The following is a 53,304-nucleotide window of genomic DNA, read 5'->3' as shown; positions in this document are numbered from 1 at the left end:
CTTCAGAATCATCCTCAAGGCAGTTTTGGCTTCATATTTTGATTTTCTATTCTAGATTATGCTATGAAACCAACCCTCCTTATGGATGTAGAAATGCCACTTTTTCTTTGTTAAAAAGGAAAAGAGTAGAACAATAGTTGTAGAAATGTTAACTTTGCCAACTCTTCCATCACTCCTGTTAGATTAGTTGACATTTCCATCTGAATTTTAAAGGTAACTGAAAATAAGTGAAAAAATGGAGGAGGTTAATGTAAAATGAGGAGCATGGGCATAGACTGAGCCAAGTGTCCATATAGAATCTGTTGCAACTTTAATTTATTAGACAATGTTGTGGTCAAAACTCTACTTATCATTATCATTTATGTGGATTAAATTGCAAGCAGTTTTATGGTCACTTAACTGTGAATGTTTTTTTCTGTATTTTGATTTTTTTTTTTTTTTTTTTTTACTATGGTGCAATGGTAAAAGCTCAGATTGACAAGCGTGAAACATTAGTTTAAGTCTTGAGAGCAGCCAGTCATTGCAAAATAATGTGTCCAGTCTTTCTCTCCGAGCACCCTACGTAGGCAGGACAACAATAAAAATTTTAAATTTTGACATTCCTCAATCAGTCAACATACACCAACATGGTGTATAGGAAGGAAACAAAAAGTTATGCCTAATGGGAATTCATGATACAGCCCTTTCTTGCAATGTACTTATATTCCATAAATGGAAAAAGAGAAGACTTGACCAGTCGTTTGATTAAAGCAGGGAGATTGTTCAGCCCTTGATATTTGGGTTTTAAATGTTCTGTTCCTCTTTTCTTGTAAAGCATATGGTTATATACTTGTAGATGGAAGGTTTTGTGCGACACCTACTTCTTCCTTCTGCAACTCATATTATCTAGAGCTTGAGTAATGTTGGATATACTTAACAAGCATGTGTATAACAATTATGCCTTTCTAATTTAGTTATCTTTTTTTATTTTCAATCATTTGTACCTAAAATATGATCCACATGCAAGCATGTAAGAGTAATATCAGACTATGTTCTTTCATATGTTCACTAGAACAACTTTCTACCACGGCTGTTTTTACCACGGTTCAAAACCGTGGTAGAAAGCCTTTTCCACCGTGATAAAAAGTCATTTTTCTTGTAGTGACAAGGTCCAAACCAGTCCCAAGTCCTCAAGTCCCTCGCCCATGCTTGTGAACAATATGGATTCCAAACAACAAAAAACTGAAAAGACCATAATATGTAATTAGAATGGTGGAAAAATTGTAGTTTATGCTGTTCATAAGAGAATATGTTTGGCTCTGAATATGAAGCTTGTTAAAAACTTATATAGTATGAGTCTATGGCATACACTGAAATAGATATGATCATTTGAAAGAAGTACCCAAGCTCAGACTATGAAGGTTAATTTATTTTCCTTATTAAGTCCTCAATTTGTCTTTTCTGATTTCTATATCCCCCTGGCTGTCACTGTTTTCCTACATTAATTATTTATTTATTTTTTTGGCTCTTTTGTCTAGATGTTGTCAAATCATCACATGGCTAAAATTCATGTGATTTCTGTGAATTGGGCTCTATATAAGAGAACATATGATGCCATAGAGAGATATGTGAGGTGTTGTCAAATCATCACATGGCTAAAAATAGTGGTGCTAGGTGTATTTATTTTTCAATCAAGTGTGTATTTATTTTTCCTTCAATAAAATAAGTGATTGTGTTTCTAAAAATGTACCATGTATGAAGTTGAGAACATGAGAATTCTCTTATGGAACTATAAATGGTTGTGTTGTGCTTGCCAATGTAATAATATATTTAAATCAGTTGATCCTTGCAATAGTTTCTCTTGTCTTGGTCTTGTTTATTTCTGTATGTTATTTTGTTCGTACTTTTTGGTAGTAGTTTCTTCGCTACATTTTGTTTGAATAACTGATGATATCTCTTTGATTCACAAATGACAATCTTGTTCTTTCCCTTTTATGATTAGCATACTGAATTTGAGACTTATGTGATGCAGCTACTTGCTTGGATTTTGTACGATGGACAATGAGGTGGTTTTTTGACAAGTGCAGACTGAAACTCAATAAGGGAAATGGTTTATAAATTTGCTAAACAGGAGTGCTAGGAAATTGATGATATTCTTGACAAATGGATTTAGTTCCTATTTTGGAACATTAATGAATGCTGAATTGTTTTGGAACATTAGTAAACGATGAATTTTTTAATTGTAGAATGAATTTTTTGTTCTAGTGATAGGCAAACACCATTCATGCATAACTTGAAAAAGTGATGGATGAAATAATTTAAAGATTATCCAAATGATATAAATAATTTATAGGTGGTAATCTATTTGAAAAAGAAATTAACATTATAATAGTTTTGTTAAAATAAAAACATTAGATGAGTAAATTGCACTTACAAATAGGGATGCCAATATTCTGCCTCAGGACAACAATGCCACTATTTATAACTTTTTCAAACACTAAGGCTTTTTCTTGATGATGTGACCATACCTCTTTATCTGCCATGGTCCAAGACTGTTTTACATTATTTGGCTTTTTGTTCAATCACATGGCTAGTCCCTTTTGTCAAATCATGATATAGGTAAAATTCATTCACATGTCTGTAAATTAGGCTCTATAAATAAACGTATGGCATATGCACAAAACCATAATATTAGCACTAGTAAATCTCAGTTGTTGATGTATGGACCGAAAGTATATAGAGCAAAAGTACTCGTTAAGAGATGCGTGGATTGAAAGTAGTTGTTTTACATTCTCAATCATTCTTAAAACTATTCCATTTTTAACTCCTCACATCGATGGTTCATTTTTTTTATGTAACACTAATCTGGCATATAATCATCGTCCCCTCTATCGGGATTTGGTGTGCATTTATTTTTCAATGTGTTTAAGTGAGTATTTATTTTTCCTTCAATAAAATAAATGATTGTGTTTCTACAAATGTACCCTGTATTTATTTTGCTATTGTAGACATAATACGTGCCATTCGGAAAATCGCGTGTCTGTGCCTTACACTTATCCCGGTTTGTGTATATTCTAACATTTCGGCTTATGAAAACAACATAGTATTTTCGTCCTTCCATCAGCTATCTACAAAAAATTAACATTATCAAAATACAGACATTACATAATTGTTATTTGTGTCACATTGATTTCTAAGTGCACTTATAAATAATTATGTTACATAATCAAAATGCAGTTAGAAATCTATTTGAAAAAGAAAAAAAAAAATTATAATAACTTTAATTAAATAGAATCAAAATAAAGACATTGGATAATCAAAGTGCACTTAGAAATGTATTTGGAAAATAGATTTTTTAATAGCTTTGATCAAATATGAGAAAAAATAAAGATACTACATAATTAAAGTGCACTTAGAAATGTATTTAAAAAAGAAATTCACATTATAATAGTTTTGTTAAAATAAAAACATTAGATGAGTAAATTGCACTTACAAATAGGGATGCCAATACTCTGCCTCATGACAACAATGCCATTATTTATAACTTTTTCAAACACTAAGGCTTTTTCTTGATGATGTGACCATACCTCTTTATCTGCCATGTTCTAAGGCTGATTTACATAATTTGGCATTTTGTTCAATCACATGGCTAGTCACAGAATAGGACTCTCTATAAAAACAATCAGCTCTAGTAGATACACAAAACCAACCCACTTTCTCATTATCTCTATAGACAAAATTATATGGCCAATACACAAACCAATGGAGCTGTTGAAGCAGTAGTCATTCATTGGTTCTCTTTTGTTGATGCATGGAGGGAAATTCTTTGGCTTCTATTCATTATAGCATTATAAGCTATTCCATTTTTAACTCCTCATATTTGAAGCTATTCCATTTTTAACTCCTCACGAGACTTCGTGAGGCCATGAGACCCCTCTGACGTATAGGATTTTGCTGCTTGCCATTGTCTTCAACTAACAAATGTTCTTCCTTCATATATAATAAAATACTAGGAAATCTCCTCACTATATATAATAAGATAGTAGGAAATTTTCGAACTCTAGTGAATTATCTTCCATAAATTCATGCCAACCCTTGTAAAAATATTTTGTGTTGTTAACCTCTCTCACTTCAACCCGCCACGATTTGCTTGCAAACTCCTAATTATAGACTTGGAAGGTAAAACTCCATCAAATTGCTTAAGGAACGCTGGTGGAATTTGCAGTGGTTGAGAGCTCCGTTCCAGGAGAAAAACTTTGAAGAACTAAGGACACTTATCAGGTAAGGAGAACTTTCTGCAAAGTACTATTCCATTATAGAACTGGCTTAAACGCAGCTTCTTTACCTATCAGGTAGAGAATAATTGTTTTTAGCATATCTTAGTTAGCTAGATTATAATAAAGTTTGTACTCTTAATGGCATCCATGGATTTATTTATGGATGTAATGTGCAACCTAATTAGCGGTGTAGGGTGTAATACCATTTTCAATTGCAAAAATAAGTCCATTTTGCGAGGGTACAACTTTTTTCCCAAAGGTACCACGTTTTTGAACTGAAGGTACCACTTTTTGGCATCAAGGTACCACGTTTTCTCTTAACACTTATTCATGGTGCTAATGGAGCTGTTTATGGATGTAATGTGCAACTTAATTACTGGTGTGGGGTGTAATACCATTTTCAATTACAAAAATAAGTCCTTTTTGCGAGGGTACTACTTTTTTCCTAAAGGTACCATGTTTTTGAACTGAATGTACCACTTTTCGGCGTCAAGGTACCACGTTTTCTCTAAACACTTATTCATGACGCTAATGGAGCTGTTTATGGATGTAATATGCAACTTAATTACTGGTGTAGGGTGTAATATCATTTTCAATTGCAAAAATAAGTCCATTTTGCGAGAGTACCACTTTTTTCCCAAGGGTACCATTTTTTGAACTGAAGGTACCACTTTTTGGCGTCAAGGTATCACATTTTCTCTAAACACTTATTCATAGCGCTAATGGAGCTGTTTATGGATGTAATGTGCAACTTAATTACCGGTGTGGGGTGTAATACCATTTTCAATTGCAAAAATAAGTCCCTTTTGCGAGGGTACCACTTTTTTCCCAAGGGTACCATGTTTTTGAACTGAAGGTACCACTTGTTGGCGTCAAGGTACCACGTTTTCTCTAAACACTTATTCATGGCACTAATGGAGCTGTTTATGAATGTAATGTGCAACTTAATTACCGATGTAGGGTGTAATACCATTTTCAATTGCAAAAATAAGTCCCTTTTGCGAAGGTACCACTTTTTTCCCAAAAGTACCATGTTTTTGAACTGAAGGTACCACTTTTTGGCGTCAAGGTACCACGTTTTCACTAAACACTTATTCATAGCGCTAATGGAGTTGTTTATGGATGTAATGTGCAACTTAATTACCGGTGTGGGGTGTAATACCATTTTCAATTGCAAAAATAAGTCCCTTTTGCGAGGGTACCACTTTTTTCCCAAGGGTACCACAATTTTGAACTAAAGGTACCACTTTTTGGCGTCAAGGTACCACGTTTTCTCTAAACACTTATTCATGGTGCTAATGGAGCTGTTTATGGATGTAATGTGCAACTTAATTACCGGTGTGGGTTGTAATACCATTTTCAATTGCAAAAATAAGTCCTTTTTGTGAAGGTACCACTTTTTTCCCAAAGGTACAACGTTTTTGAACTGCAGGTACCATTTTTTGGCGTCTAGGTACTACGTTTTCTAAACACTCGCTTAGCTAGCTTAAAGAATATTTTATGTTATTCATGGTGCTAATGGAGCTGTTTATGGATGTAATGTGCAAATTAATTAGCGGTGTGGGTTGTAATACCATTTTCAATTGCAAAAATAAGTCCCTTTTGCGAGGGTACCACTTTTTTCCCAAAGTTACCACGTGGTTGAACTGAAGGTACCACTTTTTGGTGTCAAGGTACCACGTTTTCTAAACACTCACTTAGCTAGCTTGGAGAATATTTTGTGTTCATCATGGTGCTAATGGAGCTGTTTATGGATGTAATATGCATCTTAATCACATTACACATATATGTTTATTGAGATAGTGTGCTATTTCTTTGACAACTATTGAGATTAATTATCCATTTATCGACAATATGGAACCAAGGAAACAACAGGCCAATTTTTCATTCATTAAACTGCTTCAATTTTAAACTCCATCAAATTTGAAATTAGTACATTAATATAATAGTGAAAGAAAATTCAATAAGACCCTAATATAATAAGCCATACAATACTAATTCATGAAAAACCAAAAGAGTAACTTCATTTGATTCCATTTAAGGTAGATACAAGTATAATAAGCCATACAAAAGTTGCAAAAACATACCAACCTAATCCACAATCAAAAGTTGCAAAGTTACTCTTCTTTAAAACTTAAAAAAAAGCTAACACCAACAGATTGCAAGATACATGCCAAAAAAATGACATTATTCAACATTACAAATGTCCCATATCCCACATCACTTGGCGTAACACAAATCTAAGCGCCAGATTCAAGGGTGAGATGGGATGTTCTAGGATCAAAGTGTTCTACCAACCATAAGCACAGGTTGCGCTTCAAAATGGTACACTTGATGTCTAAAAGGGACCCAAACCCAATCTCTTATACGTCAACCTTTTTGACTTCACTTAAATTACAAACCGTTTTCTTGAATTTATTTGGAGAACACCAGGTAGTGAACATCTACAAATAAATTACCAACACAGGCACATTAGATACAAAAAGGAAGGATGGAGCACATATATGGACAGAATTCAAGTAAATAGAACAAGGTTACATAGCCTTTTATGTTGCTAGTGATGAAACAAGCTCAAATATCACGAGCGTTGGGTGACTCCTTCTGATGAATTAAACATTAAGAAAAAGGGAGTCAAACAGAAAGTCTTCAAAATCAATTAAGTTAATCCATCACATAACATTCCAACTTAAATTTACCAATTTACACTTCTACACATTACATGTTAAAAATATTCAATCTCAAATCTGCTACCTTACAAAGGGATTTGGGAGTACTCATATATTCCTAATTCATTAATTCAATACACATTCTTTGGAATTAATACGAATAAGCACGTTAATGATAGGCAAACCACACTTATAAGAAGCATATCCCGAAGGATCACTTAACCCAATCGAACAGATAAAAGGAAAAAAAACACTTAAAGTTTTTATTTTTATTTCTTTTATTGAAATTGTTCTAAAGTTCTTTTCCTTGGATGTTGATGGTCGTACGGTTTACCCAATAAGGGAAGGAGGAAGGATCCAATGTCCTCATACCATTTGTTTGGCTCTTGACAAAATTGTAAACAAGTAAAAGGAAAGTTCTTCATCTTTCTTGCCACATTTTAAGGTAGGTTTATTAGAGGTTGGGTTGGATTCGTTGGAAGTTGTAGTACTGCCTTAATTCAGCTACATATGACTACTTAGAAGATGAACCATTACCACTGTCTCAAGTCAAGGTTGGACAGGAGTATGAGATTGTCGTAACTACTTTTACAGGTATGTTAAATTAAATGAATTAGTTAAACTAAATTCCCATTTCAATATATATATACTAGCATATTTAATTCTATTTAATTTGTATATAATTCATACCCTTAATTTGATCAGTTATGTATGCAGACTAGTTCTAAAACCACACTTTGCATGTATACTTTTCAAGTTACATTACATGTACGGACAATTTTAAAAGTACATCATTTTTGTCATCAACTGGTGTGTCAATTATAGAAATAAACACTTTGAAATTCTACAAGAATTCAGGATATTAAGGACGGATTAAAAACTACAAAGAGTCCTTCAGGAAAAAAAAAAAAAAAAAAAACAAAAACAAAAACAAAAAAACTGATAGCATTATTTTTGAGTAATATTTTGCCATGTGATTGTTTAAATTTTCAATTGTTGTGATGGCAACAATAATTCCCCTTATGAAGAAAAAGAAAAAGGGGCATGACATGTTTGCAATTAATGTACTTTTACTATTTTTTTCCTACAACAAGCCAACGTGAAGTTTGGAATACGTCGTGGATTGTCAATGATTTTAAGGACAGAATGTCTTGGGAAAAATCTAATTTGTTTTCACGATTGATGATGCTCTTGTACAATTAAAGAAAGTAGTTTAGAAACTTATGAAACATGGACCATCACTGTCATTATAGTTCATTGTTAATTATATGTGGACCTTATGGTAATGTTGAATTAATTGTGTGGTCACTAGTCACTGTTTAATTCTTGTGCCATTATTTTCTTTTGATTCTATATGTTATTTGATGTTGATTTCTTCAACTAACTGATCACTCTCTCATGTCCTACATTATGATCAGCGCTTTATAGGTATAGATTAGGAGATGTGGTGGAGGTGACTGATTTTTACAAAGGAACTCCAAAACTGAACTTTATATGCAGAAGGAAGCTAATTTTAACTGTAAACATAGACAAAAACACAAAAAAAGACCTGCAATTTGTGGTGGAGAGGGGATCACAGATACTGAGCAAGGCAAGAGGTGAGCTACTGATTTCACGAGCCATGCTGACATTGACAAGAAACCTGGTCACTACATAATTTACTGAGAGATTAAAGGGGAAGTGGAAGAGAGGGTTTTGAGCAAATGCTATAGGGAAATGGATGCATTTTTCGTTGATCATGGATATGTTGTGTTGAGGAGAACCAACTCAGTTGGGACTCTGGAGCTTTGCATTCTGGAGAGAGGGACTTTTAAGAAGATTTTGGAGTACTACATAAGAAATGGGGCAGCAATGAGTCAGTTCAAGACCCCTAGGTGCACCAGCAACCAAGTCCTATTGAGAATTCTCACTTTAGGAGTATGACAACACCATGATAATGATGATTTTTACTTTTGGGAAGCACTGGAAGTGTCTTTGTTGCTTCTACAACTAAATAACTACACAAATCTTCCAACCTTCAAACACAAAAACACACCCACAAAAGAAAAAAGAAAAATCAAAAAAATAAAAATTTTGTTGTTTATATATTAATAAATTTTGTTACTTTATATTATACTTTGTTTCGTATACAATTGGGTGCCGATCTTAATTAACAGATTTATGCTTTATGCGGTTAACATCCAATATATTATTAGCATGAAAAAAACTGAACTAAAATATATATATATATATATTGACTAATTGAAGATATGACTTACCAGTATGAAGTGATGAAAGCACTCTAAAATTATAGAAGGTCCGTAGGATGCTGTAATTGTAAAAATTATAGTCCATAATAAGGGCCTTCAGCTTGTTCAAGACTCAAGTTGAACCCAAATTTACCAATTAGTCTTTCAAATCCTGCAAAGGGAGATCCTGTTTCAGTTATTATCTTCACAAATATTTATAACTAAAATTCATAAAATAAAATAAAAATTAATTATATAAAAAAGTTCATAAAAATCTTCACCAAATAGGATTTAGTTTGCAAAAGAAGAATTACAGGTACAAATCCCAGAACAAGATAACCCATAAACACGAGAAGCTAGAATGAACACGAACAGTCGTCTTAAGACATGTACATCAACTTATTGACTATTATTAGAAAATCGAACAGATAAAATGAGAAACTTTGGGAATACCCCCCCCCCCCCCCCCCCCCAAGAGGTAGTGTGTTTAATTGTGGCATTCATATTAAGTCATCAATTTAATATGTACGTTCCATAATATATTTATATATATGCATGGGTGTAGAATATATTAGATAAAAAAATAAGCATGATGCATCTTAATGTTGATATTTATACAAAAAGCAGTGTTACTCTTCAATTTAGTTCTAACTTCTATTTCTACTTTGATTCCAAATAATGCAAAGAGGTGTCATATTCTGATCTGGTATAGAGACTGCTACTCAAAACCTAATTCTCAGAAAGCTTAATTTCTCTATTAAGCTCTCCTCTTCGCACTTCTTCGGCTCTCACTGCTGTTGGGGAAGTTCTTAAAAAATCGGCAAACTCTTTCTCATCTCCCAGAGAAATGCTACCTAGAATTGACGAGAGTGGCAGGTTTTATAGCCCTAGAGCCGCTAGAGAGCTCGCCTTGTATGTCCCCCTCTTACCATTTTTTGTTTTTCTATGTGTGTATATATATATAGAGTTCGGGTTATTTGTTTTGGTTCTTTGATGGGTTGAAAATTGCTTGAATTTCAATGTCAGGATAATTATTTATGCGGCGTGTTTGGAGGGTTATGACCCAATTCGGCTATTCGAGAAAAGAATCAACGCCCGAAGAGGTATTAGTATTACCAATGCTATGTCTTGTTTTATGAGCATATGTTTATCTTTTTGGGTTTTTCTGCGTCCCTTTTGATAGAACTGAATAAGTACTTAATTAATTTGTTTATTATTATTTATATAACTGGTGTTTAGATAACTACCTACTGCTTTATATTTTCTCTTTTCCATCTCGTTAGAAACTAAATAACTTCCAAAGCATTAGTATTGGATAGAATTTTGATCGAAATTTACTTCTTTCTTTCATTCTCTCTTTCTTTTCCCGTAAATAAAATTTAGACGTAAAGGTCATATAACAGTTTTCCCATTATTGTTCGTGTCTTGTATTTTCAACTGAATTTGGGCTTAGGTATAAAACAGTTTGCACTCTTAACCGGTTACCGGGTGGGGGGAGGGGGGGAGAACTTGTGAGCATATCTAGAAATTTGTTGTTTAAACCCATTCAAATTTCATGAACAGATGGTGAAGAAATCTTTCCCATTTCTGGTCATTGCATGGCAATATCTTAGAGTAAATTTTTTGATCGTTCAAAAATGTTAACATATTCAATCATTCTACTAAAAAGAATTGTTTATCTAATTTATTCAAATGTTGGTAATTATCAGACACCAAGGCCATCACTGACATGCTCTAAAATGCTATGTTTCCCTAGTGAAAAGATTTACCAAAGAGTTCCAACCTTGTAAGCTAAGGCACAAATCATAGCATAACCATGAAGATTTGTTACTTCATCTCTGAGTCACAGTCCAAAGATCCAAACAGAGTACCTTCTTCCCTTTTGTTTTATATTGAGAACTAAAATCTTTATTAGTGATTCTTAACACCCAAGATATTAATCATGAAATTATTATAAAGCATTTTCATTTAATAGAACCAAACTCAAATTTTATATGTAATTACATTTCAACCACTAAACCACAACAAATATAGTATGTATGAAAAACCTGTTTTTAATTTAATATTGTAGAACCAATACTAGTAATCTTAAACAATTCTTTTATCAAGCAAATGCAAATGGGAATGTAGATTTCACAAACATTTGATAACAACTGTCCCTACCCAAAGACTATCACATGCATGCCTCTTTACAGTTTACATTTATTGATTGTATCATAAGGTCTCCAGAGCAAATGACTTATGAAGACAGGATTTAAACTTGTTACCTTGGCACAATCCAGTTAGCTAACTAGTGAAATCCAATAAAGAGCCTGTAGGCACCAAACGTACTCCCACTTGCTTCCACATGGTCCTAGTATATTTAAAGAACACGAATTATTTGGATTTAGGGACATTGAATCTCTACTATACATAGGCAAGCATTAACAGTACAATGTTTAAGTTTTAAGATCAGATTAATGTTCTATAAAAAAAATTCAACAGGTAAGAATGCATTATATTGTCGAAAAATAAAGAATATACAACAAGAAGCTTAAAAAATGCAACCAAAACTTTCAATAACAACTGAGAGGAAGCAAACAAAGAACTCCTGTAGCCCAAGAGTACAAACAACCTCTCATAATAATCTGGGAATGACCCACCCACCTAAGAAAACCTTAATTTTAAAAAACCCAATAGCCTACAATAGGAAGAAAACACAAATTCAAGAACCATTACAACAAAAAAGCTTAAGAAACACCGAATCATCATAACTCAATACAAAATTACAGCCGGAAAAAGAAAAAAAGAAAAATTCAATTGAAACAATGAAAATACACTAACCAATGTAGGGTTTTGAAGCTCACCGAGAACCCTTGATCCCTCTTCTGAGCCCAGTGTTGCTGCACTGAAAAGAAGAGTTGGGTTTCTCTATTCCTAGAGCGATGAAGCTAGAGAGAGAGAGGTTGGAGGGACTGGCTTAGAAAGAGTTGTTGAGAAAGAGAGAGAGCAATGATGAGAGAGAAACGGCTCTTGCATGAATGACAGAGAGAATTCAGTGAGGGTTAGGGCAGAGAGAGAGAGAGGGGTTTGTTGATCGCTGCTGTTTACAGAGAAGGGGGGAGAGATAGGCCGGCATGAATGGAATGTGAAAAGAGGAATTAAGGCTTGAAAATAGGTAAGTGTACAAAAGGGTATTTTAGGCAACACATAAAATATGAAGAAGGGTATATTAGGCAACAGAAATATCAAACAGTATTTTTCCATGTGCCACCTCAGCTTTTAGGTCAAATACATTTTAGAGAAACTTTGGGACTTTGACTCAGCCTCTAAGTAAATATGGTGCCCTAACCCTATTTATATGTAATAATCCCTATATTATATATATTTTTGTCATTACCCAGAAACACACACCTACTTTATTCCTTCCAAGACCTAAACTTTTACTGTTTATTTTAAAAGTAAAAGAAAATATTATTAGATCACAAGGCCCTTGGTAACAATGAAGAATGAAATCATATGATCATAAAAAGATTGGATAATGGGTCAGCGTTATCTAGATTAGGTGCATTATGGTGGTTCAAAAATTGTGCTCTCCATCACATCTCCAAAGTTTTGAAGCTATTTAAAAAGATGTAAAAAAAAGTTTATTACATACATAAAAGGGTTATTGTAAAGTTAGTCATGGTAATTGAAGATACTGATAGAGATAGAACTAAATATAGACTAATTGTTGATATAATTTTGTTCAATCCTAAATTCAAAGCACTGATTCAGTGCTCCCAAATATAACATAAATTTATTGCCTCTCAAATGGTTATTAAATAAATTCAAAATATTCAAAAACAAACAACGCTCGTTCTGGTACCCAATGTTACAAACATGACCAATACACCAAAAAGCTACATGACTAATGAAAATTATGAAAGTAGCTGCAATAATCAGGTGTAAATAGGGCAGCAAAAGAATCACACTACAACAATTATGGTCTCTAACAATAATTTTATTTGCTGTTAAAAGTATAAAAAATGATGCCCCAGCTACTTGGCAACATTTATAGGCAGAATTTGTATTTGCTATCATGGTCAGTGTTCAGATAAGTATGGCAGCAATTGTATCTACTGCCACATATGAACAACATATGGCAACAAATATAAAATTTTCAAAAAATGACATTTTAAAAAAATATATATTATAACAATATATTTAAATGAAATAATTTTTTTTATAAAAAAAATTAATTTTTATAATCAAGTTCATAAACCAAATTTACTAACCAAAGAAACCCAATCCACAACAAAGTCAACAAAAAATAAATAAATAATAATTACAATGCATTTATAAGTGTAACTATGTCTCAATAACAAGGGAAATAATAGAATTTTTAATGTCTCAAATCCTTAGAATTTGCATCAAATCGTAAAAAAAGAAGAGACTGTGTATAATCCTTGTTATTCTATAAGTATTATCATTCTCTACGTACAACCTGATATAAAACATTTATTGTATTAAAAACCAACAACTAATATTTCAATGAATACACGCAATAATTATGAATCAAATAAGTTGGATATGTATTATCATATCAGATGGTATTTGGAATACCAAATTGGTAATACTACCACACACCATAATTTACCTCCACAAGGACCACAAGCCTGTCAATAAGTATAGAATGCATGCTGGCAATAATGTCTTTCTGGGCCCTCTCCACGAAGTCCGTGGAAGGCTTTTTATTTGCCTAAATTCACATGGAAAAAAAACAGAGGAAAAAAATGTAAAAACAATATATATATATATATATATAGAGAGAGAGAGAGAGAGAGAGAGAGAGAATCAAGAGTCGTAATTAATCCACAATTATAAAAACTAGTCCTCAAACTAAATTATTATACAATTTAAGATAAGAAAAACAACTTAGGATGGCTATCAGACTATGTAGTAACATTCCAATACCATAAGCTTTTTTCTAGTCCAATGTAATAGGTTTCTACAATATAAATTTTCATTACACTCTAACAATTTAATTCACACTAATATCTGTAAGTCATGACTGTTAATTACACTATCCACTCACACACACACACATATATATATTGATGCGTTTTTCATTACTATGCCTTTTTTTTTTGAAAGATAAAGTTAATTTATAATAAAAGAAGAAGTTTACAATGAAGTTCAAATAGTTAGCCCATTGCTAACATAAGAACATCCAGGCCAGAGGCAAAAGGGGGCCCAAGGCAAACCCATTGCTACAAATGAACAACCAGCCTAAGACAAGAGGCCCAAGGCAAACACATTATACAATAAAGAGCATAATAGCCCAACATAATCAACAACAGGTGAGTGTGATCAAGCTTCGATACTGCAGTAAGCTCACGGATTGTGACTTCAACAGTGCAAAGTGCAACTCATTTTCTAGGGTCTGGTGGTTTCTTTGGAGGTCGAATAACTGGCTCTAGAAACTTCCATTCAGTAGCAACTCTTGTAGCATTGAAGGTGTCAGAAATTGTTGATGAGAGGATTTTGGCTCGGATTGCTTCTAAAGTGAGGTGAAGCAAAGAGTTAGCGCTGCAGGATTTCTTCTTGAAGATTCTCGTATTCCTCTCAATCCAGATGTTATAGACTAAGGAAGCTAAAGCCAATTTTGAGACCGTGTTGCTGTGGTGATCTGAATTTCCCTTCCAATGAAAAGATGCCAAAGCAATGAGCTGAGTCCAAGAAGTGGGCTGAATGTAGAACCCACAACATGCCTGTAAAAAGTTCCATAGAGGCTTAACAAATTAACAACTAAAAAACAAGTGGTCATGAGATTCAGGTTCTGCATTGCGAAGGACACACATTGTGGAGTTAATATGTGCTGTACACCTTCTATTCAGAGTAGGTAATTTCTACTGAATTGCAACCCATAGGGTAAATGAGTGCTTAGGAATGGATGGCTTGAACCAGACAAGATGAGTCCAAGGTAAAGTAGGGTACTTCTGGTTGAAGTGATCCATGGTTTTTGCAGTGGAGAATTGACTAGACTTAGATGGAATCCAGATGTGTTTGTCAATGCAGTGAGGTTTAGGATTAGGCAGTGAGGAGGTGTCCAGTAGTTATGGCAATAGGTTTATAATGGGTTGTGGAAAGGACCATGAGTTGTTGATGATGAAAGTGTTCACTTTGGTCATGCTGTCAAATCGAGCTAAAGTAATCTGTTAGGGTAGAATGTGTTGGCGCAGAGGGCTATGTTGACACCATATGTCAAACCAAAAATTGGATGAAGCTCCATCTCCAATTTTTATCTTGACTCTAGCCTGACTGGGTCCCTAAGACCAAGCAATCTCCTCCAAGTCCAAGAACACTGTCCAGGCACTTTGACCTCCCATATACTTCTGCTTTTAAAAAGGTATGTTTGGATCCATTTGACCCACAACATATCCTTTGAGCTTAAAATGTGCCAAAAATGCTTCATGACAGCACTTTCATTCCAGATTTGCAAGTTTGGAAGTCCATGACCCCCAGATTTGCAAGTTTGGAAGTTCATTACTATGCCTTTGATATCAATGTTTTCTAGCCATACTAATGTTCCGTATTACATACACAGAACACCCTATTCAAGAAAATTAGCCATAAACCACCTTCAAAACAACAAATCTATAGGTGATAGAAGCACATCTATATGCATTAATATGAGCAAATAATCTATACAGAGATCACTGCATCACTCATCAGTAAATGCAAATATATATATATATATATATATATATATATATATATATATATATTGGAGTAAACATAAATTCAAAAGCACACACTATTTAGTTTGCACAACCGGAGAAGTTTAAACCATAGAATGTATCAACTTATCATCATAACAAAATTCAAATCACATTTTTATGTCTAAGAAATATTACATAATACATAGCTCCTCAAAACACACATAATACATATATATAGAAAGAAAGACGAACCTTCAGTTGCTCCACAAAACCTTCAGTTTCTCTGTTGTTCGCATGAAAATTGGAAATAACTGTCACTTCTAACTGTTGAAAAATAAACTTAATTTTAGTATTTAATTAGCCATTTCAAGTATTTGTCTTACATAGTGTATTTGGGCATTTAGCATGTTGGTATATGAGAATTAGTATATGAGAGTTAATGTGATGGTGAAGGTTATGTAAAACCAAGGGTCATGAGAGTTGAGACTAAATGGTTATGTTAGTGGAAATTATACTACTTAAATATCATGTTAGTGGGACTAATCAGGACTGGAAAGTCGGTAGAAATTATCGACATTGAATTGGAAATATTTTCAAATCGGATAAGAGTGATGGATTAAGTAATGTTCACTTTGGAGTTTTATATCAATTCTACTTTGCACTGATAATAGAGAATGTTATAGCATATGGATATCTGTTATAATGGATGAAAGTGCTATTTCGAAGGAATTTTCTGACGATGTTGGAGCAGTAACTTTGCTTCACATCTCCGGATGGGGGATTTGATCGAGACATTATATTTGATCATGGAGGATATTCTTGTGACCTATATTCTAGGTTTTCATAGGTAATTGGAAGGGTTTACTTCACTTTTTGGAGTATTTGTCTGTCATATAGTTGGCACAGGAGTTTCTATCAGGAAACAATTGCTTGGGATGTCTTTCATATAGGAAGCAATGTGCGTTTTGGGGGAAGGTCAATTTTTACGTATTAAATTGAATTTTCACGAATGGTGTTTATTAATTGAGGCAGTAGCCTACAGCTTAGCGTTACCAACTAGTTAGTGCTGAATGCCTAGGAATTTTGTGAGTATATCCTATGGAACTTGGAAGAATAGGGATTGTTACCCTTAACCAAATATTGGGTAAGTTTGGGTCTTTGTTAGATACAACATCAAAGTTGTACATTTATGGTGTTTCTTAAATATAGGAACCTTGTATATTGTTGGATGCATTGGAATTCGGTGGAGCCCATATAAAGAGGATGTGCCCACACGAGAACGGAAATGCATTTTAAATTAAAAATAATAATTCAGAGTTTCGTGAATTACGAGGACGGAATTCCTTTTGTTAGGGGGGAAGAATGTAATACCCCTAATTTTAAAAATGATATAATTGAAATTTGATTATTTTATTTTATTGTATTTTAGGTACTTACATGGCTTTGTGTTTATATAGTTTTGTGCTTATGTTTAATGGAATTAATTGTACGTTTAATTGTAAGTGTTTAAATTAAGTGTTGAATGAAATTAATTGTTATTTGACTTTGACGTGTATTTTTATTTTATTTTATTTTTAGTTTAAACAGATGAATTTGGATAGTAGTAATGGACCAACAGTAGGTCTCATGTACTACTTGAGTAGGGGTTGTTTATGGGTACGGATAATTACCCATACATGGTTGGGTATATATATACTTGATATATACGTTTCAGATGATAGATTATTATTATTATTAATTAATTATTTTAATGTTAATAATAGTAATATTATATTAGGGGATTAAATATATATATATATATATATATATATATATATATATATATTTATAAATTATATATATATATATTTGGTGATCACGTAAAGGCCAGTGTATGTATATGTAATTATATTTTTTATTTTATTTTATTTTATTTTTTATTTTCTTTTATGTTAGTGTTAGCCGACGTAATGGGGTTGGGATTAGGGTTGCATAAACCTATATATATGTAAGGTTGTGTCTGCCAAGGGTTTTAGAACCCTGTTCACGTATCGGTGGAGGCAGGGAAAAATACAGAGAGGTTTGAGAGAAACTAAGAGAGGAAGCTAGGGTTTTGGCCAAGGATGGACCAAGGAGGAAGGAAGAGGGTCTGTTTGTGGATTCGAACCAGAGTAGTAGGAGGCTTGACGACAATCAGAGGCCACCGAAAAGTCTAGGCAGAGGACGGTTTAAGGTTTCAAAACTGAAACCAAAGGCAAGTTCTATTTCTTGCTCTTTCCCTTTGACCTGTGTTCTGTGCATACCTAGGTAATCTCCAGGATGAAATCGGACTTTAATAAATTGAACTTGGTTGCATGCTTAAATTGATTTAAAATAGATTTTTATATGTCAGTACATATTCTTGCTCGATCTTGTTAATTGTTGTATGCGACTTTGTTTTGATTCATATTTAAGATACATATTATCTGCATAAAATAAGTTTTGGGATCCTTTGGGACTTAGAACAAAGGGTTAGGACCTGTAACGAAGGTGATTGGAATGATCAGAGGAGGTTGGAGAAGGAGAATAGCGCGGCTATCAGGAAGAGAGCCGACTCCCTAAGTGAGAAAACCTGCTCTCCATGAGGGAGAGCCGGCTCCATGAATGGGAGAGCCGGCTCCAATGAGGGGGGAGCCGGCTCTTTTGCTGTAACACCCTTACAGGGTGTATTTTTGGGTTTTTCGGATTTCAGAGGCTTAAATGTGATTCTAAAAAATTAATGGGGGGTTTTAAATGATTTAAACAATTATGTTAAAGTCCCAGAAGGGTTAATCTATGTTGTTATACTAAGGGATTGGACATCATGAAGTTTTAATACAAATCTGCATGCTGTCAAGGACTAAGGAAAATTTTAATTGCTCTCTTATATAGTAACTTACTGGAATTTTTGTTTAAGTATGGTTTTGATATTTTTGGGATTCTCGGACTGTTCTGGGTTATTATTAAGGATTTTAAACATTATATCATGTTATATTAAAAGCCCATATTGCATAATTTATATCTATATGCTAATGGATTGAACAGTATAAAAGTTTAAATAATTTTGCATGATGTTAAAGGATATAAGAGATTTAATTGCTTAATTTTATTTTAACAATTTAACAGACTGTAACATGGTTTTAAAACCTTGTTTTGGATACATAATAGGGTCATATACTTATCAGACTTTATTTATGTTTACTTTGGATTTGTTTTAATTGAGGAACTATTAAATTCTTTTCTGTCAATAATATGGATGTTATTCTGGATTTTAATTGATGAACTATTTAATTCTATTTTGTCAATTACATAGATGTTGTTTTGGATTATAATTGATGAACCATTAAATTATGTTCTGCCAATTATATGGATTTTGTGGATTATATACATCGGTATGGGACGGTGGCATATTAGGTACGGATTAGATCAAAACGCTAATTCCTACCTACTCTGGAATAAGGGAAGGATTATAAAATCAAATCCTACTTATATTTAAGTCAGATCAGCTGAACAAGTTGAATGACTAACTGGATTACTTGCTACTTATATTTAAGTCAGATCAGCTGACAAGTTGAATGACTGACTGGATTACTTGCTACTTATATTTAAGTCAGATCAGCTGAACAAGTTGATGACTAACTAGATTACTTGTTACTTATATTTAAGTCAGATCAGCTGAACAAGTTGAATGACTAACTGGTTTCCTTATGGATTGATAGGATGGGATTTTTATATATATGATTATGGTATCACGATATGAGCTTGAGTCTCAAAGTCGATGGTTAAGGAGCGTATATGCATTGGGATGCATAGTTGGCTATGATGGTAGAGGTATACCCTGTTAGGCTTAGGTACACATGCCCACTTCAGGTGCATTTTGCATGTTATTTTCTATTCAGATTGAAACCCCCTTTGCAGTCCGGTGAGAGTCCTTTAGTATGGATATATATATTTATGGATTAGATAGTTATTGTTGAGTTATCTAAGATGTATCTGCGTATCGAGTCTCTGTGTGGATTGTAGTTAGAGTAGAACTTGTTTGTAGGCTTGACCCATTATTATTTTTTTAGGTATCGGATGGTTCCAGTCTTAGAGCTTGTTTATGCTAAGCAGAGGCGGTCACTCATTCTTCCGACTACGTATGACTTCTATTTTTATTTAGTTTTGGATTTCCTTGTTGGTTCGGTTCATCTTCAGTTGGGTTGTTTATTAGGGGTCCACTAGATGAATTCCCGAGTTATATTAGTAATGGAGGATTAGATGCACCAGAATATTTTCTTATGTATTAAAATTTTATTCTGAGGATTTCGTTAATTGATTATCGTTTTAGTTTTCTTTCAGAAATTTTATTTATTCCTTTTTATTATATTTGTATTTTGTGTTCGATTATTGCCATTTGTTTTTTATATCCTTGGGTGTTCGGGCGTGGGCCTGGCCAACCTGTATCCGAAAATCCGGGGGTATCACAATCTTGTACTCTAGTCATTTTAGAAATGAGAATGAGCTAGAAAATAAGATGAAATAGTATGAGTAAAATATAATATATTTCTAAGTATACATTTTCTTAACTCCTCTTCCATATTATTGTGTTGTGTGTGTCTCTAATCCAGCTACTTATTTCCAACAAAGTAGTATCAGAATAAAAGCCAACAAAGTGGTATCAAAGAAAAATCTAACACTAACTACTTTAGTTCAGCGATCAAATGAAATTGAGGTGTAGCCATCTGAAATCCAAAGAAATCGTCGCTCTAAATCCAACTTTAGTTCGGCGATCAAATGAAATTGAGAAGTAGCTATCTGAAATCTAAAGAAATCGTCACTCTAAATTCTACTTTAGTCTAGCGATCTGATGAAATTAAGGTGTAGCTGTCTGAAATCTGAAGAAATCGTCGCTCCGAACTACTGGTTGTGGTGTCCAAATTCGACTAAATACTTTAGTTCGAAAGGGTAAAATTTGCTCGGTGATTGTGGTATTGTTCCTAGAGCGCAAAATCTGATGAGAATCATAATTAACAATGCGAAAGAAAAAGAACAATAGCTAAAGAATGAATTTAGGGTTTTAAGTAATAAGATTTATTCTCTCTAAGTGTGTGCATGCAAAAAGCAAATTAGAATAGTTAGTTGGTCACGGTGACCCCACACAAGAGCGGAGCTAGCATGTGCCCAGGAGGGCTGCCCCATGCTGGCCCACTAGATTTTTTTCTTTTTTCTATACATAAATTTGTAGAATTTGATAAAATGCCACCCTTAAATTAATAAAATGGTCCCTTTGTCCATGAATCCACTAAATTTTATTTTATTTTATGCGTATAATTTGTAAATATTTATAAAATACACCCATAAAATTTATAAATTATCCACCATAAAATTATCTATTTCTAAAAACGTCTTTAATTCTTTATTTCTTTTCCTTCTTATCCTTCAAATTTCTTTTTGTCATCTTCAAAAACTTTTGCATTCTCTTTCTATAATTAAAACATATTTTTTCCTTCCAAATTCTCTAATATTTTTTGCTTTTTATTTCATTTTCTTCTTAAAAATTTTCTTTTTCTTCTTAAAAATTTCTTTTTTTCTTGCACTCATGCATAATTTATGTGCAATAACCATTCTTTTTTTTCTTTTTTATTTTTTCACTTCTTATTCATTTTTTATTCACTTATTCTAATGCACTATTGTTACGCTATTATATTTTCGGCTTGTTTGGAAATAAATTATTTTGTCAGTGTTAACATACCCCCCTTGAACCAAATTCCTCGCTCCGCCCCTGATCCCACATCAACAATTTGAGAGAGAGAGAGATCAAGTTGGTCTCGGTATTTTTTTTAGGGAAAAATAAACGCAACGCATGATGGGTAGTGTGGAGTTTGATAGATACTGCACACTAAGTCCCAATTCCGCGGATCCGCTACTACGAGGGTATTTATTTATTCTGAACTCTCAATATCTACTGTTATTTTTATCATTATAGTGAAAATCCCAATAACCCTTAGATGTAGCCCAAAATTTTGGGTGAACTAAGTAAAATCTGTGTGTTCTTGTTGTATGCATGTTTAATCTCTTTCTTGTGTTTTCTGTTTAGCAACAATGTCATATGTGGTTGGTTATTTTATCCAATAGCTAGAATAACAAACCCATTTTTACTAATTTACCCAATTTGTTACCGCATACATTAAAAAATGCTGCAAAGAATTTGCCACTATATCGTGTTTTGTTGTAGAGCCAAATCGACCTCTCATTTTTATTCCATCAACTTTCTCCAAAATTAATGGTGAATACTTTTCCCCACTTTTCAATTGCAAGTAAGTCAAAACAGAGTACAATTTCATTCGTGTTTTAGGCTCTTGTTTGTTTCAACATAAAATATTTTTATTTAAAGAGATTTTCTTTTTTAAGGTAAAATATTTTTTTAGTTTTTCTTTTTTGCTGTTTTGTAAATGTTTAAATTGAGATTGAAGTCGAGTTCATTAGACGACACATGTAAAATAAGCTATCGAAAATTTATTTTTGTTAAGTTTTAATATTATTTTTCTGTCATAAATATTTCACCACAACCAAACACTAGAAAATAAAATATATATATATATATTTTTAAAAAATATATTTAATTCGAAACAAATGAAGTTTTAAACAAAAATAATCTAAATCACGCAAACATATGAGTTCACAATTAAAATAGTTAAAATAGACCTTAATAGGATTCCTTAAAATCCTATTATCCATCTATGTTTTTTTCTTCAACTAATACAAAGTGTCCTCACTTCATTTCCATAGAAAGGGACTAAGATGTTTCACTCTGTAACCAAACCACCATTTTCTTGTACCATATAAATTAAGTAACAAATTATCATAAATATAACCAAGCAATCATAGATGATATGCACTTATACTCATTTCCTTCAAGGAGAAACAGGTGGGATGCTTTGTTCATTTCTGAAGAAGTTCTCCGGATCAACCATAGTCTTCACTTTCACCAACCTGTCGAAATTGTTCTTAAAATACTGAACCCCATAGACCTTAGCTTCTCCGTAACTATCCTTACCATTGCGAGTGACACCAATGTCAAGGTCTCTGTAGTTGAGAAATGCTTCTCTAGGAGACTTGGACACAAAAGGTGTCATGTGACCGTGCATCTTTCTAATCATGTCCATATATTTCTTGTCCGCCTCAATACCCTCTTCATTCCAGTTAACCGAGTACTGAATTTTAAATATATTTCCAGCTCGATGTGGGAAAGGAGTCTCCGACTCTGGAATTTCACTCATCCTTCCGCCGTATGGATTGAAAACAAGTCCTATTTTCTCAAGTTCCATCAGTTTCTTCCAAATTGACTCCAACCCATCTTTGGGAATCGGTGTCTGAACATAATCCGATTTCCTCTTAAAAAAATTCACCCCCTTGGGAACTCTGTTGAGCAAAGCGTCAACCGAAGTCCCATTATCAAAATCCGCCCAGTAAATGACCGATTGAATCCAACTCATTTCCTTGCAGTCATCTTTCTTCAGACCTAACTCCGGAAAATCTTTGTTCATGACCGACATCAGTCTATCGGCATTTCCAAGAAACAATGATATAAATGATACCTTTACGGTCTTGGGACCATTTTTCTTGGCAATCTGTGGCTGAAGAAGAAGCCTAATGAAGAGATCGTTATCGGTCTTATCGGCCACCAATTGCCAACGGTGAACAAGGTCGGTAGCTTTTTCTTCCAAATTCTTTTCCACTCGAAAAACAGTGACTGTTTCGGGAACTTTAACTAGTTTAACTTGGTAGGCCAATATGACACCAAAACTAGCACCACCACCACCTCTGATAGCCCAAAAAAGGTCCTCACCCATGGCCTTACGGTCTAAAATTCGGCCATTAACATCCACTATACGTGCATCGACCACATTATCGACCGATAACCCGTATTTCCGGAGCATAGTACCGTAACCACCTCCGCTAATATGCCCGCCAACACCGACAGTGGTGCAAACGCTGGCTGGAAAACCATGAATTTTGCTCTTTTCCTGGATTCTGTAGTAGAGTTCGCCCATGGTGGCACCGGCTTGTACCCACGCGGTCTCGTGTTCAATGTCGACGTCAATTGACCGGAGATTGAACATGTCAAGGATGACGAAGGGGACGTCGGAGACATAGGATGTGCCGTCGTAGTCGTGGCCACCGCTTCGGATTTTGAGTTGAATTTTGATGGTTTTGGCGCAAAGCACGGCGGCACCGACTTGGGTTTCGCGAACAGGGGTGACAATGAGGGTTGGTTTGGGGGTGGTGGAGGTGTTGAAGCGCCTGTTTCTCGTGTGGGATTGGAGGACGGTTGGGAATAAAGGGTTGGTGGGGGCGTAGAGAATGGATGAGTTTTGGTCTGAGGGGTTTAAGTTTTTGTTGAGGCATTGAAGGAAAGTTTCAGGGATTGAAGCTTGTGATTCACAAGAAAAAGGTTGGAGGGAAAAGAGAAATAGAAGAGGGAAAAAAATTATTGTGGGCAGAGGAGACATCGAATTTTTGTTCTTCATTGTTTCCAAATGGTTCAACTTTTTTACTACATGTTTGGAAGGAACAAGAGGTTATATATATATATTGCCTTTGCCTTCTGACAAAAACTGACAACCTGTTCTTTCATCTAAATGTTCCTAATTACAGTAATGGGATTATGGAAAATGCTATTTAATTCTAACAGTACCGTTTCTGCCATTTCAACACAAAGGTTGGATACTTGAAAGTTTCGAGAACAAGGATTCAAAATGGTGGGACTCCAAAGAGAGAGGGATGGCAAAAATTTGAGGTTATACAATTTTTTTGTGATACATGTCAAATAGTGATTGGTGCTTGGAAAGTTGTTAAGATATATTTATTTAGATGTCAAATAGTAATTGGTGCAGGATTGGAAAGTTGTCAAGGATGAAGTAGTAAGTGGTTTGAATCACTTTTCTTGTCATGTTCCATTCAATGACTCCACCCGGAAACGTAGTTGTGGTGCAAAAAAACCCCGGAAAAAACCCTGCCAAGATTACTCAATTTAGACGGATATCAGAGTGGCCAAGGACTCCACCGACATAATGTCCAAATGTCTAATACCATCTTTGGTCACATTCTCTCTTCCATAGGATGTGTTTAGGGCACTTGCTGCACTTGTATGCAATCTCTCCCACGTATGGCCAATTTTTAAGCACTGAAATTCTAAGGCTGAGTAGGGATACATACACCGATTTGTTACAGTAAAATACCTAGCCTAATATTGGTTATTTATGCACAAGTGGAAGGTCCAACTCTCTTATTTGTTGCATAAATGACCAATTATAAAAAGTAATCTCGCAATTCACTACAAAAATCGATGCAAGTATCATTTTTCAAATTTTAAATGACATTTGTATGAAGATTAATATATAAAATAAAATAATACAATAATCAATTTAATTTGTAGAATTACAAGTAAACCCCTAAAGAACCATGACAACAAAACTCACATTTTCCCCGCTTCACAATTGGCAGAATTCTGCTAATATAGTATGCAGTTTTATTCCGCATTTCATCTAACTCATTATGTGAAATCTTAATGAAATCTCACAAGGAGACCATAACCAGTCTCTATTTATTCCCCGAAGAATCTTTAGAATTATCATTGCTTAACTTTCAATTCGCCTCTTGCCACCAAATGAATTGTGAATAACCCATCCTCCTCTCTTTGGAGGTTTATTATTTATTAGATTTATTGGAGTATTGGTATTAGAGAAATTGAGGAATTGTTAATTATCATTTTAGTTTTTCATTCAGCAAATATTTATTTATTCTTATTTAATCTTGTATTATGTACTTATTTTAAATTAATTGTTTGATATTCCCAGGTGTTCAGGTGTGGGCCTGGCCAACCTACACGTAAAAATTTGGGGGTATCACAAAATTTTATTGAATACTTCAGTTTGAAAGGGTAAAATTTACTCAGCGATTCTAGTGTTGCTCCTAGAGCGAGAAATCTAATGAGAATTACAATTAATTGTACGAAAGAGAAATAGCTACAGATTGAATTTAGGGTTCTAAGTTTTAAGATTGAATGTGCAAAATGCAAATGAGAATAGTGTGGCATGAATGAGGTTGGTCACGGTGGCCCTACATCAACTATTTGAGAGAGAGAGAGAGAGAGAGAGTACTCAGATAGAGTGGTGAAGAGGAAATAGGGTAAAGTGCACGAAAAAAAAAAAAAAAAAAAAAAAAAAAAAAAACCTTCAACTATTATCACTTTGCAAATAACTCTGGTGAACTACAAGTTACCCCTTGAATTATTGATTTGTTGTAATCACGGACAAATTCATTACAAAAAACTATTTTATCCTTTCTCATTACATTTTTCATTTCTTATTAAACTATTTTCATTATCTTTTTTCTTATCCAAATATTAATTATATAATTTATATTAATTTTATTATTAGTATCAATTTATCATAAAAATAAAAAAATAGATTTGTAACTACCATTTGATTAACTTATTATCAGAACTTTATTGCTTGTAATAAAACTTATTATATTCACTTAAAACTTGTTTAACATAAAAATAAAAAATAAAAAAATAAAAATAAAAATACCCTTTTCATACAAAATACTCATGAAAAATTAATAAATTAGTTTTAAAAAAAATACCTTCTTTTTGTGAAATATATTCATGAAAAATTAAAAAATTAATTACTTTGTTCTAAAATTTTTTCCTTAATATTTTTATCTAAAAAATTAATTTAAAAAAATTAAAAGTAAAATTATGTAAATTATAGAGAATATGTCATCAAATTAGTATAAATTTATTTTATAATTAATTTCAATAAGAAAGATAGATTAAGTTTAATTCTATATGAAAGGGCATTATGATTATTTAATGAAATATAATCCAGGCATTGGAGCATTTTGCAAATAAATGTGATAGTTCAAGGAATTTTATGCACAAAATATACTTCAAATGAGTTATTTGTAAATTCCAACATAGTTTAGGGGAGTTTTTTTATACTTTACTTGAGGAAATATGAGAAGTTGGTCTCAGTAGTTTTTGAGAAAAAAATAAATGCAACGTGGTAATATGTGGTTATTTTAACCAATACCCAAAATAACAAATGGATAATGCTTTAGTCCTATCCCATTAGGACAGGACAGATTGAATCATGCACACTAACGTGTCCCAATAAAAGGTTAACACCTCTTTTGAACTTAACTTTAAAAATGTGAAATAGTTTTTAAATTACTCAACTTTGAATGTATTTTCTTTAATTCTATTTTTAGAGAACAACTCATGGAAAATTGTCTTTCCTACCTTTTTCTATTACTTTTAATTTTTTTAAGATAGAAAACTATCCTTAAAAAAATTGATCTAACCATTTCTATTTTTCCCTTTTCAAAATCTACTTCAACTATTTTTTATGTATGCTATATATGAAAGTAATGTAAGATTATTTATTTAATTGTGGCCCACATGATTTGGATATGTGACATATTACTTGGTGGCTAAGTAAATAGATATCAATTAATATTATTTATTTATGGTCAACTTATAATTACTTTTTTGGTAATTACTTATTGGAGAAGTATTTTTTTTCTTATTTCTTACTTTGATGAAAAGTAGAATTATGTTACTAATAGGAAAACTGGTCCTCTCTCTGCCTTTATAAAAGTACATATACTTCATCAATTATGTACAATTAATGATACAACACGTAAAAGTTTTATGTGTGCAAAAGGTCAAGAGAGATTAACCAGTTTCCACCTTTGCCTGTTGATCAGAGTTGCAGATTAGTTCGTGGTTTAAGGATCTAGATGTTGGATTTAATCTCAACAAGGTTTGATATCATGAATCGAGGTATTTATATCTAACCATTTATTTATGCATTATAGATATGTAAAAATCATGAAATTCTAAGATCTTAGGATTCATGTAAATATTGTGATTAATGATTTGCACGAATAATTATAGTTTACATGTGGCATCAGAAAAAATGGTTTAGGAACTCATGATTTTCCTCTAAAGTTGCATAAATAAAAATAAAAAATTAAATGATATATTATATAATTCATTATTTTGAAATCGTTAATATGTTTTGATTGAAATCGTGGCTATGATTGTATAATGTTCAATTAGTCTCCAGAGTATGTTTTGATCAGTTTACTTACCAAATAATTTATTTTGGTTTGCTACCTTGATTTCCGCCCCTGTATATTTGACTTGAAAGTTACTAAATACATGTTAGCATATGTATATATAACTTTATTGGTTTGCATGATTAAATAGATGTTTCTTGAAACATCACTTCACTCGTATGTATATTTTACACCCAAAAATTTTCTGGACCTACTGTGTGGTGGATATAAATAAATAAATAAATATAAATATATATATATATATATATATATATGTATATATATATTTGTTTTTTATATACAGTGATAATTGATGAATGAAACATGTCACTGTACATGAGTATTTTAAATAGATTATTAAATACATAATGTACGTGATTTATTTATTTTACGAATTTGAATTTCTAGAATAATTTGTGAGTTTAGAAATTTAATCTAATATTATTATACATGCAAATAACTTGTTGTTTTATACCCAAACATACATACATGATGGAGAGTCGATTTTAGATTGATTCAATTATGATCTTTAAGTCCGAAAAATAAAATAATATGTTTTATTTTGTATATAAAATAAAATATATTTTCTATGAAATTTCGGACTATTAAGTTTTTTAGATCGAAGTTGCTTAAACTTCAATCAACAATTATGAGTATGTGTGTATAATATTAAATGGGTAAATTAATGATTAATTAGTTACTATTTAATTTAATATTCATATTATGTGAGGGTTAGTAGTTACCAAAGTGACCTAACCATAATGGTTGATGAATATTAATTTTAGTAGTAAATATAACTTAATGATGAATTAATCTCTGTCTAATTTAATATTCATATTATGTGAAGATTGGTACTTACCAAAGTGGCCCAATCATAATGATTGATGAATATTAATTTTTGTACTAGACATAATTAATCATAAATAAGTTACTATCTAATTTAAAATTCATATTATGTAAAGGTTGGTAGCTACCAAAGTGGCCTAACCATAATGGTTGATGAATATTAATTTTAGTAGTAAATATAATTGCAATATTTCATGAATTATGATGCTTATTATTTTTTGTGATATTCATGAATATTGAGTTTATTTAATTATGAGAAATAATTCTCCAAAGGGAATTGATTTTCAAGTAATTAAATGAAAGTTAACGGATTCCATGTATTTTTTAATTAGGTAGATAAAGGATATCCAAAGGTAACTTATCTGTTTAATTAAATAATACATCAGAAATGAAGGTATACATATAAATACAAATAAGTATCATTATTAGTATTTTATAGTTGCCACCCAAAGGGGTACTATAGTTATGTATTGTATTTATATTTTAAAATTACATATACGTGTTGTTAACTCAAAGCATTATTGTTGTGAGCATTTTATCTTATTATATTTGTTTTATTATATCTTTGAATGTGCATGCTACAACTGTTTTGATTCTCAATAGGACTAACTTCTCATAATGGAATGAGTAAGTTGAGTTCAAAATTTAGATGTGTTAAATCTTGATTTAGCTTTTTAAATTGAGAAATTTATTGTTATTACTGATAAAGACAGTGAGGGAGAAAAGATTCTCCATAAAGTTTGGGAGAGATCGAATAGATTAAGTATTATAATTATGTGAATAATTGTTTCCCATAGTGATAGTGCTAAGGAATATTTTGACTAGAAGATTATTTTCGTATTATAGATAAATATCTAAAATGAAAATTATTAATTTATATCACTACTATGCAATTTTGTTGGTACTCTTACCATGTATGGGTATGTTTTTTTTGTTTTTTTAGATGACTAATGTTGCTGCAAAATTGAGAACCTTATGTATGATTGTGAATGGGAATTTTTTTATTCAATTTATTCTCAATTTCTTGTCTATTCAGTATGGGTCATTTAGAGAATTAACACTATTAAGACAAGTGAAAAGTGATTTAATTGACCATTATGTTAATTTAGGAGTAGACAAGACTTAAGTAGCGAGGTAATCATTATGTTCATCTGATGACTCAAGAAATTATAAATAAATTTTTTGTAATAAGCCTGAAAACGTCTTAAGTGAGCAACACCCAAAATTAAAAGATTTAGGTCAATCTACTAAAAAAAATGAATGTAATAATGAAAAAGTGTCATTAATGTATTGAACACTTTTAAAAAGATTACATGAAATATAAATAATGATTCGAAAAAGAATGGTAAGTTTTTACCTTTGTATATTTCGAATTACTTATTGAAATTCTTTCTAATACATGATAGGTAGACTTAAGTACTAATATTTTTGTTTCTAATAGATGCAAGAATTTTTTATAGCCTAAACCACAAATTCAAATAAGAATTTCTTATTTATGATAATTGGGAAAAAGTTTTGTTGAAACCATTGTGATATTATATTTAATGTTAGATAGTAGATTTTATTTAAATTATTTTAAACTTTTTTATGTTTATTCAATTTCCCATAATTTGATTTTATTTCAGAACTTTATGTTAATGGTTTTTCATTGAAATTTGATAATGATGTTTATTCAAGAAATTTTAATTTGTGAGTTATGGTATTATTGTTGATGATTTCTGTAAATTCAAATTTGATAGTTTATTTATTAAAAAAACCTTTTGATCTTGCATCATAATGTTAGAATTAAGCGTAACTCAATTAATAGAAAATTTATCTTTCTTGTGGCATAAAAGCCTAGGTCAACATATAGTGAAAGGTTAGGAAAATTAGTAAAGGATGTGATTCTTCTGAATCTAAACTTTACTGATTTTGATGTGTGTAGATTATATTAAGGGTAAACAAACTAAACGCACAAAGAAATGAGTCACAATAAGTATATAGCTTCTTGAAATTATTCTTACAGACATTTGTAGACCTTTTGATATTCCATCTTTTGGAGGAGAAAAATATTTTATCTCCTTTATTGTTGATTTTTCACATTATAGATAGATCTATTTGTTGTATGAAAAATCTCAAGAAGTAGGTACTCTTGAAGTATACATAAATGAGGTTGAAAAATAAATAGATGGAAAAGTGAAAATCATAAGGTCATATAGAGGTGGTAAATATAATGAAAAATATGATGAAACGGGTTAATACTCTAACCGGTTATTAAACTCCTTGAAATGTATGGCATTTCTGCTCAATACATTTTGTGATACATGCCACAGCAGAAGCGTGTAGCTGTAAAGCGTAATCGTACTCTTATGGAATTGGTTAGAAGTGTGTTAAGTAATTCCTCGTTACCCATAATGTTGTGGATGTTAAGTAATCTAAATGGTACAAGTTTTACTATCCTAAACATAGTACAATAATTATTGAAATCAGTAATGTCAGATTCATTAAGAATGGTGAAGTCAGTGGGAGTAATAAAAATAAGAATGTGATCATTTAAGAAGTTATGATACATATTTCTTTATCCATAACTTCTAAACAAATAATTGTTCCTTCAGTTGTTGAACTGTATAACAACGAAGAATAATTGAATGATCAACAACTCCATGATGAGATTGTCATCAATGAATATATTGTAAAAGAATCACATGGAATAACATTAAGACGATCTCAAAAAGGAGATCTGCTATTCCGGATGACTATGTGGTATATCTACAAGAATTTGATTTTGATTGATTTTCTGAATGAGAGTTTAGAAAGAGAAAGTTTATATGGAACAACCTGAAGGATTCACATTATAGAGTAAATGATACATGGTCTGTAAACTTAAGATGTCAATATATGGACTTAAACAAGCTTACCGACAATGGTATATTAGGTTAAATGATACCATTATTTCTTTTGGTTTTAAGGAAAACACTGTTGATCGGTATATAAACCAGAAGGTTAGTGGGAGTAAGTTTAAATTCTATATATATTGATGATATTTTGTTAGCTAGTAGTGATCTTAATTTATTATATGAAACTAAAAGTTATTTCTAAGAACTTTGAAATGAAAGATGTGGATGAGACATCTTATGTGATAGGAATAGATCACGTGAATTTTTAGGATTGTCTCATAAAGCATATATTGAAAGAGCTCTAGAAAGATTTGGTATGGAACATTATTAAACTAGTATTGTTCCATACATAAAAGGGGATAAATTCAGCCTAATGCAATCCCAAAGAATGAGTTAATTATAAGGTAAAGAAACGAAAAATATTCTTTATGCATATATTATGGAGTTTAATGAATATACAAGTTGGTATGGGATAAAAAATTATATGCTTACACTTAGAAAGACATTTTTTAATTGGTTATTTATTTCTTTTGACTGGAAGAACAATATTATGAAAAAGTACAAAGTAATTTTTTTATTACTTTGTCTATTATAAATTTTTAATTTGTAGCATGCTTTGAGGTTACAATTTATTATTGCAGAATTTATTTCAGGATTTGGAGTTATGAGTACCATTTTCAGATTGCTGAAAATTTATGCTGCAATTGTTAATCTTCTTGTATGAAAAATGATAGGTATTCTAAAGTTGAAATACTTTATCATTAAAGAAGATGTTTAGAAATAACGAATGTCTATTGAATATATAAGCACATAACTTATGATTGCAATCCATTAACGAATGGACTACCACCCAAGACATTTATGGAACATGTTAAAAGAATGGGTCTTGAATGTAGTCAATGATGATTATTTTTTTTTTAATTGTGGATTGCCTAACAGTGCTTATATATATTTGACATTTTGCGTTCATTAAATGTGTTTATGATATTTCCTATTAGTTAATGTACATGTACGTATTGCTTTAATAAGTGGTAATAGGAATAGTCTTGGAAAAGACATTATTGTTAGACCATTATTGATACTTCTCATTTATAGACTATGTTGAATAGGTTACTAGTGTTGTGGTACATGGAAGGGACTGTGTCATTTAGGGACATACAACCGCCATGACTCACATTGGTAGTTTATTTACCATAGTATTTATGATGACCAACTTAATACCTTAATTTGATTTATGGTGCACATTAATGACTATTTTACTAAACTATTACAGAAGTTATCATATGTGCCAAGTGGGAGAATGTAAGATTATTTATTTTATTATGACCCACATGATTTGGACATGTGACATATTACTTGGTGGCTAAGTAAATAGATATCAATTAATATTATTTATTTATGGTCAACTTATAATTACCTTTTTGGTAATTACTTATTAGAGAAGTGTTTTCCTTTCTTATTTCTTACTTTAATGGAAAGTAGAATTATGTTACTAATAGGAAAACTGCTCATCTCTCTGCCTTTATAAAAGTGCATATACTCCATCAATTATGTACAATTAATGGTACAACACGTAAAAGTTTTATGTGTGCAAAAGGCCAAGAGAGAGAAACCAGTTTCCACCTTTGCCTGTTGATCAAAGTTGTAGATTAGTTCGTGGTTAAAGGATCTAGATGTTGGATTTAATCTCAACAAGATTTGATATCATGAATCGAGGTATTTATATCTAACCATTTATTTATGCATTATAGATATGTGAAAATCATGAAGTTCTAAGATCTTAGGATTCATGTAAATATTGTGATTAATGATTTGCACGAATAATTATAGTTTACAAGTAATTCATTTTTTACTCAATTCTACGGCGAAATGATTGGCGGTTGGAGCTAAGGAAAAAGAAAGAAACAGATGAATATGTGAGTGAGATACACAGATGGGAGCAAAGAGAGGGAAAGAATAAATATGTCGGGTTTAACCCTAAAAAAATGGGTTATAAAATGGGTATAACCCATTTTTGTATCTTTTTAAATTTAAAAGAAGTGTCAACCTCTTATTAGGACACGTTAGTATGCAAGACACAATTTGTCCTGATGGGGCAGGATTGAAGTATTATCCATAACAAACCCACTTTTACTAATTTACCCAACTCAGCATTTATTAAAAAATGCTGCTAATAATTTGTTTCTACATCTATGTTTTTTTAGTGCCAATTCGATCCCTCATTTTTTACACAATCACCTTTCTCCAAACATAATGGTGAATACTTTTCCTCACTAGGTTAAATAGTACAATTTCTTTCAATACCATTTGTGTTTCAAGCTCCGTTTATTTCAACGTAATATATATATATATATATATATATATATATATATATATATATTGGTGTCTGGCAAACGTCTAAGTTGAGGTTGGTCAAGTCCATTGGACAAGAAATGTAAAATAACTTACCGAAAAGTTATTTTTCTTAAGTTTTAATTTCTTTTTTTTACATAAATATTTAACGACAACCAAATACTAAAAAGTTTTTAAAAAATCTAAAATATATATTACATCCAAACAAACGAAACCTTAGAAAAAAATAATCTAAATAATGTAATATATATTACATTCACAATTAAAAATATAGTTAAATAGACCTTGATCGGGTTCCTGAAAATCAAGTTTAAAGGGGGTGTAAAAAAATAAACTTAACTTTAGTATTTAATTAGTCATTTCAAGTATTTGTCTTACATATAGTGGTATGTGGGCATTTAGCATGTTAGTGGATAGTAAATTATCTTAAAGAGAATTAGTATATAAGAGTTAGTGTGATGGTGAAGGCTATGTAAAACTAAGAATTTTGAAAGTTAAGACTAAATGGTCATGTTAGTAGGAGTTATACCTACTAAATATCATATTAGAGAGAATAATGGGTATAATTAGACATTTAAATATAATGGTTATACATATGTTTGTAAGATCTACATAATCATGTATTCTATTAATTTTAAAAATGAGAATAAGTTAGAAAATAAGCTGAAATAGTACGAGTAGAATATAATATTTTTCTAAGTGTTCCTTTTCTCAACTCCTCTTCCATATTATTGTGTTGTGTGTGTCTCTAGTCCGGCCACTTATTTCCAACAAAGTGGTATTAGAGCAAAAGCTAGCCAATAAAGTGGTATCAGAGACAAAGCCAACACTAACTACTTCAGTTCAGCAATCAAATAAATTGAGGTGTAGCCATCTGAAATCCAAAGAAATCGTTGCTCCAAATCCTACTTCAGTTCGGCGATCAAATGAAATTGAGGCATAGCTGTCTGAGATCTAAAGAAATCGTCACTCCAAATCCTTCTTAAGTCTAGCTATCCAATGAAATTGATGCGTAGGTGTTTGAAATCCGAAGAAATCATCGCTCCAAACTGCTAGTTGTGGTGTCCAAATTCAACTAAATACTCAATTCGAAAGGGTAAAATCTGCTTAACGATTGTGGTGTTGCTCCTAGAGCGCGAAATCTTATGAGAATCACAATCAACTATGTGAAAAAGAAAGAACAATAGCTGCAAATTGAATTTAGGGTTCTAAGTTTTAAGATCTACTCTCACTGAGTGTGTGCAAAAAGCAAATTAGAATAGTTGGTTGATCACCCCACACAGGGGCGGAGCCAGCATGTGCCCAGGGGCAGTTACCCCCCGCCCCATGCTGGCCACTAGAATTTTTTTTTTCTATACATAAATTTGTAAAAATTGATAAAATGCCACCCCTAAATTAATAAAAGGGTCCCTCTGCCCCTGAATATACTAAATTTTATTTTATTTTATGCAGATAATTTGTAAATATTTATAAAATACCCCATAAAATTTATAAATAATCCCCCATTAAATTATCTATTTCTAAAAATGTCTTTAATTCTTTATTCTTTTTCCACCTTATCCTTCAAATTTATTTTTATCATCTTCAAAAACTTTTGCATTCTCTTTCTTCAATTAAAACCTATTTTTTCTTTCCAAATTCAATTCTCTCTTATTTTTTTCTTTTTATTTCATGTTCTTTTTAAAAATTTCCTTTTTCTTCTTAAAAATTTCTTTTTTCTTGCACTCATGCATAATTTCTGTGCAACAACCTCTCTTTTTTTTTCCTTTTTTTTTTTTTCTCTTCTTGTTCTTTTTTTATTCACTTATCTTAATTCACTGTTGTTACGCTATTATATTTTCGGCTTGTTTGGAAAAAAATTATTTTGCCAGTGCTTACATACCCCTCTGAACCAAATTTCTGGCTCCGCCCCTGACCCCACATCAACAATTTGAGAGAAAGAGAGATCAGGTTGGTCTTGGTAGTTTTTTGGGGAAAAATAAATGCAACGCGTGATGGGTACTTGGGTAGTGTGGAGCCTTATAGATATTGTACACCAAGCCCCAACCCGTGAATCCGCTAGTGGGAGGGTATTTATTCATTCTGAACTTTCTGTATCCGCTGTTATTTTTTATTATCATAGTAAAAGTCCTTGCAACCCTTGGACGTAGCCCTGAATTTTGGGTAAACTGAGTAACATATGTGTGTTCTTGTTCTACGCCTGTTTGTTCTCTTTTTTGTATTTTTTGTTTAATTTCCCAGCATGTCATATGTGGTTATTTTAACCAATAGCTAAAATAACAAACCCACTTTTACTAATTTACCCATCTTGTTACCCCCGTTCATTAAAAAATGCTGCTAAGAATTTGCCACTATATCTATGTTTTGTTGTAGAGCCAATTTGACCCCTCATTTTTTATTCCATCAACTTTCTCCAAAACTAATGGTGAATAATTTTCCTCACTTTTCAACTGCAAGTAAGTTAAAAAAGTACAATTTCATTCGTGTTTTAGATTCCTGTTTATTTCAACGTAAAATAATTTTTTTAAAAGAGATTTTCTTTTTTAAGGTAAAATATTTTTTTATTTATTATTTTTTGCCATTTTGTAAATGTTTAAGTCAAGATTAAAGTCGAGTGGACGAGACGTGTAAAATAAGCTACCAAAAAGTTATTTTTGTTAAGTTTTAATATTATTTTTCATTGTAAATATTTCACGATAACCAAACACTAGAAAATATATATATATATATATATATATATATATATATTTGAAAAATATTTTATATCCAAACAAACAGAGCTTTAGGCAAAAATAATCTAGATCACACAATCATAAGAGTTCACAATTAAAATAGTTAAATAGACCTTTGATTGGGTTCCTTAATTAAAATCCTATTATCCATCTATGTTTTTTTCTTCAACTAATACAAAGTGTCCTCACTTCATTTCCATAGAAAGGGACTAAGATGTTTCACTCTGTAACCAAACCACCATTTTCTTGTACCATATAAATTAAGTAACAAATTATCATAAATATAACCAAGCAATCATAGATGATATGCACTTATACTCATTTCCTTCAAGGAGAAACAGGTGGGATGCTTTGTTCATTTCTGAAGAAGTTCTCCGGATCAACCATAGTCTTCACTTTCACCAACCTGTCGAAATTGTTCTTAAAATACTGAACCCCATAGACCTTAGCTTCTCCGTAACTATCCTTACCATTGCGAGTGACACCAATGTCAAGGTCTCTGTAGTTGAGAAATGCTTCTCTAGGAGACTTGGACACAAAAGGTGTCATGTGACCGTGCATCTTTCTAATCATGTCCATATATTTCTTGTCCGCCTCAATACCCTCTTCATTCCAGTTAACCGAGTACTGAATTTTAAATATATTTCCAGCTCGATGTGGGAAAGGAGTCTCCGACTCTGGAATTTCACTCATCCTTCCGCCGTATGGATTGAAAACAAGTCCTATTTTCTCAAGTTCCATCAGTTTCTTCCAAATTGACTCCAACCCATCTTTGGGAATCGGTGTCTGAACATAATCCGATTTCCTCTTAAAAAAATTCACCCCCTTGGGAACTCTGTTGAGCAAAGCGTCAACCGAAGTCCCATTATCAAAATCCGCCCAGTAAATGACCGATTGAATCCAACTCATTTCCTTGCAGTCATCTTTCTTCAGACCTAACTCCGGAAAATCTTTGTTCATGACCGACATCAGTCTATCGGCATTTCCAAGAAACAATGATATAAATGATACCTTTACGGTCTTGGGACCATTTTTCTTGGCAATCTGTGGCTGAAGAAGAAGCCTAATGAAGAGATCGTTATCGGTCTTATCGGCCACCAATTGCCAACGGTGAACAAGGTCGGTAGCTTTTTCTTCCAAATTCTTTTCCACTCGAAAAACAGTGACTGTTTCGGGAACTTTAACTAGTTTAACTTGGTAGGCCAATATGACACCAAAACTAGCACCACCACCACCTCTGATAGCCCAAAAAAGGTCCTCACCCATGGCCTTACGGTCTAAAATTCGGCCATTAACATCCACTATACGTGCATCGACCACATTATCGACCGATAACCCGTATTTCCGGAGCATAGTACCGTAACCACCTCCGCTAATATGCCCGCCAACACCGACAGTGGTGCAAACGCTGGCTGGAAAACCATGAATTTTGCTCTTTTCCTGGATTCTGTAGTAGAGTTCGCCCATGGTGGCACCGGCTTGTACCCACGCGGTCTCGTGTTCAATGTCGACGTCAATTGACCGGAGATTGAACATGTCAAGGATGACGAAGGGGACGTCGGAGACATAGGATGTGCCGTCGTAGTCGTGGCCACCGCTTCGGATTTTGAGTTGAATTTTGATGGTTTTGGCGCAAAGCACGGCGGCACCGACTTGGGTTTCGCGAACAGGGGTGACAATGAGGGTTGGTTTGGGGGTGGTGGAGTTGTTGAAGCGCTTGTTTCTGATGTGGGATTGGAGGACGGTTGGGAATAAAGGGTTGGTGGGGGCGTAGAGAATGGATGAGTTTTGGTCTGAGGGGTTCAAGTTTTTGTTGAGGCATTGAAGGAAAGTTTCATGGATTGAAGCTTGTGATGCACCAGGAAAAGGTTGGAGGGAAAAGAGAAATAGAAGAGGGAAAAAAAAAATTTGGGCAGAGGAGACATTGAAGTTTTGTTCTTCATTGTTTCCAAATGGCTCAACTTTTTTACTACCTGTTTGGAAGGAACAAGAGGTTATATATATTTTTTGCCTTACCCTTCTGACAAAAACTGACAGCCTGTTCTTTCATCTAAATGTTCCTAATTACAGTAATGGGATTATGGAAAATGCTATTTAAATCTAACAGTACCGTTTCTGCCATTTCAACACAAAGGTTTGGATACTTGGGAGTTTCGAGAACAATGATTCAAAATGGTGGGACTCCAAAGAGTGAGGGATTGCAAAATTTTGAGGTTATACAATTTTTGTGATACATTTATTTAGATGTCAAATATTGATTGGTGGCCGGATTGAAAAGTTGTTAAGGATCGGATTAAAAAGTTGTTAAGGATGACGTAGAAAGTGGTTTGAAATTGAATCACTTTTTTTTCATGTTCCATGATTCAATGCCTTGATAACAAACATAGTTGTGGTGCAAAAAACCCTGCCAAGATTACTCAATTTAGACGGATATCAGTGTGGCCAAAGACTCCAACATAATCTCCAAAACCATCTTTGTTCAAATTCTCTCCTACATAGGATGTCTTTAGGGCACTTGCTGTACTTGTATTGTTCCTTTGTTATTTAATTAATTTTTAATATATAATATCTAACAAACTAAATTACCTAAATACCCATTGTAATTACAAAAATTTCTCTTTGAATAATCCTTCCAAACACCGGCTCTTCTCTCTCGTCCTAGTTTCAAACCCAGCAAAACTCTAACTATGATGACCTTGTGGGCGGGTGCGAAATACTGACAGACTACTACACTGGGCGAGTTACGGGTGCACAATTCCACGTCGCTTGGGAAAGGGAAAGGTGAAATGCTTATATATAGGTGTGTCACTCCAATTAGTATGAGGCCTTTTGGGATAAAAACTCAAGAGCAAAACGTGCGGGCTCAGGCCTAAAGCAGACAATATCATACAATATGATGGAGTGGGTCATTACAAATGGTATCAGAGCTTGACCCAACCGAAAGTATGCCGACAGGGACGTCGGGTCTCCAATGGGGGTGAATTGTGATGACCCTGTGGGCGGGTGCGAGACACTGACAAGCTACCACACTGGGCGAGTTACGAGTGCACAATTTCACATTGCCTAGGAAAGGGAAAGGTGAAATGCTTATATGTAGGTGTCTAAGCCCAAAGCGGACAATATCATAACATATGGTGGAGTTAGTAGTTACACTAACAACAAAAATGGCAGTGCATCCACAAATCACCCCGGTCACCACCTCCACTTATCTTAAGTCCAAATCAACCCCTATTTATTTATTTATTTATTAAAGCAAATCAAATCCATATTGCTTTGTATTTTGTATATATAATGTATACATAACAAAATATATTTATTATTACCCAGTTGCGAAAAAACCCCTTATAAATATTTTTAACAGATTAGTCCCCTCAACTATCCCAAGTGGGTTTTTTAAATGGTGTCCATCTAAATGGTTGTCTGAGGAAATTTTTTGCACAAAATTACCCCTTAACAGATTATTTTTCAGATAATTTATTTATTTTTTCTCTCTTATCTCTTGTCTTTCCGCGTTAAGCAAGCATTCTCATTCTTTCAAACACAAAACTAACAGCATATCGAGAAACCCAATTGTTGAAAAATTATCTTTCTATACTGCTTAAACAACATGATATAGCACATGTAAATAATAGTTGAGGCCCAAAAATACTCAACTATATTCACTTAGGGCCTATTTGGTACGCATTGTGTTCTCAGGCATTTTGTTTTAACCTACAATAAAATAAGTGTTTTGTTATGTGGTGTTCTGAGTTGGAAACGAAAACATGTTTGGCGACAAAAATTTGCAATGGGAATTTCGGAAAAGAAACATATATAACATGTTTGGCAAGGCAAAACATGTTTGATAGAGTGAAACTGTAGCCAAAATAGGCAAACCTGGTTTGTATGAGTATTTTCAAAGAGCTTCAGATCTTTAGATTGGTCGTCATTTTCAAGATGAACCCCGTCATTTTCAGATCTTCAACTCAAGTCGCCCTAATCGCCTTTTGGAGAGCTGCGCGAGATAACCCTATTTTGTTGCAACTTTTCCTTTTATACCTGCTCGTGTATTGTTCCAACTTTTGGCAACTTGTTGCCTCTAGTACAGTAACAAATGGGCCACTCCATTCCCAGAACAAAATACAACACGTAAATCGTGTTTCACCTTTTGGGCCAAAAATGGATTTGTTCTGGTACTGTTGGCTGTAAAACAAGTCTAGACAAACATGATGTGGGCCAAAAAAAAAAAGGCTACTATAGCAGGCCTGGAACAAAACAACCCAACATAGACTACATACCAAACATGCCCTTAATCTATGATTTATTTTTATTTATTTACTTTTACTATTATTATTATTTTTTTTTTTTTTGGGTCATGATTTCATCTATGTAATTGAAGAAATCATTTGCACATAAAAAGTGTTATATTTCCTTTGGTTTCTTACCATCTTAATAATAAGAATTTTTATATAAAAAAAAAATCTTAAAAATAAGAGTTAGTAAACTTCTCAGAAATTACCCCATACACTTCGTCCACATGGTATGTAATTTTCGAGTAGTAGATGGGGAAATCAAAACAATATATGATGAGATGATAAATGTATTTCTCTTAAACTAAATGACTTAAATGTCCTTTATAATTAGATTCTTGTGAATTGAATAGAGGTCAACGATGTCATTTCACATTAAAAGGATCATATTTTTAGGTCTTTAACTTGAGTAAAATTTTAAAAAAATAATAATAATAATAAAAAAAAAAAATCAAACTTGTAAAGGAAATTATTTTACATTTTAATTGCCAATTTTATTCCACTTACCTTGCAGTAGCATAAATATTCAATTAAGTAAAAGAAATAAATTGGACTAAGGGAATATGACAAATTATTAATTATTATTTTTAAAATAATTAACTGCTATAATGGCTGCTAAAGATCAAGTGCATCGAAATAGAAAAGATCATTAATACATAGCATAGTTCAAGTGAACCCACTTAAAATCTTTATTGAACTATACTTAATTTTTTCATTTTTTATTCCAATGCCATGGTGGATTTTCTCTCTCCTGTGTGATTGTACTTAATTTTATTTTATTAATTATACATAGCTTGTAATGTTTGTGTCTTATATATGTATGTGGTGCATTTTGTTTTTATGTGGAGTATTTTGAAACAAAAAGAAAAGGGAAAAGAAAAGAAAATCGGCGGGACCCACCACCCACTCAAACATATGGTTTAGAGACTTTTTTTTTAATGCTCATTCTCTCTCCCCGCTGAATCCTCTCTCTCGGCCAGTGCTCTATCTCTTTGCCTTTTTCTTTTTCTTTTTCCTTTGCAATTAACTTGAATCTTTGATTAATTCATCATCTCTTGGTAGATTTGGGTGCCGTTTGAGGCAAAACGAAGCTTGTGTCGAGCTCTACGCATCCATACCAACAATTCCAGATTTGGTGCACCCTTTGAACTTCAAAATTTAGGACCCATTTTCTAGGGTTTGCTCATTTTTGATGTAAGGGCATCTTAATCCACTCTCTTCTTGTTCCATTGTGAGTTATGTTTTTTTTGTTGTGCTAGACATGCTAAATTTGAGAATTAATTGCTTCAATGAGGTGTAAGTGATGTTTAGATAAAATTCATGTCTTAGGGTTATGACTTGTCTATGTGAAAAGCATGTATAGATGATGGCTTTGTGGTGTTTTTTGTGAATTACACCTCTTTTATGTGCTAACATGCTTTACTTGGGGATTAATTGTGTTAATGATTATTTTAATGTTGTCTAGAGAAATGTATGTTTATGCACATGTGATGTATTATGTGAAAAGCATGCCTATGTGTTGAGTTTATGTCTACTATGTGTAAACTTGCTGAAAAGGATGTATGAGACCATACTTAATTGTATTGTGCCAAAATTTCACATTGTCATGATATTGAGATTATATGTACATTCTTGGACATGTCATTGGGATGCATGAAATGGGAGAATTTGTCTTAAAATGAAAATGAGGAATTTTTGGGAGATGATAGTTTTTGTGAAATGGTTTTGATAAACCCGGTCGCTGTAGGGTTACCAACGGGTCAGAGGTTAATATAGCCTAGAGGGGACTAGGGAGTCGCCCTAGTGTGGTTGAGCTAGCTGGGCCCCATAATGACGTCGCGGGCTTACCAAGGGTCAGGGACACTAGCCAATCCTCCTCTCGTGTCACGACAGGGTTACCAAAGGGCGGGCTGTATTAACGTTTGAAAATGATGGTTTTGAGAATGAAAATGGGGAGTGTCATTGACATGCATTGCATTTCATTGCATTGCATTGCATTGTTTATAATTGGAATTGAATTGTATGTTGTATTTGATCCCCTACGTTGTATGATCCCTATCTCCCATTGGCCTATGCTTTGCTTGAATTTACAAGGACATAAGATTTGTGTCTTAAGTGTCTCTGCTGAGCTATACGCTCACCCCTATATCTATATATTTTTTTTTCAGGTCTTGGAAAAGAACCGGTGGACGACAATCCACCCCAACTTTGAAAGTTGCTAGAAGAGCATTTTCCTTGTTATTTTGTAATAGACTACTCCTTTGTTCATCCCTCATTTTTTGTAAAATTCCAAAGGTGTAATGATGTAAATTTCTTTTAAAGAACCATGATCATGTAATACACTTATGATACTTGATGACATATGGGATGCGAACTTGATGATATGTAACTTGTTGATGAATGGAAGGATAATCCTAGCTTGAAGCATTGTCTAGATTAGTAGGTTGTATCATTATCTTTTGTTGCCGTGAATTCAGAAATTAGTTGCATGACAGGTTAAATATGCATTTAAACAGGTTGCGGTAGGTCCATTTTTAGGGGAGGTTATGCCGAAATTTTTTTTTAAAAAAATTCTTGGCATTAGTTTTGGGATCATTACATAGCTTAAATATGATTTTATTGGTTTTCCAATTTTTGTTTTTTTGGGAATTTTTCTTTGTTGCTTCACATACCTTGTTTGACGAATAGAAAGAGAAAAATAAATAAATAATTATCTGAATGATAATCTATTAAGGGTAATTTCGTCCGAAAAATTATCTCAAACAATCACTTAAACGCACTGGCTAATAGCCAAGGGATCTTTTTTATAATTTGCCTTTTAACCCATTTTGCAAGTAGTTTTTTTTTTAAAGGCAAATTAAACCCATAACTATATATATATATATATATATATATATATATATATATATATATGTAATTTTTTAAAAAAAAGCAAATCAAACCCATTTTGCTTTCAATGTGGTATATAAAACTATATATATATTTTAAATAGATGTAAACCCAGGTTTTATGTGTGAATTAATTAGTATATATATGTGTGTGTACTGTATATCGTAAGTAGTGTTTAACTGCTCTCTGGAAGTAAGAAATTATATACTTAGTTTTAATTGTAACTTTAGAATCTAACAATTAGTTAATTAACTTTTCTTTTCTTTATTTTAAAATAAAAAATTATATACTCACTTTTAATTGTAGCCTTAGGATCTAATCCTACAGCAATTGGTTAATTAACTTTTCTTTTCTTTATTTTAAAAAACTTATATTTTCTTTCCATACCATTAAATATCATTAAAGTAAATGACAGAACTAGATAATTTATTAAAGGAAATGAGAATAAAATAATTTGGCTACTTTTTTGCTTTGGTTTCTCTGTCCAGTAAAAAAACTCTTCCCATCACTACCGATTGTTTATTCAACAAATTTGCATGCCGCAACTGCAACCAAATAAAATTAATCAAAAGATATATATAAAATGGCCAGCAACTAATTTAGAATTAGGAGACTACTGTTGGCTTCATAAATTTTTTAGAAAGGTCCTACAAAACAAATCTTAATATATTATTATATATCTATTAAATGTTCTCACTATTTTTTTTTTTTTTTTTTGATAAATTAAATGTTCAAATTGTTGATCCAGTAAAAGCATGCCAAAATATGTATAATTTTTCAAGGTCCTTAATTTATAGTACTCTAATGGATAATTATGTTCTCTATTTATTTAAAATCATTTAGTATATGTTTTCAAAATTTATCAATAGAATTGATAAAGTGTGGAAAGAAACTAAAAATGATGACTTTTAACTTTAGATTAATTTTACTTCGTCTCAGCTTGCGAGTTTGGCAAAAAGTAACCAAATTATTTTATTCTTGTTTCCTTTAATAATATGTCTATTCCTGTCATTTTACTTTAATGATATTTAATGGTATAGAAAGAAAATGTAGGTTTCTTAAAATAAATAAAAGAAAAGTTAATTAATTAACTAATTGCCTAAAATTATATCCTAAGGCTACAATTAAAGGTGAGTATATAATTTCTTACTACTAGGGAGTAATTGAACACCACTATATATATCATATATATAGAGAGAGAGAGAGAGAGTCTTGATCTCTTGCTCCCCATGGAGCAAGAAAATTAATCCACACTTTCTATATAGACCGTTAGATTAAATCTAACGTCATTTTTCAAACCCACATATGGTCTTTCCTTTAAACATAAAACCACTCTTACCCTATTTTTAGTTTTTATATTTAATTTTACCATTATCATCTACGTAACAATAAAAAGTAATTATCAAAATAAAAATAGAAACCTTTAAAAAAAAAAATAATGTAAGTATATTTTATTAATAAATTTGTTTTTATTTAGATGTTTCTTTGAAAGAAAAACAATACCGTATTTTTCAATTTTGCAACAACAGTATAATATTATAGCATTTTTCTAAGAAACATCTTGTTGTTCTCAGGTGCTTTTTCATAAAACTGAAAATTATGCATTGAAAATTTTAAGTACTGAATTTTAAGCGCTGAAATTTTAAGTACTGAATGTATTAATTTAAAAACTTGTTTGATAATGTTTTAATTTTAAGCACTGAATTCATTAAGATTGTTTGTTATATAGAAAAGCTGAATTCTGAAAGTTGTACAGATTACATTTTTGCCCTCAATATATGGTACTCATAAAAAATTTATATTTATAATATAAAAATATTAATAAAATAACCACATTAATTCACTAAAATATATCGATTTAACAATGAATAATAATGTCAAATAATCATAAAAATAATTGATGAAAATTTAAAATATATGGATTTTGTATTAAATAACATTTATATAGGATATTGAAAAGGGTGCAGCAAAGATTAAAGAAAGTAAAATTTAAAATATATGAATTTTGAATTACATAATATTTGTTCAGTAGGATATCAAAAAAGGTGTTACAAAGATTAAAGAAAGTAAAATTCAAAATATATTGATTTTGGATTACATAAAATTTATGTATGGTATTGAAAATGGTGTTACGAAGAAAGTACATGAAAAAAAAATTCTTATCCAGGAATATAATTTTATAATATAAATAAGTGATAGAAAATTTAAAATATATGGGCTTTGGATTATATAATATTTATGTCCAATATCGAATGTTAAAAATATTAAAGAAAGTAGGTGAAAAGGAATTCTTATCTAGAAATAGAATTCTATTATATAAATACTTATGCTAAATCAATTTGAATAGATAACCAAATGAGACGTGTTTATAAGATACTATGTAGAACTATTATTATTATTATTGGGAATTGTGTTTATAAGATACTATGTAGAATTATTATTATTATTATTATTTTGGGAATTTGGTAGAATTATATATATTTTAAAGAATTTATTCTATAATGTAATAAAAAATATAAAAAATAAAAAGTAACAACTAATCAAATATATATAGAAAAGTTTTTCAATTTTAAAGAAATTGCAGAGAGAAGCCCTATAGAAATCATAAAGAAGCCTAGAAGAGAGCGTGATTATGGGAGGGTAGAGTAGTCATTAAAAAAATAATTTTAAAATCTAATCACTTACCATGAATCTAATCAATTACCATCTTCTGCGATAAGCAACCCTTCCCACGTTTAAAATTTTGACCTCTTTTAAACTGTACTTACCATGTTAAGCGATAACCTAAAATTTTATCAAACACACTTATTTTTAAAAATCACTTACCGTATCAAACACACTTATTTTTAAAAATCACTTACCGTGTTCTGCATTCAGCGCTTAAATAGGAAAATCAAACAGGCCCTCAGTATAAGTAAATTAATATACTTCTCTAGTATAAGTAAATTTATCAACAAATATACTGTATTGCAAATTTTGGAATATTGAATTGATTCATTGGAATTGAAATTGAAGAAAATTTCATTTAAAGTTTGAACAAAACTTCTTTCTATTTCAATTTGAAGTTGGCCATTTGGTGAAATTCATTATTGAATCTGTTAATTTGTGAGCTTGATTATTGGATGATGATGATATACTGACTAAGAAATGGAGAGAGAGTTAAATCGAGCCATCAATCTATCCTGACCACCCCGTATAAACCTCCCACTCAAATGTTTCTATTTTTATTTTGATAATTATCTTTTAGTGTTATAGTAGATAGTAATGGTAAAATTAAATAAAGAAACTAAAATAGGGTAAGAGTGGTTTTGTGTTAAAATGGTAAAATTAAATAAAGAAACTAAAATAGGGTGAGAGTGGTTTTGTGTTAAAAGAAAAGGTCATAGGTGGGTTTGAAAAATGGCCGTTAGATTCTGTATAGAAAGTGTGGATTAATTTTCTTACTCCAAAGGAATAAGAGATCAGGACTATATATATATATATATATATATATATATTGTGGTGATGGCAGAGATGGTGGGTGATGAGAATGAGGGTGGCTGTTCAATAAAATAATTTGTAAGGGTTAAAAGGCAAAAATGTGAGTGTAATTAATCCTAAAAAAAAAACTGAGACAATATTGGGCCTAGGCCTGCCTTTTGAGGCCACTCATTCTTACTAATTCTTTTGAGGCATGATCAGGCCTTGGTGGCCTCAACTGGGGCTTCATTTGGGCAGGTTGAAAATGTCAAGAAACTGAGAAAAGAATTAGTAAGAATGAGTGGCTCAGGCCTAAATTGGGCTTGACTGGGCCCATATTTGGGCTAGGCTTTGGGGCAGCTCGAAAGTGTCATGAAACTATGAAAAGAATTAGTAAGGCCACTCATTCTTTTTACTCTATCAAGTCTCACTTGGTACTTGGTAGCTAAAATTCTCTAAACCAAGTGATATTTATCAAAATTTGTGGCGTGTATTTGGTGATTGATCGACCCACCGACAGTCCACATCACGTGAGTGATATATGGTATAGAAAGGACATTAAAAAGCTCCAATTCAATCCCTCATTGTCATTCAATCGTACTTTTTCAAATTCACAAACAATGCAACAAACATACAGACTTTAATCTATGCGTTCTCATTCATACTACAATTATAATCATCCATATTCACACATATAGAAATTATTACATGCTTTCTTTCTGAATTAACCATCAATTGACACATAAATAAATATATTAAAAATATATAAGCCTTATTTAATTTTTTATTTAAATGTCTAATGATAACTTGCATCCATATATTTTTCTCCTGTTTTTTATCATAATATTTTTCTCCTTTTAACTAAGACAAAAGTGTCATCAATTCATTTTCATTGATCACTAATTCCTGCAAATGGACTGAATTGCCCATTATTATTAAAGATATTTGAGTTCTGCATAGAAAGCGGAAAAAAAAAAAAAATGTTGAACTCTATGATAAAACCGCTACTTTGGAGTACTATAACAGGAAACAAATTATAAACACAGCCACATAGATGGTTAAAACTGATGTTCCAAGCTGTCTACCTTCACTTTCCTCGATTCATGGAGAAACAGGGATGCTTTGTTCATATCTGAAAAAGTTGTCTGGATCAACCATCGTCTTCACTTTCACCAATCTATCAAAATTTCCCATGAAATATTTAACCCCGTAGACCTTACCTTCATTGTAACTATTCTTGCCATTGTGAGTAATACCAATGTCAATGTCTCTGTAGTTGAGATATGCACCTCTAGGGTTCTTGGACACAAATGGTGTCATGTAACTATATAACCTCCTAATCTGACCCACGAAGTTCTTGTCCGCATCAATCCCTTCTTCGCTCCAGTTGACCGAGTACTGAATTTTGAATAAATTCCCTGCTCGATGTGGGAATGGAGTCTCCGACGCCGGAATTTCACTCATTCTTCCACCATAAGTGTTGAAAACAAATCCTACTTTCCCCACTTCGATCATTTTCTTCCAAATCCATTCCAACCCGTCTTTGGAAATCGGAGTCTGAACATAATCCGATTTCCTCTTGAGGAAATTCACCCCATCCGAATTTCGTTCCAGTAGAACCTCTTCCTTAGTTTGGTTATCGAAATTCGCCCAGTAAAGGACGGATTCGATCCAAGTCATTTCCACACAGTCTGCTTTCGTCAAACCCAACTCCGGAAAATCTTTGTTCAGGACCGATACCAACCTGTCAGCATCTCCAAGAAATAGGGAAATAAATGATGCCCTTATTGTCTTCTCACCCTTTTTGGTGGTGGAAGTCACTGGCTGGAGAAGAACTCTGATGAACAAATCGTTGTCGATCTTAGGGGCCACGAATTGATACCTGTGGACGATGTCTGTAGCATTCTGTTCCAATGTCTTTTGAATTCTGAAAATCGTAACAACTTCTGGCACTTTAACTAATCTAATTTTGTAAGCCAAAATGACACCAAAACTAGCACCACCACCACCTTTGATTGCCCAAAAAAGGTCCTCACCCATCGCTTTACGGTCTAAAATTCGGCCATGAACATCCACTATACGGGCATCGTCAACATGATCAACGGATAACCCGTATTTACGGATCATATTACCGTACCCGCCTCCGCTCAAATGGCCGCCAACGCCGACGGTGGGGCAGACGCCGGCCGGAAAACCATGAACTTTGCTCTTCTTCCAAATTCCGTAGAAGAGTTCGCCGAGGGTGGCACCGGCCTGGACCCAAGCGGTCTCTTGTGCAATGTCGACGTCGACGGATCGGAGGTTGAACATGTCAAGAACGACAAACGGGACATCGGAGATGTAGGAGAGGCCGTCGTAGTCGTGGCCGCCGCTCCGGATTTTAAGTTGGATTCCGATGGTTTTGGCGCAGAGCACGACGGGGCCGACGTGGGATTCGCGGAGAGGGGCGATGATGAGTGAGGGTTTCGCGGCGGTGGAGGTGTTGAAGCGGCGGTTTTTGATGTAAGATGTAAGGACTGTTTGGAACGAAGGATTAGTGGGGCTGTACAGAGTATTGGGGGAAATTGGGTCTGATGGTGAGTTCTTGGAGAGACATTGACGGAAGGTGTCGTAGATTGAATCTGATAAAGCACAAGAAAATAATTGGAGAGAAAAGAGGATGAGAAATGAAGGGAGGGAAGGGTTCTTCATTGTTTGGTGTTTGGTTTAGGGTTTGTGAAAGAATTGGTGGTGTGTATTATATACACGAAGGTAAGCTGTGTCTGAAGTATTTAGTTGGATATAAAGTGCTTGAAAATGGGAAGTGAGAAGTTTCCGAAACGGCTTTATGTTTTGACTATAAATTCATTGGAGAAAAATATATATGGTAAGGGACGAAAATCTTTGTCTTGGGACAACTAGGTAAATATTATTATAATAAGGGCAATTATATATTAGTATACTCTATTCACTATTTTATGCAAAATCTTCTTTATCACATCACATGTGTACCACTGGAGAATAATATTCCCATTGAATTTTTAAGCGGCAGCTTTGATTCCTCTGTTTTACAAGTTTTTGGATTTCTTGATACTAACATCTAGAAGGTGGGATATTTGCTGGATCTAAAAAGTTATTTACAGGTTAAAAATAAAAATAAAAATAAAAAATATTTAATCTGAAAAAGGAATATATTTTTCAAAGAAGACTTTTTAGGTCAATTTTATTTACATGTTAAAATTAAAAAATATTATTCTCTCCGTCTCAATTTAAGTGTCATTTATGGAAAAATTATTTTAAGGGGACATGTGCGACATACATTTGTTTCCTGAAAAGTTACTAAATTATTTTTTTAAGTTTTAAATATTGAAATTTTAAATTTTAAACTCAAAAGACATATATGAAAATATGTCAAATATATTATTTGAAAAAAGAAAGTGCACTATTATATTGGGATAGATAAAAAAAGAAAGGAAGACACTTCTTTTGGGACGGAGGAAGTATTCATTAAAGGACGATACTTAGATCCTCGAGGATCTACAAAATACTGATAGATGTGGACCAATAATAAATGGATACGTCTTATTTTAATTATTAAATCGTAGATGATACTTCATGAAAACTCTCTCTACACAAACCATAACGGAACAATAAAGGATCTGTTTGGAATGTGCTATGATATTATTTTTCTAATATTGATTTTTCAATTTGTACTCATATTATGTTTGGAACAGCTTCTATTGATTTAAAATCGTTCATCACATATCAAATTTTTTTTTCCGTGTCACCAAATTAGTAATATTGTATGTTTTAATACTGTAGTGGATGAATTAAAATAAATTTTTGAAAAGAAAGAGAAAGAAAATTGAATAATTTGGAAAGATAGAATAAAGCTTGATGAATTGGTTCGGTCATCCTTTCAAAAATAATATTAAATTTGCCATTATTTTTATAAATGACAAAATCTCTAAAAAAGATAATGATAATATTAAATTCATTAAAAGTAATTACCTTTCCCTTTTTTTTCCCAAATATTTAGGATCCCTTTTTATTTTTCTTTGTAAATCAATTAAATATCATAAATTATTAACATTATTCTTTTTTCGTCTCAAAATAAGTGTCATACTTTCTTTATTTAAAATTTTTGATTTGAATATTCAAAATATAAAAAGACAAGTTAATAAGAAACAATGCATGTACAACATGTTTTTTAAAAAAAGTGACACTTAAATTGAGGCAAGGAAATATCTTTCGTTTACTTCTTCTTTTTTTACCATAAAATAATTTTTTATTTTTTTATAGCACAAATTAATTCACAGTTCACACGCCAAGAACTTGTGGCCAACAATATTCATTTTAAATAAAAAAAAATTAGTGCTGTGTAATGCGAAAAGCAATACGTGTTAAAATTCTACGCCTGCATACGTTGTCTTCGTAGACTTACGCGAAACTACGACAAAAGTCAGCACAAGCCATTCTTTCTCAACACTGGTTTAACAAAGTATGTATATAATTCCTACTTTATGTCGACATATCTCACCAGTAAAGTATCTTTCCCGAGAAACCAAAGGAAAATCTACATTTGGAGGGATTTGAATACATACCAAATATTAATCAAAAGTTGAAAAGTAAGCATTGATTTGAATTTTAATCATTTTCTAGAGAAACCGTCACGTAAAGATCAATTTGAGGAATGTTCAAATCCATCATTGTACGGTTTCTGACTTAGAGCATGTTAAAAAATTAATATAAATTATTCCACCTAATTGGATTATTACAAGAAAAAAATTCCAATAGATACATTGCATCATTAATATATCCTATTCTAACTTATCTTTCTAAATATCTTACAAAATTATTTATTTAGATTTTTATATTATTTTTATTTTAAAATAAAAAAATATTTATTCAATATAAATTTATTTAACTTTTTTTGTCTTTTATTCTGCAGAGATGTAAAAGAAAAGAAATGAAAATATGATACTTTACAAATTTTTATTCGTCCAAAATTAAATAGAAGAAAGGGAGAAAGATAAGTGAATTATTATAGAAATTTTAAATTAAATATTATCTTAAATTATATAAATTTTAAATTACAATAATATTCTTTATAAATTACAATATTATAATTAAATCTTTCTCCTTTTCTTCTCTTTTAAAACATAGTAAATTAAGAGCCCAATAAAAGAAGAAAATACACATCTATTTAGTAAAGATGTCTCATTCATTTCTTTTCTTTTTTCTTTTTTTCTTTCTTCTATCCATTTTTTTTTATTTTTTATTTTCCTACTAAACAAGCCATTTTGGTGTAGCTTTAATGCTAATCGTAAATCATTACGAGTTAAAATTTATTTAAAACTCAGCACGTGCCAATTTTATTTTTATTTCTCATTCTCTCACCAATGATATTGTAATAATTGCTATTTTATGTCATACGTATCTAGGGTAAAGTTTCTTTCTAGAGAACCAAAGGAAAAAGTAACTATATTTGGAGAGATTTGAAAAAATTAAAGTTGAAATGGAAGCATTGATTTGAACATTAATAAATAAATAATTTTAGACAAACAATCTTTTACGATATTCAAATAAATCATGACATTGTACGGTTTCTGACTGAGAGCATGTGTTTAATTTAAATAATTCCACTTCTTTGGATTATTAATATATATATATTTGCATGGATACCCTCCTTTTTTTTTCTTTTTTTAGTTGTGATTAATTTGGATACTTATTATTATTATTTTTTAGTTGAAGATTAACTTGGATACTTTTCTTTGCCCCCATTCATATGAATTTATTAATCGGTTGACTGGTCAAGGATAACTACTAATTAGTTAAAATTTTGAGTTCTTTTAATTTGCAATTTGAGAAAAATGTTGTCTAATAAATGGATTACATGACATTTTAAAATACCTTTAAAAAGTGAGATTCAATCCAAAAA

General features: G+C 32.1%; 3 protein-coding genes across 3 annotated transcripts; all 3 read right to left on the bottom strand.

Annotated features, from left to right (window-relative positions):
- Positions 1-22,588: 22,588 nt before the first annotated feature.
- Positions 22,589-24,343, bottom strand: LOC132280237 (berberine bridge enzyme-like 21). Its single transcript, XM_059782426.1, has one exon. It carries the CDS (start codon positions 24,341-24,343, stop codon positions 22,727-22,729), a length of 1,617 nt encoding a protein of 538 aa, XP_059638409.1. The 3' UTR covers positions 22,589-22,726.
- Positions 24,344-36,958: 12,615 nt separating this feature from the next.
- Positions 36,959-38,797, bottom strand: LOC132280232 (berberine bridge enzyme-like 21). The gene is made up of 2 exons (XM_059782415.1): positions 38,764-38,797; positions 36,959-38,720 (listed from the first exon to the last, which is right to left on the bottom strand). The coding sequence occupies exons 1-2, from the start codon at positions 38,795-38,797 to the stop codon at positions 37,075-37,077; spliced, it is 1,680 nt and encodes a 559-aa protein (XP_059638398.1). The 3' UTR covers positions 36,959-37,074.
- A 9,460-nt stretch (positions 38,798-48,257) lies between these two features.
- Positions 48,258-50,215, bottom strand: LOC132313258 (berberine bridge enzyme-like 19). The gene has a single exon (XM_059811956.1). The coding sequence runs from the start codon at positions 50,073-50,075 to the stop codon at positions 48,486-48,488; it is 1,590 nt and encodes a 529-aa protein (XP_059667939.1). The 5' UTR covers positions 50,076-50,215; the 3' UTR covers positions 48,258-48,485.
- Between the last annotated feature and the right edge of the window lie 3,089 nt (positions 50,216-53,304).

Source organism: Cornus florida, unplaced genomic scaffold (assembly GCF_030987335.1).
Source record: "Cornus florida cultivar Cherokee Brave unplaced genomic scaffold, ASM3098733v1 CherokeeBrave_3.0.0_Hap2_Chr01, whole genome shotgun sequence".
In the NCBI taxonomy this organism is placed as follows: domain Eukaryota; kingdom Viridiplantae; phylum Streptophyta; class Magnoliopsida; order Cornales; family Cornaceae; genus Cornus; species Cornus florida.
This window is presented reverse-complemented; position numbering and strand designations above follow the sequence as displayed.

Excerpts from the sequence above, each read along its gene's own strand:
- LOC132280232 (XM_059782415.1), bottom strand. The coding sequence starts at position 38,797 with ATGAAAGAACAGGCTGTCAGTTTTTGTCAGAAGG. Across the intron at positions 38,721-38,763 it reads TGTCAGTTTTTGTCAGAAGG|GTAGTAAAAAAGTTGAGCCA; the intron begins GTAAGGCAAAAA and ends CCTTCCAAACAG.
- LOC132280237 (XM_059782426.1), bottom strand. The coding sequence starts at position 24,343 with ATGAAGAACAAAAATTCGATGTCTCCTCTGCCCACAATAATTTTTTTC.
- LOC132313258 (XM_059811956.1), bottom strand. The coding sequence starts at position 50,075 with ATGAAGAACCCTTCCCTCCCTTCATTTCTCATCCTCTTTTCTCTCCAA.